This window comes from Rutidosis leptorrhynchoides, chromosome 6, assembly GCF_046630445.1.
Source record: "Rutidosis leptorrhynchoides isolate AG116_Rl617_1_P2 chromosome 6, CSIRO_AGI_Rlap_v1, whole genome shotgun sequence".
NCBI classification, from domain to species: Eukaryota; Viridiplantae; Streptophyta; class Magnoliopsida; order Asterales; family Asteraceae; genus Rutidosis; species Rutidosis leptorrhynchoides.
This window is the reverse complement of record NC_092338.1, coordinates 344,349,485-344,421,573: the sequence shown is the minus strand read 5'-3', so window position 1 is coordinate 344,421,573 and position 72,089 is coordinate 344,349,485. Positions and strand designations below refer to the sequence as shown.

The following is a 72,089-nucleotide window of genomic DNA, read 5'->3' as shown; positions in this document are numbered from 1 at the left end:
TATTTTATCAAATAAATATGTGCTACAAAGATATTTTACTACGTGTAATATAATTACATTAATAATACCTATCATACTATTTTTATGATATTAAACGAACTTTATAAATTTTATTACTTTAGATATATAAAAAAAGTATATTTTTATTATATAAATTTAATATAAAATTTTATTAATAAATGAATTATATTATTTACTCTAATAAAATCTGTTAAAAATATCTAAATATATAAAACGACTATATTTAAACTATATAATAATCATGTATAAATTTTGGAAGTCATTTTAGTCAAGGTGACTTTTGTCAACTTTTGCATATCAGTCTCGAGCATTAGGATTGTGATACATATATATAAATATATATATATATATATATATATTTATACATATATATATATATATACATACTTAATATAGGTTCGTGAATCCGAGGCCAACCTTGCACTTGTTCAATGCCGTCATATGTATTTTTACTACAAAATACAGTATTGTGAGTTTTATTTGCTCCCTTTTTAGATGCTTTTGCAATATATATTTTTGGGACTGAGAACACATGCGCTGCTTTTATAAATGTTTTATGAAATAGACATAAGTAATCGAAACTACATTCTATGGTTGGATTATCGAAATTGAATATCACCCTTTTAGCTTGGTAGCCTAAGAATTAGTGAACAGACCCCCTAATTGACGCGAATCCTGAAGATAGATCTATGGGCCTAACAAACCCCATCCAGGCTATGGATGCTTTAGTACTTCGATTTTATATACAGATGAGTGTACCTGTATATTTGGGGATATTCTAAATGCATTTGTTAATGTAGGTTACCAGGTGTTCACCATATGAATGGATTTTTATACAGATGAGTGTTCCTGTATTATAACTTTTGCAGATGAGTGTTCCTGCAGTTAACTATGAAAATTAAATCTTGTGGTCTATTAAAATGGTTGAAATGAGTGATTATGATAAACTAATGAACTCACCAACCTTTGGTTGACACTTGAAAGCATGTTTATTCTCAGGTATGAAAGAAACCTTACGCTGTGCATTTGCTCATTTTAGAGATATTACTTGGAGTCATTCATGATATATTTCAAAAGACGTTGCATTCGAGTCGTTGAGTTCAACAAGATTATTATTAAATCATTGATAGTTTGATATATTATGAAATGGTATGCATGCCTGTTAACTTTTGATGTAATGAAAGTTTGTCTTTTAAAAACGAATGTAATGTTTTGTAAAATATATCATTTAGAGGTCAAATACCTCGCAATGTAAATCATATGTTATTGTATTCGTCCTTATGGATTAGGACGGGTCGCTTCATTGTTTACTACTTCCAAGCCTCGTTCGTGTCTCGTGTTTTGTTTTGATGTATCTCTGTTTTCTTGTCTCTTTTTGAGACAATGATTTGTTATAAAGTTTTCATTTTTGGCATATATATATATATATATATATATATATATATATATATATATATATATATATATATATATATATATGTGTGTGTGTGTGTGTGTGTATGTGTGTGTGTGTGTGTGTGTGTGTGTATGCGTGTGTGTGTGTGAGAGAGACAACATATGGAGGATGTGAACAGTTGAAAGGTATATGTGACAACAAAATAATATTGGTAGTGTATTATGATCAAGCTTGACAATATATGACAACAAAATAACACGGGTACTGTAATAGAAACTTAACCACGAATATATTACAACGTATATATGATCAATACTTACAAAAAAGCGAACAAAAGGGTTAAAGTATGACGGTTCTTTTCACGGAATCAAAGCAAAGTGAAACTTAAGAAACCGAACCGAAATTATTGGTACGATCCTTGATATGACTTCCCTCAATTATTTGGGACTCGGGATGTGTAATAACCCAACTTTTTCCGTTAGTTTTTTCATTAATTCCTTACGACCGTTAGATAACTGTTACGTTTTATCTTGACGAGATAATGAATCTACGTTATTATTTACTAATAAATATTATTTGATTGATATTATTTTAGAATTGGATTATTCGTGTCGAGTACATAATTTTTCATATACTTAAAGATTAGTGTGCTAGCATGTCAACATAAAGTAATGTAAAGTTCTTTAAACTTAGGAAATTGTTTGTTTTAAAAGCAAAACGAGACAAAATTTGAAAAAAAAGAAGATAGGTGACATAAAGAAAATGGAACAGTTCAACAGGTATTCAAAATGTTTCTACTTCTTGAGTAGGGATGGCAATTGATATGGTAAAACCACACCTAATCTTATTGTAATAAAATTACGAATTCGTTCACAGTGAGCAGCATTTAAGATTTTAAGACTGATAATTATTCTGAAGATTTATGTTGTAAAATGGGGGTTTGAATAAACTAATAACACGAAAATAAATAAAATGAATACCCAGATGGATAAAGCAGTGTTCACTCAGATGATTCAGTAATGATGTGGATTGTTCTTTCAATTAAAGCCAATTAAATGCTTGACAAGTTATAATTCAATCATCTAAACTTGACTAACTCACATTAATCGCATTCAAATAATCAGACTATATATGAATAAACTATTGTGACTCAACATAGGTTAAACTCACGCAAAACCTTAATTACTACAATCACTCGAAGCAACTACACGACTGTGTTATCGAATTACTAATTAATTACCATTCACACTCACATGTAAATATCTAGATCTCCTAAGAGTTAAAGCATAATACGTTTATCACTAATAAACTCATGTAAACTAGGTAACAAATTATGTAATTAAAGTCAAGTATTCGATAAACACAATAATGGATCTTTTGGTTTAACACAATATCAATAAGATTCAGCTATTAAGATTTGATCCGGATTAAAATCACTTAAAATCCTAACTACAAAGATCACTCAATGTAATTACATGATTATGATGCCTAATACCATTCAATTACCAATTAGTTCTTTAATACAATCACTTGAAATCAAAGCACTAATCGTCTAGATCACTAAATGTGTTGAAGTACACGTTATCTACCTTCAATTACCTCGCAATAACTAATTGATAACATATATAATTAAATTAAAGTAGAAATCATGCATAACAATGGGTCTTTGACCAAACTTACTAAAACTAAATCAATCAAACATTAAATCCGTGAAAATAAGAACAATCCAACAATCAAAAGTTATTACATCTGAGCAAACACTAGAGGATCTAGCCTGACATGCTAGAAAAACCAACTAAACAATTGATAACAAGAGTGTTCATGATAATATCACTAAAAATTAAGAAAACAGATGTACCAATGATTATAGATGATCAATCCTTGATCTTTGATGTTTAAGATCTTCAAAATTGATGAAGAGTAGCCTCTAAAACTCTAAAAGTCGTAGATAAAAAATGCATACCCCCATTAGGGTAAAAACCTCGTTTATTTATAGTTGATCAAAAAGTCACCAGACCGGGCCCGCGTCGCGACCGCGATGGAGGGATCGCGACCAGGATCAGCCATTTACATCGATACCGCGATTGATGCATTGTGCCCGCGATTGATGCATTGCTCCTCCTCCATGTTCTGTTGATGTATTACGGCCTGGATTCACCTAGTTGTGGCTGTGATCAGTTCCAGACTCAATAAAACTTCAATCTTTCGCGTTTAAACTAACTTTGAACTTATATATAACCAATACTCAACCGAAAACAACCAAAACATTAAACCAAATACCTCTGAAGCTAAAGTTCTCATTTTCTCTCCAATTACCACAAAAATCTTCAAATCTTCGCAAATAAATAACAATAAGAACCCAATATCGCGATATAATATATGTATAATTTGAGCGATATCAGCAATGGATCTAAAAAAAATCCGAGATCCGCGGGTACCCGCACTCGTGATTGGCGGATAAAATCAAAAAAATTTACCTGCGGGTGGGCGATGGATGTAATCTTGTACCCGCTGACGGGTTGCGGGTGGGTGATGGATGTAATAGATCCGTTGCGGGTAAAATCCGATCCGAAAGTCCGTAATACCCGTTTGAACAATCCGCGGATATACCCATTCTAAATGAGTGGAAATCGCCACTGTGAATAAATGGCTAATACGTAATAATTTACTCTGTATAAGTTTCTACATTCCTCATATCGTTTTAGTATCGAACTTTTAGTAACTAGAGCATTCCACACTTACACATTACATTTATTATATAATCATAGCATGGCGATGATTGTTTAGTTTATTAGACTGTCTTAATAAATTTTATTTTTACCTATCACTTGATACTTCATCAACCTACTTTATGATTAGTTTTAGCAACTAAATTTTGTTTGTTAATTTTAAACATTGTAGCTTTACATATATTAGAAAGAAAGTATAATTAATATATGTTTTCTTTTTTTTATTTCATAAACATGGGTATATTATTGAATGATGTTTTTCATATCACTTTGAATTATGAAATGATATTTATTTTTGAATACTTTGATTTACATATACTTCATGAATAAGATCCGCGGGTAAACCCGTGACCCGTGAATATCCGTGGATACGGGCATGGATCTAAAAATAAATCCGTTAACCAACATCCGCGGGCTAATGGATCATCAAAAAATCCGCGGGTGCGGGTGATGGATGTAGTGGATCTGGGCCCACGACCCATGGGTGCCATCCCTATTCTTGAGATATCCTTGTCATTTCAAGTGAGATGAACGCCATGTTCTTTTCATACTATCGAAACGTGCTCGATAAAATGAGTTAGCATAGTCAAGATCATTAAACATTCTAGAAAATATGAGATCTAATGATACGCATGGCGCTTCACACGTGCACTACACGTGCGTCACACAAATCAGAATCTCATCTAGCGCCCGAGCGCAAGTAAAATTGCTTTGGGTGCACTTCATACGGTTGAGCGCGGCACGAAACAAAAGGAGAAGATAAGATGAAATGTCCCGTTCTTATTGATTAAAAACGTTCCATATTAATTGATTTCGTTGCGAGGTTTTGACCTCTATATGAGACGTTTTTCAAAGACTGCATTCATTTTTAAAACAAACCATAACCTTTATTTCATAAATAAAGGTTTAAAAAGCTTTACGTAGATTATCAAATAATGATAATCTAAAATATCCTGTTTACACACGACCATTACATAATGGTTTACAATACAAATATGTTACATCGAAATCAGTTTCTTGAATTCAGTTTTTACACAATATCATACAAACATGGACTCCAAATCTTGTCCTTATTTTAGTATGCAACAGCGGAAGCTCTTAGTATTCACCTGAGAATAAACATGCTTTAAACGTCAACAAAAAATGTTGGTGAGTTATAGGTTTAACCTATATATATCAAATCATAATAATAGACCACAAGATTTCATATTTCAATACACATCCCATACATAGAGATAAAAATCATTCATATGGTGAACACATGGTAACCAACATTAACAAGATGCATATTTAAGAATATCCCCATCATTCCGGGACACCCTTCGGATATGATATAAATTTCGAAGTACTAAAGCATCCGGTACTTTGGATGGGGTTTGTTAGGCCCAATAGATCTATCTTTAGGATTCACGTCAATTAGGGTGTCTGTTCCCTAATTCTTAGATTACCAGACTTAATAAAAAGGGGCATATTCGATTTCGATAATTCAACCATAGAATGTAGTTTCACGTACTTGTGTCTATTTTGTAAATCATTTATAAAACCTGCATGTATTCTCATCCCAAAAATATTAGATTTTAAAAGTGGGACTATAACTCACTTTCACAGATTTTTACTTCGTCGGGAAGTAAAACTTCGCCACTGGTTGATTCACGAACCTATAACAATATATACATATATATCAAAGTATGTTCAAAATATATTTACAACACTTTTAATATATTTTGATGTTTTAAGTTTATTAAGTCAGCTGTCCTCGTTAGTAACCTACAACTAGTTGTCCATAGTTAGATGTACAGAAATAAATCGATAAATATTATCTTGAATCAATCCACGACCCAGTGTATACGTATCTCAGTATTGATCACAACTCAAACTATATATATTTTGGAATTAAACTCAACCCTGTATAGCTAACTCCAACATTAACATATAGAGTGTCTATGGTTGTTCCGAAATATATATAGATGTGTCGACATGATAGGTCGAAACATTGTACACACGTCTATGGTATCTCAAGATTACATAATATACAATACAAGTTAATTAAGTTATGGTTGGAATAGATTTGTTACCAATTTTCACGTAGCTAAAATGAGAAAAATTATTCAATCTTGTTTTACCCATAACTTCTTCATTTTAAATCCGTTTTGAGTGAATCAAATTGCTATGGTTTTATATTGAACTCTATTTTATGAATCTAAACATAAAAAGTATAGGTTTATAGTCAGAAAAATAAGTTACAAGTCGTTTTTGTAAAGGTAGTCATTTCAGTCGAAAGAACGACGTCTAGATGACCATTTTAGAAAACATACTTTCACTTTGAGTTTAACCATAATTTTTGGATATAGTTTCATGTTCATAATAAAAATCATTTTCCCAGAATAACAACTTTTAAATCAAAGTTTATCATAGTTTTTAATTAACTAACACAAAACAGCCCGCGGTGTTACTACGACGGCGTAAATCCGGTTTTACGGTATTTTTCGTGTTTCCAGGTTTTAAATCATTAAGTTAGCATATCATATAGATATAGAACATGTGTTTAGTTGATTTTAAAAGTCAAGTTAGAAGGATTAACTTTTATTTGCGAACAAGTTTAGAATTAACTAAACTATGTTCTAGTGATTACAAGTTTAAACCTTCGAATAAGATAGCTTTATATGTATGAATCGAATGATGTTATGAACATCATTACTACCTCAAGTTCCTTGGATAAACCTACTGGAAATGAGAAAAATAGATCTAGCTTCAAAGGATCCTTGGATGGCTTGAAAGTTCTTGAAGCAGAATCATGACACGAAAACAATTTCAAGTAAGATTTCCACTCGAAATAAGATTGTTATAGTTATAGAAATTGAATTAAAGTTTGAATATGATTATTACCTTGTATTAGAAAGATAACCAACTGTAAGTAACAAAGGTTTCTTGATCTTGGATGATTACTTGGAATGAATTTAGAAAACTTGGAAGTAAACTTGCAATCTTGGAAGTATTCTTGATTTTATGAAACTAGAACTTTTGGAATTTATGAAGAACACTTAGAACTTGAAGATAGAACTTGAGAGAGATCAATTAGATGAATAAAATTGAAGAATGAAAGTGTTTGTAGGTGTTTTTGGTCGTTGGTGTATGGATTAGATATAAAGGATATGTAATTTTGTTTTCATGTAAATAAGTCATGAATGATTACTCATATTTTTGTAATTTTATGAGATATTTCATGCTAGTTGCCAAATGATGGTTCCCACATGTGTTAGGTTACTCACATGGGCTGCTAATATCTGATCATTGGAGTGTATATACCAATAGTACATACATCTAAAAGCTGTGTATTGTACGAGTACGAATACGGGTGCATACGAGTAGAATTGTTGATGAAACTGAACGAGGATGTAATTGTAAGCATTTTTGTTAAGTAGAAGTATTTTTATAAGTGTCTTGAAGTCTTTCAAAAGTGTATGAATACATATTAAAACACTACATGTATATACATTTTAACTGAGTCGTTAAGTCATCGTTAGTCGTTACATGTAAATGTTGTTTTGAAACCTTTAGGTTAACGATCTTGTTGAATGTTGTTAACCCATTGTTTATTATAACAAATGAGATGTTAAATTGTTATATTATCATGATATTATGATATATAATATATCTTAGTATGATATATATACAGTTAAATGTCGTTACAACGATAATCGTTACATATATGTGTCGTTTCGAAATCATTAAGTTAGTAGTCTTATTTTTACATATGTATTTCATTGTTAATACACTTAATAATATATTTACTTATCATTTAACATAATTAACCAAGTATATCAATATCTTAATATGATTCATATGTACCTAGTAAGACGTTGTTATAACGATAATCGTTATATATATCGTTTTCGAGTTTCTTAAATTAATAGTCTCATTTTTATGTATATAACTCATTGTTAAAATACCTAATGAGATACATACTTATAATAAAATCATGTTAACTATATATATAACCATATATATGTCATCGTATAGTTTTTGCAAGTTTTAACGTTCGTGAATCACCGGTCAACTTGGGTGGTCAATTATCTATATGAAACCTATTTCAATTAATCAAGTCTTAACAAGTTTGATTGCTTAACATGTTGGAAACACTTAATCATGTAAATAACAATTTCATTTAATATATATATAAACATGGAAAAGTTCGGGTCACTACAGTACCTACCCGTTAAATAAATTTCATCCCGAAATTTTAAGCAGTTGGAGGTGTTGACGTATCTTCTGGAAATAAATGCGGGTATTTCTTCTTCATTTGATCTTCACGCTCCCAGGTGAACTCGGGTCCTCTACGAGCATTCCATCGAACCTTAACAATCGGTATCTTGTTTTGTTTAAGTCTCTTAACCTCACGATCCATTATTTCGACGGGTTCTTCAATGAATTGAAGTTTTTCATTGATTTGGATTTCGTCCAACGGAATAGTGAGATCTTCTTTAGTAAAACATTTCTTCAAATTTGAGACGTGGAAAGTGTTATGTACAGCCGCGAGTTGTTGAGGTAGCTCCAGTTGGTAAGCTACTGGTCCAACACGATCTATAATCTTGAATGGTCCAATGTACCTTGGATTTAGTTTCCCCCGTTTACCAAATCGAACAACGCCTTTCCAAGCTGAAACCTTAAGCATGACCATTTCTCCAATTTCAAACTCTATATCTTTTCTTTTACTGTCCGCGTAGCTCTTTTGTCGACTCTGGGCGGTTTTTAATCTTTGTTGAATTTGGAAGATTTTCTCGGTAGTTTCTTGTATTATCTCCGGACCCGTAATCTGTCTATCCCCCGCTTCACTCCAACAAATCGGAGACCTGCACTTTCTACCATAAAGTGCTTCAAACGGCGCCATCTCAATGCTTGAATGGTAGCTGTTGTTGTAGGAAAATTCTGCTAACGGTAGATGTCGATCCTAACTGTTTCCGAAATCAATAACACAAGCTCGTAGCATGTCTTCAAGCGTTTGTATTGTCCTTTCGCTCTACCCATCAGTTTGTGGATGATAGGCAGTACTCATGTCTAGACGAGTTCCCAATGCTTGCTGTAATGTCTGCCAGAATCTTGAAATAAATCTGCCATCCCTATCAGAGATAATAGAGATTGGTATTCCATGTCTGGAGACGACTTCCTTCAAATACAGTCGTGCTAACTTCTCCATCTTGTCATCTTCTCTTATTGGCAGGAAGTGTGCTGATTTGGTGAGACGATCAACTATTACCCAAATAGTATCAAAACCACTTGCAGTCCTTGGCAATTTAGTGATGAAATCCATGGTAATGTTTTCCCATTTCCATTCCGGGATTTCAGGTTGTTGTAGTAGACCTGATGGTTTCTGATGTTCAGCTTTGACCTTAGAACACGTCAAACATTCTCCTACATATTTAGCAATATCGGCTTTCATACCTGGCCACCAAAAATGTTTCTTAAGATCCTTGTACATCTTCCCCGTTCCAGGATGTATTGAGTATCTGGTTTTATGAGCTTCTCTAAGTACCATTTCTCTCATATCTCCAAATATTGGTACCCAAATTCTTTCAGCCCTATACCGGGTTCCGTCTTCCCGAATATTAAGATGCTTCTCCGATCCTTTGGGTATTTCATCCTTTAAATTTCCCTCTTTTAAAACTCCTTGTTGCGCCTCCTTTATTTGAGTAGTAAGGTTAGTGTGAATCATTATATTCATAGATTTTACTCGAATGGGTTCTCTGTCCTTCCTGCTCAAGGCATCGGCTACCACATTTGCCTTCCCCGGGTGGTAACGAATCTCAAAGTCGTAATCATTCAACAATTCAATCCACCTACGCTGCCTCATATTCAGTTGTTTCTGATTAAATATGTGTTGAAGACTTTTGTGGTCGGTATATATAATACTTTTGACCCCATATAAGTAGTGCCTCCAAGTCTTTAATGCAAAAACAACCGCGCCTAATTCCAAATCATGCGTCGTATAATTTTGCTCGTGAATCTTCAATTGTCTAGTCGCATAAGCAATCACCTTCGTCCGTTGCATTAATACAAAACCAAGACCTTGCTTTGATGCGTCACAATAAATCACAAAATCATCATTCCCTTCAGGCAATGACAATATAGGTGTCGTAGTTAACTTTTTCTTCAATAATTGAAACGCCTTCTCTTGTTCATCCTTCCATTCAAATTTCTTCCCTTTATGCGTTAATGCAGTCAAGGGTTTTGCTATTTTGGAGAAATCTTGGATGAATCTTCTGTAGTAACCAGCCAATCCTAAAAATTGACGTATATACTTCGGAGTTTTTGAGGTTTCCCACTTTTCAATGGTTTCGATCTTTGCCGGGTCCACCTGGATACCTTATTTGTTCACTATGTGACCGAGGAATTGAACTTCTTCCAACCAAAATGCACACTTTGAAAACTTAGCGTACAGTTTTTCTTTCCTCAATACTTCTAGCACTTTTCTCAAATGTTCTTCGTGCTCTTGATCATTCTTTGAGTAAATAAGTATGTCATCGATGAAAACAATGACAAACTTGTCAAGATATGGCCCACACACTCGGTTCATAAGGTCCATGAACACAGCTGGTGCGTTAGTCAATCCAAACGGCATAACCATAAACTCGTAATGACCATAACGCGTCCTAAAAGTAGTTTTTGGAATATCATCCTCCTTTACTCGCATTTGATGATATCCATAACGTAAATCGATCTTCGAATAAACCGACTAGCCTTGTAGTTGATCAAATAAGTCGTCAATTCTCGGCAGTGGATAACGGTTTTTGATGGTAAGTTTGTTCAACTCTCTGTAGTCAATACACAACCTAAATGTACCATCCTTCTTCTTGACAAACAAAACAGGAGCTCCCCATGGTGATGTGCTTGGTCGAATGAAACCACGTTCTAATAGTTTTTGCAGTTGGCTTTGCAGTTCTTTCATCTCGCTGGGTGCGAGTCTATAAGGAGCACGAGCTATTGGTGCAGCTCCTGGTACAAGATCTATTTGAAATTCTATGGATCAATGTGGGGGTAATCCCGGTAATTCTTTCGAAAATACATCGGGAAATTCTTTTGCAACGGGAACATCATTGATGCTCTTTTCTTCAGTTTGTACTTTCTCGACGTGTGCTAGAACAGCATAGCAACCTTTTCTTATTAGTTTTTGTGCCTTCAAATTACTAATAAGATGAAGCTTCGTGTTGCCCTTTTCTCCGTACACCATTAAGGGTTCTCCTTCTTCTCGTACAATGCGAATTACATTTTTATAACATACGATCTCTGCTTTCACCTTCTTCAGCCAGTCCATGCCAACTATTACATCAAAACTCCCTAACTCTACTGGTATCAAATCAATCTTAAATATTTCGCTACCCAGTTTAATTTCTCGAATCCGGAATATATTATCTGCTGAAATTAATTTACCGTTTGCTAATTCGAGTAAAAATTTACTATCCAACGGCGTCAATGGACAACTTAATTTAGCACAAAAATCTCTACTCATATAGCTTCTATCCGCACCCGAATCAAATAAAACGTAAGCAGATTTATTGTCAATAAGAAACGTACCCGTAACAAGCTCCGGGTCTTCCTGTACCTCTGCCGCATTAATATTGAAAACTCTTCCGCGGCCTTGTCCATTCGTGTTCTCCTGGTTCGGGAAATTTCTATTAATGTGGCCCGGTTTTCCACATTTATAACAAACTACATTGGCATAACTTGCTCCGACACTACTTGCTCCGCCATTACTCGTTCCGACACCATTTGTTCCTTTCGTTCTGTTAACCCCTGGTCCGTAGACCTCACACTTCGCCGCGCTATGACCATTTCTTTTACACTTGTTGCAAAATTTGGTGCAGAACCCCGAGTGATACTTTTCACACCTTTTGCATAGCTGCTTCTGATTGTTGTTGTTGTTGCGGTTGTTATTGTTGTTGGAATGATTGTTGTAGTTGCTGTTGTTGTTGTTGTTGTTGTTGTTGTTGTTGTTGTTGTTGTTATTGTTGGGCCATTTGTTGTAGTTGCGATTGATGTTGCGATTATTATTGTAATTGCCATTTGTTGTTGTTGTTGTTGTTGTTGTTATTGTTGGGATAATTGTTGCGATTATTATTGTAATTGCTGTTGTTGTTGTATTGTTGATTCTTATCACCGTTTTCCTCCCACTTTCTTTTGACTTGCTTCACATTGGCCTCTTCAGCCGTCTGTTCTTTAATTCTTTCCTCAATCTAGTTCACTAGTTTGTGAGCCATTCTACATGCCTGTTGTATGGTGGCGGGCTCGTGTGAACTTATATCTTCTTGGATTCTATCCGGTAATCCTTTCACAAACGCGTCGATCTTCTCTTCCTCATCTTCGAACGCTCCCGGACACAATAGGCACAATTCTGTGAATCGTCTTTCGTACGTGGTAATATCAAATCCTTGGGTTCGTAACCCTCTAAATTCTGTCTTGAGCTTATTGACCTCAGTTCTGGGACGGTACTTCTCGTTCATCAAGTGCTTGAATGCTGACCACGGTAGTGCGTATGCATCATCTTGTCCCACTTGCTCTAGATAGGTATTCCACCATGTTAACGCAGAACCTGTGAAGGTATGCATAGCGTACTTCACTTTGTCCTCTTCAGTACACTTACTTATGGCAAACACCGATTCGACCTTCTTGGTCCACCGTTTCAATCCGATCGGTCCTTCGGTTCTATCAAATTTCAAAGGTTTGCAGGCAGTGAATTCTTTGTAGGTGCATCCTACACGATTTCCTGTACTGCTAGATCCAAGGTTATTGTTGGTATGTAGCGCAGCCTGTACTGTGGCTATGTTTGAAGCTAGAAAAGTACGGAATTCCTCTTCATTCATATTCAAAGTGTGTCGAGTAGTCGGTGCCATTTCCTTTAAAATAGTCAAATGGAACAAGTTAATCATACAGAATATTAAGAGTAGTTAATAGTATTTCGTAGCATAATATGAACTCATTTATAAAAGCTTTTTCTTCATATTAGCGTTTTATAAGTTTAATTTCGGGTAGTACCTACCCGTTAAGTTCATACTTAGTAGCTAATATACAATTCAACTACTACAATTCTATATGAAAAACTGATTATAATAATATTTCGCGTTCAAACTTTTATACAATATTTTACAAACTTACAATACCGCTTATTTTACATAAAGCATGAAATATAGCACACAATAACTTTGATACAAGATAGTTGTCAAGATAATTCTAGCTAGTACACAAGTCGATCAGCAAAGGCAATAAAGACACGTAATTCATACGTCCAGAAACAAGTCATGCATTCTGGTTTTACTAGGACTACTTCCCATCCTTGGTCTTGTGGAACATAACCATTATGGCCGTTGATAAGACAGCGTGTTGTAACGTCGTCAAAGGGACGAGGGTTACGTAATGACCAACAGTCTCGTAATAACCTAAAAACCTCATTTCTTACCCCAATTACCGACTCCGTCACTTGTGGGAACGTTTTGTTTAATAGTTGTAGCCCGATGTTCTTTTTCTCACTTTGGTGAGAAGCGAACATTACTAACCCGTAAGCATAGCATGCTTCTTTATGTTGCATGTTAACCGCTTTTTCTAAATCATGAAGTCCTATATTCGGATACATTGAGTCAAAATAATTTCTTAACCCATTGTGTAAAATAGCATTTGGGTTCCCCGCAATATATGCGTCAAAGTAAACACATCGTAACTTATGGGTTTCCCAATGTGATATCCCCCATCTTTCAAACGAAAGTCTCTTATAAACCAAGACATTCTTGGAACGTTCTTCGAATGTCTTACAAACTGATTTCGCCGTAAATAGTTGTGCCGAAGAATTCTGACCGACTCTAGACAAGATTTCATCAATCATGTCTCCGGGTAGGTCTCTTAAAATATTGGGTTGTCTATCCATTTTGTGTTTTTATACTGTAAAATAGACAAGAGTTAGATTCATAAAAAAAATACTTATTAATACAAGCAATTTTTACATATATCATAAAGCATAAGCACACTATATTACATATATTACACCACACGAATACAACTATCTTATTCTGACTCGCTCATTTCTTCTTCTTCGGTTTTGGTTCGTTTTGCCAATTTCTAGGGATATATGATGTTCCCCTAATACGAGCTGTCGTTTTCCACAACGGTTTAGAAAAACCTAGTGGTTTAGAGGTTCCCGGGTCATTGTTACAACTTAAGGGCTTCGGGGGTTGACGATACATATAAAGTTCATCGGGGTTGGAATTAGATTTCTCTATTTTTATGCCCTTTCCCTTATTATTTTCTTTTACCTTTTTAAATTCAGTTGGGGTAATTTCTATAACATCATCGGAATTCTCGTCGGAATCCGATTCATCGGAGAATTGGTAATCCTCCCAATATTTTGCTTCCTTGGCGGAAACACCATTGACCATAATTAACCTTGGTCGGTTGGTTGAGGATTTTCTTTTACTTAATCGTTTTATTATTTCCCCCACCGGTTCTATTTCCTCCTCCGGTTCCTCCTCTTCCGGTTCTGATTCTTCTTCCGGTTCTGATTCTTCTTCCGGTTCTTCTTCGGGAACTTGTGAATCAGTCCAATATATATTCAACTCTTCGTTATTATTAGGTGAGTCAATGGGATTTGTGCTAGAGGAAGACATCTATCACACAATATCAAACATGTTAAGAGATTAATATATCACATAATATATACATGTTAATAATATATAGTTTCCAACAAAAATGTTAAGCAATCATTTTTAAAGAAAACACGGTCGAAGTCCAGACTCACTAATGCATCCTAACAAACTCGATAAGACACACTAATGTAAATTTCTGGTTCTCTAAGACCAACGCTCGGATACCAACTGAAATTTCCCGTTCTTATTGATTAAAAACGTTCCATATTAATTGATTTCGTTGCGAGGTTTTGACCTCTATATGAGACATTTTTCAAAGACTACATTCATTTTTAAAACAAACCATAACCTTTATTTCATAAATAAAGGTTTAAAAAGCTTTACGTAGATTATCAAATAATGATAATCTAAAATATCCTGTTTACACACGACCATTACATAATGGTTTACAATACAAATATGTTATATCGAAATCAGTTTCTTGAATGCAGTTTTTACACAATATCATACAAACATGGACTCCAAATCTTGTCCTTATTTTAGTATGCAACAGCGGAAGCTCTTAGTATTCACCTGAGAATAAACATGCTTTAAACGTCAACAAAAAATGTTGGTGAGTTATAGGTTTAACCTATATATATCAAATCATAATAATAGACCACAAGATTTCATATTTCAATACACATCCCATACATAGAGATAAAAATCATTCATATGGTGAACACCTGGTAACCGACATTAACAAGATGCATATTTAAGAATATCCCCATCATTCCAGGATACCCTTCGGATATGATATAAATTTCGAAGTACTAAAGCATCCGGTACTTTGGATGGGGTTTGTTAGGCCCAATAGATCTATCTTTAGGATTCGCGTCAATTAGGGTGTCTGTTCCCTAATTCTTAGATTACCAGACTTAATAAAAAGGGGCATATTCGATTTCGATAATTCAACCATAGAATGTAGTTTCACGTACTTGTGTCTATTTTCTAAATCATTTATAAAACCTGCATGTATTCTCATCCCAAAAATATTAGATTTTAAAAGTGGGACTATAACTCACTTTCACGGATTTTTACTTCGTCGGGAAGTAAGACTTGGCCACTGGTTGATTCACGAACCTATAACAATATATATATATATATATATATATATATATATCAAAGTATGTTCAAAATATATTTACAACACTTTTAATATATTTTGATGTTTTAAGTTTATTAAGTCAGCTGTCCTCGTTAGTAACCTACAACTAGTTGTCCACAGTTAGATGTACAAAAATAAATCGATAAATATTATCTTGAATCAATCCACGACCCAATGTATACGTATCTCAGTATTGATCACAACTCAAACTATATATATTTTGGAATCAACCTCAACCCTGTATAGCTAACTCCAACATTCACATATAGAGTGTCTATGGTTGTTCCGAAATATATATAGATGTGTCAACATGATAGGTCGAAACATTGTATACGTGTCTATGGTATCTCAAGATTACATAATATACAATACAAGTTGATTAAGTTATGGTTGGAATAGATTTGTTACCAATTTTCACGTAGCTAAAATGAGAAAAATTATCCAATCTTGTTTTACCCATAACTTCTTCATTTTAAATCCGTTTTGAGTGAATCAAATTGCTATGGTTTCATATTGAACTCTATTTTATGAATCTAAACAGAAAAAGTATAGGTTTATAGTTGGAAAAATAAGTTACAAGTCGTTTTTGTAAAGGTAGTCATTTCAGTCGAAAGAACGACGTCTAGATGACCATTTTAGAAAACATACTTCCACTTTGAGTTTAACCATAATTTTTTGATATAGTTTCATGTTCATAATAAAAATCATTTTCCTAGAATAACAACTTTTAAATCAAAGTTTATCATAGTTTTTAATTAACTAACCCAAAACAGCCCGCGGTGTTACTACGACGGCGTAAATCCGGTTTTACGGTGTTTTTCGTGTTTCCAGGTTTTAAATCATTAAGTTAGCATATCATATAGATATAGAACATGTGTTTAGTTGATTTTAAAAGTAAAGTTAGAAGGATTAACTTTTATTTGCGAACAAGTTTAGAATTAACTAAACTATGTTCTAGTGATTACAAGTTTAAACCTTCGAATAAGATAGCTTTATATGTATGAATCGAATGATGTTATGAACATCATTACTACCTTAAGTTCCTTGGATAAAACTACTGGAAATGAGAAAAATAGATCTAGCTTCAAAGGATCCTTGGATGGCTTGAAAGTTCTTGAAGCAGAATCATGACACGAAAACAATTTCAAGTAAGATTTCCACTCGAAATAAGATTGTTATAGTTATAGAAATTGAATTAAAGTTTGAATATGATTATTACCTTGTATTATAAAGATAACCTACTATAAGTAACAAAGGTTTCTTGATCTTGGATGATTACTTGGAATGGATTTAGAAAACTTGGAAGTAAACTTGCAATCTTGGAAGTATTCTTGATTTTATGAAACTAGAACTTTTGGAATTTATGAAGAACACTTAGAACTTGAAGATAGAACTTGAGAGAGATTAATTAGATGAAGAAAATTGAAGAATTAAAGTGTTTGTAGGTGTTTTTGGTCGTTGGTGTATGGATTAGATATAAAGGATATGTAATTTTGTTTTCATGTAAATAAGTCATGAATGATTACTCATATTTTTATAATTTTATGGGATATTTCATGCTAGTTGTCAAATGATGGTTCCCACATGTGTTAGGTGACTCACATGGGCTGCTAAGAGCTGATCATTGGAGTGTATATACCAATAGTACATACATTTAAAAGCTGTGTATTGTACGAGTACGAATACGGGTGCATACGAGTAGAATTGTTGATGAAACTGAACGAGGATGTAATTGTAAGCATTTTTGTTAAGTAGAAGTATTTTGATAAGTGTCTTGAAGTCTTTCAAAAGTGTATGAATACATATTAAAACACTACATGTATATACATTTTAACTGAGTCGTTAAGTCATCGTTAGTCGTTACATGTAAATGTTGTTTTGAAACCTTTAGGTTAACGATCTTGTTGAATGTTGTTAACCCATTGTTTATTATAACAAATGAGATGTTAAATTGTTATATTATCATGATATTATGATATATAATATATCTTAGTATGATATATATACAGTTAAATGTCTTTACAACGATAATCGTTACATATATGTCTCGTTTCGAAATCATTAAGTTAGTAGTCTTATTTTTACATATGTATTTCATTGTTAATACACTTAATAATATATTTACTTATCATTTAAAATAATTAACCAAGTGTATCAATATCTTAATATGATTCATATGTACCTAGTAAGACGTTGTTATAACGATAATCGTTATATATATCGTTTTCGAGTTTCTTAAATTAATAGTCTCATTTTTATGTATATAACTCATTGTTAAAATACCTAATGAGATACATACTTATAATAAAATCATGTTAACTATATATATAACCATATATATGTCATCGTATAGTTTTTACAAGTTTTAACGTTCGTGAATCACCGGTCAACTTGGGTGGTCAATTGTCTATATGAAACCTATTTCAATTAATCAAGTCTTAACAAGTTTGATTGCTTAACATGTTGGAAACACTTAATCATGTAAATAACAATTTCATTTAATATATATATAAACATGGAAAAGTTCGGGTCACTACACAAGACACACGCAAAACATGGTCTCCACAGTCACCAAAAGGTACAGACAGCCGATATATAGTACCAAGTACTGTTCCCCGGTCTCTTCACCATACAAACACGCTTGTACAAACCGAAAAGGGTAATGCACGACACATGGCACCAATAGGCGAAGCATATTACGACTATAAGTAAAAGACCTAGATGCAATCGAAGCATCAAGTCACTCACCTCTATTTACACCTATACTATTATTAGTAAGAGAAGCAACAATCTCCTAGCACACGCTATTAACATAGCGCAACTCTTACCCGCGCTACTAGACTTACAACACGTCACACAGTCTCTTTACGATTACAGGTAATGTTCCACGAGCATAAATCCTAACACCTACCCTAAGCCATTAATTACCGCTTATCCCGATGATGGTGAGTCGATGTTTAACCACTTCTATCTATATCTTCATCTCACAAGGGGTTATTCACGGTACACCGAACCGGAGAGTTAAACTCGAATGACCCTTAAATCCCCCTTTGTTGTTGTCAAGTATAGACAGGACCCTAATCGAACATTCTATGTGTAAGAACCCAACCCGTCTTTAACCCGACAAAAGAATTTTGTTTTTTGAAACATTAGTGACATTGTACAACATCCAATTTCGTTTCTCGAATAATAAACAACCACCATCATAAAAGGTTTCGCACAAGCTTCAAGTATTAGAGTATAGTACAATTCAAAATGTAATGATGACCCATTAGTTTAATTGCCAAACAAAACACGCGCATGGCATTTGGGGTTAAACTACCCAACAAGGTCGCATCCAAAAAATACCCTCCAATAGCCAACTCGATGGAGGTCTCTAATCCAAAAGAATACCCTTGCCCTTGTCCACACCGGAACCTAAAAAGAGTAAACAACGAGAGGGTAAGCAAAATGCTTGGTGAATGCAACAATTATACATATACATATATAATCTACTTACTTGCAATCACCTACACAATCACCGCATACATGCTAGCAATCTAATTAGTATACCATCTCAAGGTATATAGCAATTAACCTCCAATATCGCAAACTAGCATAACCAATAGCATATAGTCGATACAATATAATATACTAAACTACAACACTTAACCATGGTTAACCATATCACATACACACAAGGGAACGGTACTCTCATAATGATCGTTGGTACTCGCACATTGACCGTTAGTGTACACTAACCCCCTTAGGTGGACATCCGCACTTACCGAACCACCCTTCACGCACATGTGGTCTCCATCGCATAAAAGAGTAGTGAATCTACACGCACGGATAACACTATAATGAATCCACACACACGGATAACACTAACCACAAGCCCGCAAGCGAATAAACTATATACACATATATATAATTATTCCATTCACCTTAATACTTTGCTAGTAGACAAACCAATCCCGAAACCTTCAATGCAATGTACCTATTACATTAATTGCACAATTTAACATACAAGCAAGTAGGACTACTTACCAAATTACAATCCTAGTGCATTAATGACTCAAGGTGCAATTATGACCCATTGGCATTAATGACACTCATAATAGGTCAAGGCCACTCTAAATCACTAATGGCTAGTGATTAAGTCCAACTACACCAACTAACACAATTTTGAGCAATAAACATCTCACAAGGCTAGTTTGGGTCACAATACACCCCCTTGACCCATTTGACCCATTTCAAGGCTTATACAAGTATTTGGGTCACCCATAACCCTAATAAACCCATTTCACTAACAACTAAGTGAGTTAGTGTTCTAATTGATGCTTAAGGCTTACAACACCAATTTGTAACCTAAAACCCTAGATTATGAATCCTTAAGTTTAGTTACTAGCATCATACCCAAAATTAACCAATTTTCATGAAGATGGAGTTCACACCCAACCCATAAAAACTCACTTATCATAACTCCAATTAAACATTAAGAGTTGGAATTAAAGCTTACCACAACACCAAGAGGTGATTAGTAGGTAGATCCAACAAGAACACAACCTGATTTGATGGAAACTAGCTTCCTATTCTCTAAATCTCAACTTTGTCACTCTAGGGTTTCAAGCCCTCTCTCTCTCTCTAAAGTGAAATGTTGAAGTGGATAAGAATAAGCTCCTAGTGAGCCTTGTGGTCAGTTTTGTGCCTTAAAAACCGACTCTAGGGTGAAAAGACAAGAACACCCCTTAAAACCTTCTTCAAGAATGAGTTAGATGGGCAAAACTGCAGCTGAATCGCGACCGTGACACCCTCAATCACGATCGAGATGCCCATTCCAAGAAAAATAGCTGAACGATTAACTCCATTTCGCGACCGCGATTATTCAAATCGTGACTGGAACACGCCATATAGCGACCGCGACTGTTATGGTTATGACCGCAAAGCTAGCCTAACACATTTTCTGATTTTCCTGTTAAAGAATCGCGACCGCGATGAACCCAATTGCGACCGCGATGTTGGGTTTCCAGCGTTTAACTTGCTCGATTAACTTAAATATTAAGTAGGGTTAAGGTATAAGTGTAATAAAGATCAGAATCGTACCTCAAAGCTTCGCTAGACGTCCAAGTCAACACGTTTAAGAAAAAGGGGTGTTACAACTCTCCCCCACTTGAATCGGATCGCGTCCTCGCGATCCACGCTGCATGCAAGCCGGAAGATACACCAACACAAACTCTTCGGGATCCCACGTAAACTCTGACCCTTTTCTATGTCGCCATTGCACTTTATACGTTCTCACTTCCTTGTTACGCAACATCTTAACCTTTTCATCAAGGATGGCTATCGGTTCTTCAACATACTCCAACTTGTTATTCAACAAAATCTCATCTAATGGCACCCACGTCGAGTCATCCGCAAGACACTTACGGAGATGGGAAACATGGAATGTGTTATGAATTCCCGCAAGCTCTTTGGGTAACTCTAGTTTGTAAACAACCTGCCAACTCGAACCAAGATTTTGAATGGCCCAATAAATCGAGGATCTAACTTTCCCTGCTTCCACCACCGAATGATACCCTTCCATGGCAAAATCTTGAGCATCAACATGTCACCTTCGTGGAATTCGATTGGTCACCTACGTTTATCGGCATAAGACTTTTGTCTATCTTGCGCCGCCTTAAGTCAAGCCCGAATCATTTCAATCTTACAATTCGTCTCTAGCACCAAGTCAGTACTCCCGACTTCCTTTTGACCCACCTCACCCCAATAAACCGGAGTTCGGCACCTTCGACCATAAAGCATCTCATACGGTGGCATCCTGATACTAGCATGCTATCTATCATTGTACGAGAATTTCACCAAAGGAAAGTGCTCATCCCAACTACCGCTGAAATCAATAACACACGCCCGTAACATATCCTCCAACGTTTGATTCATACGTTCGGTTTGACTGTCCGTTTGAGGATGATACGTTGTGCTCATATTCAATTGTGTACCCATATCTTCATGAAATTTATATCAGAATCGAGATGTGAAACGAGTATCCCGATCCGAAACAATAGATATAGGAACCCCATGTCTCGATATCACATCCTTGATAAATAACTTTGATAGTGTCTACGATGATATCGTCTCCCGAATGGGAAGAAACAATGCACTCTTCGTCAACCGATCAACTATTACCTAAATTGTATCAAATTGGGTTCTTGTCGTCTTTGGTAGCTTTGTAATGAAATTCATGGTAATGTGCTCCCACTTCCACTTTGGGATTTCTAACAGTTGCAACATACCATACGGCTTTTGGTGCTCGGCCTTAACTTGCAAACATGTAACGCATTGTTCAACATACTTAACCACGTCAAGTTTCATTCCGGGCCACCAATACTCCTTCTTCAAATCAAGGTACATCTTTGTCGCACCCGGATGTATGGAATAGTTTGACTTATGTGCTTCATCAAGTAGCACTTGTCGGTAATCACCCATTTTAGGCACCCACACTCTACCTTGAAAAGACAACAAACTATACGGGCCCAAAGTAATAGACTCCGTTTTCCCCCTAATTCGCTCTTCATGCTTGTTGTTAACAAAAGCTTAAATTTGGATCTCCCCAAGCTTTACAAGGAAATCGTTAGTAATAGTCATGCGCAACGATTCCACTCGTATTGCCAGATATTGACTCTTTCAGCTCAACGCATCTGCAATAACATTTGTCTTACCCGGATGGTAAAGTATATTGCAATCATAATCCTTCAACAAATCGATCCACTGACGTTGACGGTTGTTCAGTTCCCGTTGGTCAAAAATGTGTTTCAAACCCTTATGATCCGAATAGATCGTACACTTGACACCATATAAGTAGTGGCGCCAAATTTTCAAAGCATGAACCACCGCCGCCAAATCAAGATCTTGAGTCGGGTTTCTCTTCTCATGCTCCTTTAGTTGTCTAGAGGCATAAGCGATAACTTTATCCCGTTGCATTAAAACACACCCGAGCCCATTGATTAAAGCGTCACAATAAACCATCATATCTTCAATTCCTTCTGGTAACACCAACACCGGAGCTTGACACAATTTCTCTTTCAATAATTAGAAAGCAATTTCTTGCTCGTTCTCCCAATTAAATCTTACATTCTTCCTCGTCTACTTAGTTAATGGAGAAGCAATTTTTGAAAAGTCTTGGATAAACCGACGATAATAACCGGCTAACCCGAGAAAACTTCGGATTTCCGTTGGTGTAGTCTGTTGTTCCCAACCCTTTACCGCTTCTATCTTTCCCAGATCTACTTGAATACCTTCTTCATTCACAATATGGCCAAGGAATTGCACTTCCCTTAGCCAAAATTCACACTTGGAGAATTTAGCATACAACTTCTCTTTTCGCAACGTCTTCAACACTTTGCGTAAATGATGTTCATGTTCCTTCATACTCTTAAAATAAACAAGTATGTCGTTATTGAACACAATTACTGACTTGTCCAACATAGGTTGGCACACTCGGTTCATAAGGCCCATGAATACTGCAGGCTCATTCGTAAGACCAAAAGGAATTACTACAAATTCAAAATGCCCGTAACGAGTTCGAAATGCCATCTTCTCAATATCTTCCTCACGGACCCGCATTTGGTGATAACTGGACCGTAAGTCAATTTTAGAAAAATAAGTTGCGCCTTGAAGTTGGTCAAACAAATCGTCAATCCGAGGCAATGGATAACGATTTTTGATCGTCACTTTGTTCAACTCCCGATAATCGATACACATCCGCATACTACCATCTTTCTTCTTTACGAATAAGACCGGAGCACCCCATGGTGAAGCACTCGGTCGAATAAAACCCTTTTCAAGAAAATCTTGGGTTTGATTCAACAACTCTTGTATTTCCGTTGGTGCTAAATGATAAGGTGTTTTAGCAATTGGGGTAGCCCCCTGAATTAACTCAATGCGAAATTCCACTTGTCTTTCCACCGGAACACCTGGCAACTCGTCCGGAAATACATCCTCAAACTCGTTCACCACCGAAATACTACGAATGGATGGAGGCTCTTCACGAGTATCGACTACATGTGCAAGAAACGCCATGCCACCAACACCAAGGAGCCGACGTGCCCGTGCATAAGTGCATAATGGCCGAAGTCTTCTTCGTTTCTCACCATGAATAATTAACTCTCCCCCACTTGGGGTCCTCACACGAATAAATTTCTCATGACATGCATTATTGGTCCTATAACGATCGAGCCAATCTATACCAACAACAACATCGAACTCACCCAAGGTCATCGGGATAAGGTCAATTTTAAAGTTTTCGGCACCAAACACGACATCACAATCTCTACACACATCAACCCCTAGCACCGTCTTACTATCCGCTATTTCTACTTCCACCGGATGACTTAACTTAGCTAGCAGTTTATTAAGCTTAGACACAAACTTTGGAGACACAACATAAAATTAGTACCACTATCAAATAGTATCCTTGCCGGATTAGAGTTAACCATGAAAGTACCTGAGACAACTTCACTGGACTTCTTGGCTTCATCATTAGTCATCAAATAATTTTGCCCACTAGCCGTACCCGCTGCCTTTTCGAGCTTCTTGACTTGGTCCCCACGCAAATCGGGGCACTCCGACCTTCGATGCCCTTCCTTTTGACAATTAAAACCTGTGATTTTATTAGAAGAGGGGTTCGTGCAATCACGAGCTAAGTGCCCATATTGCCCGTAATTATAGCACCGAAGGTTGTATTCTTTAGAACTGCCATTCTTAACACTACCGGCACTTTCGGTTGCACTCTCGCTTTTCTTGTTAGAATGGCTTGTAGCTTCAAACTTTCTTTTGCTAAAAGTGAAGTCACTCATTCTCGGAACAAGTGACTCAAAACCCTTAGCCACATCAAACAACTCATCAAAAGACTTCACCGACCCCCTACTAATCTTCTCTTGAAAGTGGTCAGTAAAGGTTCGATAAATGTCCTCCATCAACATACAATCATTACTGACATACTCCGGGCAAAATTGGGTCTTTGATAAGAAAGTGGAGCTGAGAGTGTTCAAATCTATAAACCCTTGCCTCAAAGCACGCAACTCATCTCTTAGCCTTGAAAGATCAGCTTGAGTCCGGTAATCTCTAGAGAACTCCGTCTTGAACTCATCCCATGTCAAACCCATGAATTATTCCTCATCAAAAATCCGAATTTTTTCATCCCACCATAACTTTGCATCACCCCTCAACATGCTACTTCCGTACCTCATCTTCTTATCAAGAGGGCATTCCTTAGAGCGGAAAGCCCCTTCCATATCGGAGATCCAACGAGGACTCTTGAACGAGTCCCTTTCAGCATCAAAGATGGGAAGTTGGGAAATCTTAAAGTTCTTGTAGAGGAAGTCCCTCCTTCCCACGTCACCCGAGTCAACTTCGGCATTCACACCTTGGGGTTTAGGGAACCTCTTATCAAACTCTTCTTGGATGATAGTACCCATTTGCTCTTTTATTTTGTCGGTCACTTGTTCATCAACCGATTCTTGAAATACTTTCTTGACATTCGCGAGAAAATTTGCATTATGTTTTGCCAAGATGGCCTCCAACTTTGCTTTGAATTCGCCTTCGACGCTCGGACTTCCATTATTGATAATGCTAAAAACAAACATATATTTCATAGCATTATTCCTCAAGAAAGACAAGCTTTTAGTTGCAATTGTTCTATTTACAAGTGATATTCGTTTAAATAATAAAAGGTAAAGACAAAAGACAGATTCGTCGAATTGAAGACGCAAACGACCAAAAAGCTCAAAAGTACAAAATACAATCAAAGAGGTTCCAATTATTGATAAGAAACGTCTCGAAATTACAAGAGTACAAGATTCAAAACGCAAAGTACAAGATATTAAATTGTACGCAAGGACGTTCGAAAATCGGGAACCGGGACCAGAGTCAACTCTCAACGCTCGACGCAACGGACTAAAAATTACAAGTCAACTATGCACATAAATATAATATAATATTTAAATAATTCTTATAATTATTTATATATTATATAAATAAAAAAATCCGTCGGCAAGAAAGACTCCAAAGTTGGTGAGCTGGAATTTCAAACTCCGCGACTCGCGGAGTTTGAAGGTAGAAAAGGCCGCAAGTCACGGAGACCCAAAAACTAAAACTCCCTATAAAAGCAAACGAATTCTGATCGCAAAATATAACATATATATCCATCTCTCTATCTATATACGTAATATTTATATTTATAATTTATATTTTAATTTTAATTTTAATTATAATTCTAATAATAAAGGTATGTTAGCGAATGTTGTAAGGGTGTAAGTCGAAATTCTGTCCGTGTAACGCTACGCTATTTTTAATCATTGTAAGTTATGTTCAACCTTTTTAATTTAATGTCTCGTAGCTAAGTTATTATTATGCTTATTTAAAACGAAGTAATCATGATGTTGGGCTAATTACTAAAATTGGGTAATTGGGCTTTGTACCATAATTGGGGTTTGGACAAAAGAACGACACTTGTGAAAATTAGACTATGGGCTATTAATGGGCTTTATATTTGTTTAACTAAATGATAGTTTGTTAATGTTAATATAAAGATTTACAATTGGGCGTCCCTATAAATTACCATATACACTCGATCGGACACGATGGGCGGGGTATTTATATGTACGAATAATCGTTCATTTAACCGGACACGGGAATGGATTAATAGCCACTAGAATAATTAAAACAGGGGTGAAATTATGTACAAGGACACTTGGTATAATTGATAACAAAATATTAAAACCTTGGGTTACACTCAGTCGACATCCTGGTGTAATTATTAAACAAAGTATTAAAATCTTGTTACAGTTTAAGTCCCCAATTAGTTGGAATATTTGACTTCGGGAATAAGGATAATTTGACGAGGACACTCGCACTTTATATTTATGAATGATGGACTGTTATGGACAAAAATCAGACGGACATATTAAATAATCCAGGACAAAGGACAATTAACCCATGGGCATAAAACTAAAATCAACACGTCAAACATCATGGTTACGGAAGTTTAAATAAGCATAATTCTTTTATTTCATATTTAATTTCCTTTATTTTATATTTAATTGCACTTCTAATTATCGCATTCTTATTGTTATTGTATTTAATTGCACTTTTAATTATCGTACTTTTTAATTATCGCAAGTTTATTTTATCGCACTTTTATTATTCGCAATTTCATTATCGTTATTTACTTTACGCTTTAAATTAAGTCTTGTATTTATTTATTATTTTACATTTGGTTTTAACTGCGACTAAAGTTTTAAAATCGACAAACCGGTCATTAAACGGTAAAAACCCCCCTTTATAATAATAATATTACATATATATATATATATATATATATATATATATATATATATATATATATATATATATTTGTATTTTTATAAAAGTAAACTAATATAGCGTTAAGCTTTGTTTAAAGATTTTCCCTGTGGAACGAACCGGACTTACTAAAAACTACACTACTGTACGATTAGGTACACTGCCTATAAGTGTTGTAGCAAGGTTTAAGTATATCCATTCTCTAAATAAATAAATATCTTGTGTAAAATTGTATCGTATTTAATAGTATTTCCTGCTAAAATTTAATAACTATTTTATATACCCCTCTGCTCAAACTATCAATTATCATGATCATTTTTCGTCTTCATGCTATAAAAATGAAATAGGTTAAACAACGATACACATGAAAACAATTCACATGCCATACCGCCCCATCTTGCTCAACACCCGTCGTACATCACTTGTTTGACACGACTTGAACCCGTAACAATGGTAGCTAGTCATTGTTACGCAAGCACGTCACACCAACTCGCTAGTACAACGAATACCTTGCTCGACAATTGCAAACACAATACAATATAATTATCACATTGTTAGTTAACCTATGCTAAGGCACTAATCAATTCTGGTCCGGCCCGCATCCTACAAGTCCCGCATAAACCCCACACACAATAAGGTCTAAGTCTAGGCACCTATCTCAAGTCAACTAAATCTCTTAGACCATGCTCTGATACCACTTGTAAGAACCCGTCTTTAACCCGACAATTTTTTTTTTTTTTGAAACATTAGTGACATTGTACAATATCCAATTTCGTTTCTCGAATAATAAACAACCACCATCATAAAAGGTTTCGCTCAAGCTTCAAGTATTAGAGTTTAGTACAATTCAAAATGTAATGAAGACCCTTGAGTTTAATTGCTAAACAAAACACGAGCATGTCGTTTGGGGTTAAACTACCCAACAAGGTTGCATCCAAAAAATATCCTCCAATAGCCCACTCGATGGAGGTATCTAATCCAAAAGAATACCATTGCCCTTGTCCACACTGGAACCTAAAAAGAGTAAACAACAAGAGGGTAAGCAAAATGCTTAGTGAATGCAACAATTGTACATATACATATATAATCTACTTACTTGCAATCACCTACACAATCACCGCATACATGCTAGCAATCTAATTAGCATACCATCTCAAAGTATAAAGCTAATAACCTTCAATACCGCAAACTAGCATAACCAATAGCATATAGTCGATACAATATAATATACTAAACTACAACACATAACCATGGTTAACCATATCACACACACACACACACAAGGGAACGGTACTCGCATAATGACCGTTGGTACTCGCACATTGATCGTTAGTGTACACTAACCCCTTTAGTGAATCCACACGCATGGATAACACTGTAGTGAATCCACACGCATGGATAACACTAACCATAAGCCCACAAGAAAATAAATTATATACACATATATATATAACTATTCCACTCACCTTAATACTTTGATAGTAGACAAACCAATCCCGCAACCTTCAATGTAATGTACCTATTACATTAATTGCACAAATTTAACACACAAGCAAGTAGGACTATTTACCAACTTACAACCCTAATGCATTAATGACTCAAGGTGCAATTATGACCCATTGGCATTAATGACACTCATACTAGGTCAAGGCCACTTTAATTCTCTAATGGCTAGTGATTAAAGTCCAACTACACCAACACAATTTTGAGCAATAAACATCTCACAATGCTAGTTTGGGTCACAATACACCCCCTTGACCCATTTGACCCATTTCAAGGCTTATACAAGTATTTGGGTCACCCATAACCCTAATACACCCATTTCACTAACAACTAAGTGAGTTAGTGTTCTAATCAACTCTTAAGGCTTACAACACCAATTTGTAACCTAAAACCCTAGATTATGAATCCTTAAGTTTAGTTACTAGCATCATACCCAAAATCACCCATTTTTCATGAAAATGGAGTTCACACCCAACCCATAAAAAATCACTTATCATAACTCCAATTAAACATTAAGAGTTGGAATTAAAGCTTATCACAACATCAAGGGGTGATTATTAGGTAGATCCAATAAGAAGACAACTTGATTTGATGGAAACTAGCTTCTTCTTCTCTAAATCTAAACTTTCTCACTCTAGGGTTTCAAGCCCTCTCTCACTCTCTCTAAAGTGAAATGTTCAAGTGGATAAGAATAAGCTCTTAGTGAGCCTTGTGGTCAGTTTTGTGCCTTAAAATCGACCCTAGGGTGAAAAGACAAGAACACCCCTTAAAACCTTCTTCAAAAACGAGTTAGATGGGCAAAAATGCAGTTGAATCGCGACTGCGACATTCTCAATCACGATCGCGATGCACATTCCAAGAAAAACAGCTCAACAATTAACTCTATTTCGCCACCACGATTATGCGAATCGCGACTGAAACACGCCATATCGCGACCGCGAATGCTATGGTTGCGACCGCAAAGCTAGCCTAACAAACTTACTGTTTTTCTTGTTGAAGAATCACGACCGCGATGGACCCAATTGCGATCGCGATGTTGGGTTTCCAGCGTTTAACTTGCTCGATTAACTTAAATATTAAGTGGGGTTAAGGTATAAGTGTAATAAAGATCAAAATCGTACCTCAAAGCTTCGCTAGACGTCTAAGTCAACACGTGTAAAAAGAACAGGGTGTTACAACTCTCCCCCCACTTGAATCGGATCGTGTCCTCGCGATCCACGCCGCATGACAAGCCAGAAGATACACCAACACAAACTCTTCGGGTTCCCACATAAACTCCGACCCTTTTCTATGTCGCCATTGCACTTTATACGTTCTCACTTCCTTGTTACGGAACATCTTAACCTTTTCATCAAGGATGGTTACGGTTCTTCAACATACTCCAACTTGTTATTCAACAAAATCTCATCTAATGGCACCCACGTCGAGTCATCCATAAGACACTTACGGAGATGGGAAACATGAAATGTGTTATAAATTCTTGCAAGCTCTTCGGGTAACTCTAGTTTGTAAGCAACCCAAAAAATCGAGGATCTAACTTTCCCCGCTTCCGACACCGAATAATACCCTTCCATTGCGAAACATTGAGCATCACCATGTCACCTTCTTGGAATTCGATTGGTCACCTACATTTATCGGCATACGACTTTTGTCTATCTTGCGCCACCTTAAATCGAGCCCCAATCATTTAAATCTTACAATTCGTCTCTAGCACCAAGTCGGTACTCCCGACTTCCTTTTGACCCATCTCACCCTAACAAACCAGAGTTCGGCACCTTCGACCATAAAGCATCTCATACGGTAGCATCCCGATACTAGCATGATAACTATTATTGTACGAGAATTTCACCAAGGGCAAGTGCTCAACCCAACTACCGCCAAAATCAATAACACACGCCCGTAACATATTCTCCAACATTTGATTCGTATGTTCGGTTTGACCGTCCGCTTGAGGATGATACGTCATGCTCATATTCAATTGTGTACCCATATCTTCATGAAATTTATTTCAGAATCGAGATGTGAAACTAGTATCCCAATCCGAAACAATAGATATAGGACCCCCATGTCTCGATATCACCTCCTTGATAAATAACTTTGATAGTGTCTCCGACGATATCGTCTCCCAGATGGGAAAAAACAATGCACTCTTCGTCAATCGATAAACTATTACCCAAATTGTATCAAATTGGGTTCTTGTCGTCTTTGGTAGCTTTGTAATGAAATCCATGGTAATGTACTCCCACTTCCACTTCGGGATTTCTAACGGTTGCAACATACCGTACCGCTTTTGGTGCTCGGCCTTAACGTGCAAACACGTAACGTATTGTTCAACATACTTAAGCGCGTCACGTTTCATTCCGGGCCACCAATACTCCTTCTTCAAATAAAGGTACCTCTTTGTCGCACCCGGATGAATGGAATAGTTTGACTTATGTGCTTCATCAAGTAGCACTTGTCGGTAATCACCCATCTTAGGCACCCACACTCTACCTTGAAATGAAAACAAACTATGCGGGCCTAAAGTAATAGACTCTGTTTACCCCATAATTCACTCTTCATGCTTGTTGTTAACAAAATCTTCAATTTGGATCTCCCCAAGCTTTACAAGGAAATCGTTAGTAATAGTCATGTGCAACGATTCCACTCGTATTGCCGGATATTGACTCTTTCGGCTCAACACATCCGCAACAACATTTTCCTTACCCGAATGGTAAAGTATCTCGCAATCATAATCCTTCAACAAATAGATCCACCGATGTTGACGGTTGTTCAATTCTCGTTGGTCAAAAATATGTTTCAAACTCTTATGATCCGAATAGATCCTACACTTGACACCATATAAGTAGTGAAATACTTGATATTTTTAATAGATAGCACATTCTTGCCTACTAGATATGAGAACTTTCTAAAAACCTTATCTTCTAGAGGCATAACAAAAGTTTGCTTGAGGACAAGCAAAATCCTAAGTGTGGATTACATAATAATACGCTAAAAGTCATGATTTTAACCGCGTTATACTGCCCATTTAGAAAACATTATCAAATAAAAAGATCAAAAAATACCTTTTCTTGGCTTATTTTGTAGATCTCGTAAAAGCAAATGCAATGGCACAAGAATCGAAGGTAACAGAGTTATAACGAAGAAACCAAAGCAAAAACAGTGAACGATCAAAAAACGCACTCCGGGCTCTTCTCACCATACAACCACTTGGCACCAACGTCTCAGCCATCCAAGAAGTGATGTCTTTTGTCGCCTTATTTCTGATAATGCAATAGTTTGTTCTAAAACGAAGTCTCTCGTGCTTTGCCATGCTTGTTAGCTTGGTAAACAAGTGAGACTTTCAATTTTTGTTTCTACTTCTAAAGCTAATGGTCCCCCAAGCTTATAGCTAATGGTACCCCTGTGTCTAATCCTACTCTTTATCACAGCCTTGCAGGTACTCTCCAGTACCTCACGTTCACCAGCCCAGATTTTTGTTATGTTGTTCAACAAATTTGCTTATTTATGCATGATCCTCGTGAGCCCCATTTTGCGGATCTCAAAAGGATATTGAGGTATGTTCAGGGTACACTTGATATAGTTCTTCAGCTGTTTTCATCATCCAAGACTTCTCTTATTGCATTTACGTACTCTGATGCTGACTAGGCAAGATGCCCTACCACTAGTCGATCTACATCTGGTTACTGCATATTTCTTGGCAACAATTACTGTTTTGGTCCTCGAAGCATTAGCACACGCCATCTCAATCTAGTGCGGAGGCTAAATATCATCGTGGCGTTGCTAACGTGGTTGCTGAGACTTATTAGATTCACAATCTTCTTAGTGAGCTACACTGCCCGTTCTTCGCAACCACACTTGTCTATTGTTGTTGAATAAGTTTTTGTTTGAATAAGTTTTGTTTGGTCCGATTCTTTAGGAAATAGAAGTCTTTGTTTTTTATTTGAATTAGTAGTCCTATTATTTGGCCATGATCCCAATATTCTTGGAATGGCATGTTGTGGTTTACTCTTTCTACTGGCTATATAATAGCTTGTGATTTCAGTTAATAATGCAAGCAATTCCAGTAATATTAGCATTGTTAGAGTTATCCCTTTCAATTGGTATCAAGAGCTCACATTTCGCAAAATCACTATACTACAAACTCTTCAAATCAAATGGTAGAAGACAGGAGACTCGTTCAAATTCCAAAATTCGATGGTCATTACGACCAATGGAGCAAACTCATGGAAAACTTGATCAAGGCAAAGGGTCTGTGGTATATTGTCGAGCAAGGGGTAGGAGAACCAAGGCCTGGAATCACGTTGAATGATGCACAACAGAAGCAACTCTATAGCAATCGAATGAAGGACCATCAAGTGAAGCATATTTTATTCCAGGCGTTAGAACGGGAGTTATTTGAGCAGATTCTGGATCGACACAGTTCCAAAGTAATCTGGGAAGCGATGAAGTCAAAGTTTGGTGGAAATTCGAGGGTAAAAAGGTCACTATTAAACTCTCTCTGTCGAGAGTTTGAGGTTTTGGCTATGAAGAATGATGAGAGTGTGGCTGCTTATTTTACTAGGGTGATGTCGGTGTCCAACAAAATGCGGAGTAATGGCGAAGAGATGTCGGACTCAAAAATTATGGAAAAAATCTTACGCACGCTAACTGAGAAGTTTACTTACATAGTCGTCTCAATCGAAGAAACACAGGATACCGAAAAGATGACTATTGATGAACTACAAAGCTCACTTGTAGTTCATGAGTAAAAATTTAAACGAGTGGTGACTGAAAGTGATGATCATGCTTTAAAAATAGACGATCATTCAGGAATGAGAGGACGAGGAAGGGGTCAAAGTTCATATCGTGGAAGGGGACGTGGTTGTGGTCGAAATAGCTTCGATAAATCTATAATGAGTGCTATAATTGCCATGGTTTGGGTCACTTTCAATATGAATGCCCCAAATGGAATAATGAGGCAAATTATGTTGATGATGATCACATGCTTCTGATGACTTACGAGAAGGTTAAAAACTATGGCATGCACAACGTATGGTTTATGGACTCGGGGTGTTCGAATCACATGTGTGGGGATTATGATTCATTTACTGAATTGGCTGAGACCTTCAAGCATACGGTGAGGCTGGGAAATGATAGCAGGGTGCAGATTGAAGGAAAAGGATCAGTTTCATTAGCAGTCAGTGGCATAAAATATGTGGTTCAAGATGTGTACTATGTTCCCTAGTTAAATAACAACTTATTAAGTGTTGGACAATTGCAAGAAAGAGGTTTGGCAATACTCTTCAAACACAACATGTGTAATATCTTTCATGATCAGCAAGGTAAAATAATGAGCTTAACCATGTCCACAAATCGAATGTTTAAGTTGTACACTAATGAAAATGAAGCTGACGAAGAGAAGTGTTTGAAGATAAACTATACTGATGTATCCAAGTTATGGCATCAGTGCTATGGACACTTAATTTATAAAGGGCTTCGCACGTTGTATTCAAAGAGCATGGTACATGGGTTACGAATGTTGTAGATGAAGAAGTGCATTGTGAATCTTGTATGAAAGGAAAACAACATAGAATTCCAATTCCCAAGCAAAGTTCGTGGAAGGCCAGTGAACGATTACAACAACCACATGCTGATCTTTGTGGACCTATATCGCCACCCTCGAATAGCAACAAGCGGTATGTCTTTTATATCATTGATGATTTCTCACGGAAAAGTTGGGTGTTTTTTCTTTCTGAGAAGTCAGATGCATTTTCACAATTTAAAGTATTCAAGTCACAAGTAGAGAATGAATCAGGCACAAATATCAAATATTTGTGCACAGACAGAGGCGGTGAGTTCAACTCAACCGAGTTTAAAGAATTTTTTGAAGAGAAAGGCATCAAACAGAAACTTACGACGGTATATACCCCATAACAAAATAGTATTGCCGAACGTAAAAATCATCCCATCATGAATCTAGTCCGAGCAGTGATGACCGATAAAAATGTTCCAAAAGTTTTCTGGCCCGAAGATGTAAAATGGGTGAATCACATTCTCAACCGATCACCTACTCTTATTTTCAAGCATATGACACCAGAAGAAGCGTGGAGTGGAACAAAAACCAATGTAGATTACTTTCGGGTATTCGGTTGTGTTGGTTATGTCCATATACCATATGCTAAAAGGAGCAAGTTAGAAGACAAGAGTGTTCGCTGTGTTTTGCTTGGTTTTAGCACCGAATCAAAGGAGTATCGCATGTATAACCCGGTGACCAAGAAAATTATTGTTAGTAGTGATGTTATGTTTGATGAAGAGTTAGCATGGGAGTGGAATGAATATAATGTTACTCATCAGGAAATGGAATTGGAATGGGGAGAAATAAATTCAAGTGATAATGACAGTGACGATGCACCTATCATAACAGACCCACTTAATCAGAATAGTGGTGTTGATATTACTGTTGTTTCGTCGACACAAGAAGACGGATCAAAATCAAGGGAGGGCAGACCCGAAAGACAGCGTAATCCTCCCATTTGGGCCCAAGATTATGAAAGTGGTGAAGGCTATTCTGATGAGGATGAGGCAAATATGATGTTGATGATTACATCTGATCCAACATGCTATGATGAAGCAATAAAACACAAGAATTGGAAGCTTGCTATGGATGAAGAAATTCGTTCGCTAGAAAAGAACAATACATGGGTATTAGTCGAACTACCTGACAATGCTAAATGCATTGGGGTCAAGTGGATTTACAAGACTAAACTTAATGAGTCTGGAAATATCGACAAGCACAAAGCAAGATTAGTGGTGAAAGGCTACACTCAAGAACACGGTGTTGATTACACTGAATTGTTTGCACCCGTTGCTCATCTAGATATGGTACGAATGATTGTTTCCTTGGCAGCCTCTAAAGGATGGAAAATACATCAACTTGATGTAAAGTCTGCCTTCTTGCATGGAAACTTAGAAGAAGATGTATATGTAGCACAACCGCAAGGATACATTAAAACGGGAAGTGAGCATAAGGTGTACAAGTTAAAGAAAGCTTTGTACGGGTTAAAGCAAGCACCAAGGGCATGATTCAGTCGAATCGAGGCATACTTTATTAAAGAAGGATTCATTGCTAGTCCAAGTGAGCAAACCCTTTTCGTAAAAAGGGAAGGAGGTAATTTTATTCTGGTTAGTATATATATGGATGATCTCCTTTTTACTAGCAATTGTGAAAGTATGCTGACCGAGTTTAAAAGTTCTACGAAATTAGAATTTGATATGTCAGACCTTGGAGAGATGAAATTCTTTCTAGGTATTGAAGTGTTACTACGTGAGGATGGGATCTTCATATGTCAGCGCAAGTATGCAAATGAAATAGTGGAATGATTTGGGATGATGGATAGTAATGGGGTTCATAATCCATTAACAGTGGACTTTAAAGTTGGCAAAGATGAAGATGGGTTTAAAATTGATTCAACTCAGTTTAAGCAAATTGTGGGCATCCGTATGTACTTATCAGCCACTAGGCCTGACATCATGTATGCAGTTAGCCTAAATAGTCATTTTATGTCATCACCCACACAATTACATTATTCAGTAGCAAAAAGGATACTTTGCTACATCATAGCAACAATGGATTATGGTGTGGTCTATAAAAGAGGAGGCAGCAGCAAATTGATAGGATATACGGATAGTGACTACGCCGGAGATGCGGACGATAGCAAGAGCACATCCGGGTATGTATTTATGATGGGAGAAGGTGCTGTGGCATGGTCATCAAGAAAACAGCCTATAAAAACACTTTCGTCCACAAAATCTGAATTTGTAGCAGCGGTTAGTTGCGCAGGTCAAGCTATTTAGATGAAAAAAGTATTGAAGGAAATTGGGCAAGACCAAGATGAGTGTGTGCTAATTATGTGTGACAACACATCTACGATCAAGCTATCAAAAAATTTTGTTTTCCATGGCCGAACGAAACATATACGGGTAAGGTATCACTTTCTACGAGATTTAACTAAAGATGGGATCGTGAAACTGGACTTCTGTGGAACTCAAAACCAGCTAGCTGATATAATGACCAAAGCACTCAAACTTGATAGTTTTCAAAGTCTGCGTAGAGGAATGGGAACGAAAGCTGCATCAGAATTGAACAGGCGTTTTTGGACATCTAGTTCAAGGGAGGGTTTGTTGAATAAGTTTTTATTTGAATAAGTTTTGTTTGGTCCGAGTCTTTAGGAACTAGAAGTCTGTGTTTGTTATTTGAATTAGTAGTTCTATTATTTGGCGATGATCCCGATATTCTTGGAATGGCATCAGTTAATAATGCAAGCAATTCCAGTAATATTAGCATTGTTAGAGTTATCCCTTTCAATTGTGACAATGTAGGTACAATATATCTCTCCTCTAATCCAGTCCAACATCAGGGGACCAAAAATATGGAGATTGATATTCACTTTGTTCGGGATGTAGTGACAAAGGGTCAATTTCGTGTTCTACATGTGCCTTCTTGCTGCTACTAGTATATGGATATCTTCACCATAGGCCTTCAGACTGCTTTATTTTATGAGTTTTGCTCTAGCTTGAGTGTCCATTCCACTCCTGCTCCAACTGTGGGGGGATGTTAATGTAACGACCCGACTTTTTTGACTTATATTTGTGCTTGTTAATTTCACGAAACTGCGTATTTGTGCGTACTGTGTTGGTTTATATTCTGGGATCATTACTCATATTGATTACTTTCGTTTATATTGTGTTATTAAGTACTTGGTTACTTAACTTGATCCTCGAATGCTTTTATGACCGTTAGTGTCACTTGATGTCTAGAACGAGCTATGTACTTTGGTACACGATTAACTTTTGTCATAATTGGAATATTATGACTACGTAATACAAATTGTTATTTCCTAATAACAATTACTTGGGTTTTTGGTTGCTTAATTACGCTTAGTAATTTACTAATGCACACTAGTTAGTCTTAGTGGACTTTCTACCTTATTAGACTTAAGCTCACCCTACTCTAGCTAATGGACTCTTAAATTAGCCCAACTTTAATAAGTTTATGACCCATATAAATGTAAGATAAAAACTCATTTATAAGAGCCAACATACTAGCATTTTTGATCACCATAATCACAAATGTTGCATGGGATCCTAACAATAAGCACCACCTTTAGATCACCACTAACCAAAAAGCAAAAAGATGTCCCCCTTGTCCCCCCCCCCATTTACCCACGGTTTTGGAAGACCACCACCACCATCACCACACTATAAATACAAGCCTTGATCATCCATTTTACACTTGATCTCATTCACATTTTACACACACTTACCCTCTAATTTTCTCTCTAGTCTTTCTCACTCTAAAAATTGTAAGTTTTAAATTTTCTTCTTCTTCTTCTCTTCTTCATGTACACGACATCATCATCATCATCATCATAAGATCAAGCTTTTTAGCTTCTTGATCATGTTATATCTTGTAGATTCAAACTTTGATTTGAATCCTTCAAGAACATGAAAGATTCAAGCTTTCTATCTTTGAATCTTCATTACTTTTGTTGGATCTAAGTTTTCTAACTTATTATCTCTCTTATTTTGTTAAAAGATCAAAACTTGTGTTTATGATCTTCATGAAACTTGAAGATCTAGCCTTTTGCTTTAAGGATCTTCAAGAACATTAAAGATCCAAGATTTCTAGCTTAGGGTTTCATTATTTTGTTTAGATCTTAGCTTTTTAGCTTATGGTCTCATTACTTTTACTAGATCTTAGCTTTCTAGCTTATGGTCTCATTAATCTTGTAAAGATCCAAGCTTTCTAGTTTAGGGTTTTCTTAATACTTGAGATCTAAGTTATTATTATAGATCTCACTTACTTGGAACCTTTTTGTGATTTTTGTGATGATAAATATCAAGTCTTAATCATCTCATATGATGAAGATGCATAAACTTGTGTCAAAAGGACAAATGTTGAAGCTTTATTGTGTTTATGCAATAAAGAGGCAACCTTGATGTTCAAAACTTGTAGAATGTTAGCTTTTACTCTTAGTTGTGTGTTGATGGTTGAAACTTGGTCAAAGTGATGCTAAAACATCAAAGAGTCGTACACTTGAAGCTTACACGCATCAAGGATGAGAACCGTAATGAGCATCAAGCAGCAAGAAACCCACCGGAGCACTTGTTTACTATTTTTTGGGTCTGATCAGACTCCTGAGACTTCTATAAAATTGATTTTCAGATAGTTCGTTTCGAGTAGATGACTTTTCATTTATGACTCTCTTAAATACGATATACGGTTTAGGATTTATAGCCTTCCGAATGTCACTACGCCTTTGTAACGACGTGCTGAAAATTCTGACCTACTCGCGCTTGAACCGTCGCCATGGTCAAACGACATAGAGTTAGGATCTGAAAATTGTACAGCGGTTAGAGGACTCACATACGGAGCCTTGGCCACTGACCACGCATCTTTTTGATTTGTATAGATGTTGTTACAGCTGTCTGAAGTCAGCCTATTGTTTCAATCTCTATTCTTGTTGAAAACTTACTTTAGCTTTTACGAATGATGATGATGATGATACTTAAGACTTAATTTATTCACTTTTAAACTTTTGGGGACAATATACTGACTTAGTGACCTTTGACTTAGGTTGACGAACTTTCGGACCGACTTACTACTTGCATACTTTTCATATCGACTTTTACTGCTAATTCACTGTGAGTTATAGCTTCCCTTTTTACTTTACTATTTTGGGACTGAGAATACATGCGCTTTTTATGTTTTACATACTAGACACGAGTACTTAAACTTTATATATGTGTGGGTGATATAACAGCACAAAGATTCCCCTTAGCACGGTAACGTTTAATCATTGGTTTTTGAACCGGTGAACGAGAATATTAGATATGGATCCATAGGGTTTGACATCCCCACTTGGGCTAGTCGTGCTAGCATTTAACGGGTGTTTGATACTTCGAGGACATACGCACTCGCCAAGTGTACTTTTAGGGGGTATTATTATTACGTTAAGTTAGTTACCGGGTGCCCACAGATAAGCATATACTTTATCATACTGATTTGAAACGCTGGTTGAAGCACTGAAATCTCGTGGTCTACATTATATTACTGATTACAAACAAACTATAGATCACCAACATTCGTGTTGACTTTTTAAGCATGTATTTCACAGGTACTTAGACGTTGTTGCTTCCGCTGTTAGACTTGCTGTTTTAGTCTTGCTGTTATAGACTTGCTGTTACAGACTCGCCTTGTTAGACTTCCGTTGCATTGTTTAGAGATGTCTCAATCATGGAACTTTTACTTTGTATTCACAACTTATATTACATTTAAACAATGGTTTTGTAATGACCTTTGTGTCACGTACTTATGTTAATGCTTTCTATTCGTAGAAGCACGTTATCCTTGTAAAACATTTGACGTTGGTAAAAACGTTACCTTTTCATGAATGAAAAACTTGTTTTAAAACAGTGTATAGTATTATACCGTGTAATGGACCTGTTGTTGATGATCCGTACATGATGATTTTGTACGGGGCGTCACAGTTAGCGAATATATATATTATATATTATAGGTCGTTGTTAGTCATAGCCCATATTAGTTTGTATCGGGCTTAGCCCATTTATCTTCTTTATATTCTATGCATTGTAACCATTGAGATCATAAAAAAATACCAATTTTCAATTATGAGAGCATCCTGATAGAGGGCGTCTCTAATTCCATGATAATTCCCAGCCGTTGCTTTTTCAGAATCATAAGCTCTTTAATAGTTTCATTCCTCTCCGTTTCCAACATAAAGAGCATTCTGTATTTAAGTGTAAATTTCTTAAGTACAAATCATTCCAAAGGAGGTGTTACTACCATCTCCTATTTTTCTGATAAAAGAATAATAGAATTTAAGTTCAAGAGAGTCAATTTCAAGGCCGCATTTGATAATACCCGTCCAAGAAGTACCCGAGAAAGCTTGCCTGAAACTGTCTAGACACGTGATACACCATCACGACCATAAATACTTTTGATGATTTTTACCCAAAGTGCATTTAACTCGACCCAAAATCTCCACCACCACTTGCCTAATAACGCTAACTCTTCTTTTTAAAAGACATAATGCATAGCCCACCCTCCTAGGGAAGAAGTATACTCTTCCTCAAAACTCACACGACCCTCCCCAAAAGAAACTTCGCCTCAAACACTCCACTTTTTTAATCACACATGGGGTGCACGAAATAGTGAGAAAAAAAATACATGGTCAAACTAGAGAGAATCGACTTTATAAGGGTTAACTAACCATTAAATGACTACAATGTGCTAGCCTTTCACTCCGATAACCTTTTTGTACTTTATCTATGACAATGTTCTAACTCCCGATTTTGTTCCTTTTGCTTCTAATTGGGAGCCCAAATAAGAGAAAAGAAAGGAGCCTACCTTGCATCCGATTCTAATTACCATACAACCCAAGTCTTAAAAAACCAAGTCTTCTTTGACAACACCGATTCCAATAAAATGAAGATTTACTCAAACTAATATTCAAACTAGAAATAGCCTAAAAAAATTTAAAAGCTTCATGATATTCATTACATTTTGCATATTCCATTGACTAAAAAGGAGAGTATCATCTGCATACCGTAGATGAAACAAGACCATCTTATTATTACCTACCTCAAACATCATTAAAAAGTCCATTTTTCACCGTGCTTTCATTTCCTTTTTTATATAAAATTTTTTAGAAAAATTGATAAAGATTAGATAGACCTTATGTAGAGTAATCAAATTTATGAAAGATTTAGGGGATTATATATTTGCAAGTATAACTTCACGGGTGGACTTAATTTTAGTAATTATACTTTATTGTTAAGGATGTGAAGTTTAAATTTTTACGAATTATAAAATTATCTTCTATAGTTTCATATAAATTTTTAATATGATGATGTCATAAATAAATATTATTCAAGCTTAAAAAATTTAAAAATAAATAGAAAAAATATAAGTCTCCCGTAATGATGTCATTAAAATAGTTAATTGTATTAAATATAAATATTAACATGTTAATTGGATAATATATGAAGCATTATGTACAACCTTATAATAAAACATATTATGACCATATGTATAATATTTGAAACATTATATACAACCTTAAGGTAAAACACCCCGATAACTATATGTACAATATTTGAAGAATCATGTACAACCTTATAATAAAATACTCACATAATCATATGTACAAACTTTAAAACAAATTGTATAATCTTTTACAAAACACCTCATGTATATATGTACAAACTTTAAAGCATATTGTACAACCTTCATATAATATTTGTATTTTAATTTTTGAAAAATTTTTAAGGGTAATTTATTATTATTAATAATTATTATTAAAAATATAAATACTAATTTTTAAAGCAAACTTTATAATTACCATATTAACTATTAAACAAAAATGATAAATAATACCAGAGGTATTTTCGTCATTGCGTCTTTCTTTTTTTTTAACTAACTTCCACTTTGCCAAAAAAAACCCCCACACTTTGTTCAAACATTAAAACCGGCCCCCCAAACAAGGGGGTAAAGTGCCAAATCAACATTTTCATAAAAAATCTTAAATAAACTCCACCCAAATATTCAACGGGTCATATCTTCTCGCTCGCAACGAGTTAAATTTTTCCGGCATCATCTTTAAACTCGAAATAATTTTACGAACATAATGTCACTAGCTATACGCAAAACGAATTCTTTTTGAAAAATGCTACATATTTGGGATACTTTTCATACACGTTGATTTTGCGTTAAATTTTTAAAAGTCGACAATTCCATAGCGAAACGTGAAGATGCACATTGTAGCGACCCGACAAAATCGTCATTGACGACGCCATCTACTTAGGTCCCGTTACGTGGTCATAAGTCTTTTAAAACAACGTTTGACCAAAATATGTCGCATTCATTTCAAAAGTAAGGATGTTTCAAGGTTTACAAAGTAGTTCAACAACTAGTTACATTACAATGTTTAAAGTATAATTGAAACATATGCGACATAATTTAAGAATAAGTCAAAAGACGCTCCACGTATGCATGTATACTCGACATCCAAGCAAGTATCAAAAATTATAGTGCGGAAGCATGTATCGCTTAGCATTCAAGGACCTGAGAAAAACATAGAAAATCTGTCAACGAAAACGTTGGTGAAATCATAGGTGTATTTGTAAAGTATGTATTTGAACCACAAGATTTAGTATAAATTGATTATCAAGCGTATACATCCCAAAGATGTTATTTGTATCACGAGCACCCAATTACCAAAGCTAAACTGAATCTTACCTCTGCATAATAGTGTTAGAACATACACTATACCGATAAAATTATATTTCATTCGCTAAGGGTAGCGAACCGTCCGAATGAGGGTTCGTTAAACCTGTATGGCCACACAACATAAGTTCTCGCTTACACCCTGCAAGTGTAACTAATGATAATTGGACTTGAAGATTTTTGTTCTAACTCGTATGTATCTTTGCTTTGGTATTTGTGTTCAAAGTATAAAAATATAAAGCGTTTATGTTTTCTTATCCCAATAATTGTATAAAAGAGTAAAAGTGGGACTATGATCTCACCTTGAGTGCACGAGTAATAAAGTACTTCATAAGTAAACATGTGCAAGGACAATTGCTAGTCTTGACCTAAACAAGTAGGTTGTATCAATAACGGTAAACACGATGGGTCAAAGTTGTTCAATTAGTCCTATGGCTCTTTACGACTCGATTACATATAGCATGTGAATTACGTTGCCAAGTTTCATGCATGATTCAAATATAAAAGTATGTTAGGATGTTTGCATAAGTATTTGGTTAAGTTTAAACGAAAGTCAACTTTGGTCAAGTCAAAGTCAACGAAAAGTCAACACGTTCGGGTCGGGTCCCGAACTATTATTCTGAGGTTTTTAATCATATATGAGCATGTTAGAACAAGTTACATGTTAATCGGAGGTGCGTAGTGTAGTTAGAATTTAACAGTAAACGACCAACCAAGTCAGAATCCTGCAGTTCATTTGGACGGTGTCTGGAATGTCTGGACGACGTCCAGCTGTGAAGGGCTGGATGGCATCCAACTTTTTACACGGCATCCCGAATGATACACAGAACCTGCTTTCCTGAAATCACTAAGTGCACGAACCAAACTTCAAACAATCTCATTTTACGATCCGCAAATGATCAAAACATGTATCCTATATCATTGGAAAGGTATTTTGACGAGGAAAATAACTAAACACATTTCATCAATCAATTTAACATTTACAACAACAAAAATCACATTAAATTCTCACCATTTTACATTCAAGTTCATTAAATGCATTTCATGATTCGGGCAACCAATTTACATGTATGATATGCCGTTTCGAAGGTAATTAAACACACATTGCAACTAAACACTTATCAACAACATTTCATAGCATTTAATGCATCAAAGTTCATAATCGAGTCTATCAAACCCTAACCCAAATCACCAAAACAATAATCATGTTAATGAAGTTTCCTTAATCAACCTACACATCAAAATGAAGCTAGTGATGCTAGTAACACATTTAATACATGAACTTTTAACATTTAACAACATTTAAGCAACCAAATCACAAAATCAAACACACCAACTTTCAAGTTCATCCTAGTTACTTAAAATAATAAGATCGGACATATAAATCACATATTCATGTTAGACTTGAGCCATAGACACTAATTAACACCTTTATAAGTCAAAATCATCAAGAACACAAAATCTAGTATTTTTAGAAAGTTACCCAAATTTGATGAAATTGGTATGGAATTGAAGAGGAAGATGCAAGGATTCCAAATATGTAATTTGTTTTGATGTTTGATTACTAACTTGAAAATGGATGATGAATCTTTGAATTGGTGTTTGAGAGAAAAGTTGAAGTATTGAAAGAGAGACGGAGGTGAATGAATGAATGAGAGTTCATGGTTGACTAGTTGACCTAGTCAAGAGTTTGGTCTCTTGGCAAGTTTAGTCCCTCGACTTTAAAAGCGGGTGCGTGAATTACCTAAACGAGTTATTTTAAAACGCATTTTAACAGAAGATGTTATAATCATATAACGGACTTTAAATAAATAAATGGAAAGTAAACGGAAAAAGGCGGGATGTGACATTATCTACTCCTTAAAAGAAATTTCGTCCCGAAATTTAAGTAGGCGTAGTAGTCGTTGTTTCTTCCTCGAGATCTTGCGTTTCCGAATCCACGAATAAATGAGGGTATTTCCTTTGCATTTGATCTTGCCTTTCTCAAGTAAACTCGGGTCCCCTTTTGGCATTCCAACGGACCTTGACAATCGGAATTCGGCTTTGTTTTAGCGTTTTGACGGAGTGGTCCACAATTTCAACCGGTTCCTCCATAAAATGAAGTTTGTCATCAATAGTAAGCTCCTCAAGGGGGAAGACGAGTTCGGGTTCGGCAAAACACTTCATCAAATTTGATACATGGAAAGTAGGATGAACGGAGCTCAGTTGAGGCGGAAGATCTAAGCGATAGGCAACGGTTCCAACACGCTCCAAGATTTCGAAAGGACCAATATACCGCGGATTTAGTTTCCCGTGTTTCCCGAAATGGATTACACCTTTCCAAGGTGCGAATTTTAACATTACGCGATCACCGACTTGGAATTCGAGGTCGTTGCGTCTAATGTCGGTATAGCTCTTTTGATGACTACGGGCCGTCCTAAGCCTATCTCGGATTTAAACGATCTTCTCGGTTGTTTCATGAATGAGTTCGGGTCCGGTGATTTGTGTGTCGCCTACTTCGGCCCAACAAAGAGGTGAACAACATTTTCGGCCATATAATGCTTCGAATGGTGCGGCATTAATACTCGCGTGATAACTATTGTTGTAGGAGAATTCGGCGAGAGGCAAGTGCTTGTCCCAAGCTTTTTCGAAATCGATAACGCAAGCTCGTAGCATGTCTTCCAAGGTTTGAAGTATGCGGTGCTCATGTCTAAACGCTTTCCCAACGCTTCTTATAAAGTACGCCAAAATCTAGAAACAAAACGGCCATCTCGGTCAGAAATAATCGATAAGGGTACACCGTAACGGGCGACGATCTCTTTAGTGTAAAGTTGTGCAAGTTTCTCCATTTTGTCGGTTTCCTTCATGGCTAGGAAGTGGGCGGATTTGGTGAGATGGTCTACAATAACCCAAATAGAATCATTACCGCTCGCCGTTCTTGGTAGTTTTGTGATAAAATCCATCGTTATTCTCTCCCACTTCCATTGTGGGATTTCGGGTTGTTGAAGTAGCCCGGACGGTCTTTGATGTTTGGCTTTGACCTTGGAGCAAGTTAGGCATTTTCCAACATAAGTAGCGACGTCCCTTTTAATGTTCGGCCACCAATATTGTTCTTTGAGGTAGTGGTACATCTTATTGACACTGGGGTGAATCGAATATCTTGACTTATGGGCTTCGTCTAAAATAAGGCTTCGTAGGTCCCCATAACTAGGTACCCAAATTCTTCTGGCAAAATATCGGAGTCCGGTTTCTTTAACTTCGAATCGAGAGGTGAGGATGTTCAAGTGTTCGAGAGAGATGTTTTCATCCTTGAGAGCCTCGTCTTGGGCTACATGAATTTAACTATTGAGATTGGTGTGGATGGTGATGTTTAAAGCTCAGACACGAAGAGGCACCGCTCTTTCTTTTCGATAAAGATAGTACTCTTGTTTCCATAAAGATAGTGTGTCCAAATTTTAAGTGCAAAGACAATGGCTCCGAGTTCGAGATCATGTGTTGTGTAGTTTCATTCATGAATTTTTAGTTGTCGAGAGGCATAAGCAATGACTTTCTTTCGTTGCATCAATACACACCCAAAACCATGTTTCGAGGCATCGCAATATACAACAAAATCATCATTGCCTTCGGGAAGTGACAAGATAGGAGCGGTGGTTAGCTTTGTCTTCAAGATTTAAAACGCGGATTCTTGCTCTGTCGCCCAAATGAATTTCTTTTCCTTGTGAGTTAACGCGGATAGAGGACGTGCAACCAAAGAGAAGTTTTCGATGAATCTACGATAGTACCCGGCGAGACCCAAGAATTGACGAATGTGGGTAGGAGTAGTGGGGGTCTTCCATTTGCTAATGGCTTCGATTTTTACGGGATCGACTTTAATACCTTGATCACATGCAACATGACCAAGAAATTGAACTTCCATCAACCAAAATTCACACTTGGAGAAGTTGGCATAGATTCGTTCTTGTCTCAAGAGTTAAAGCACAAGTCGGAGATGTTGTTCGTTCTCTTCTTCACTTTTAGAATAGACCAAAATATCATCGATGAACAGGATAACGAATTTGTCGAGGTATGGTTTGCACACGCGGTTCATAAGATCCATGAACACCTTCGGTGCGTTAGTGAGACCAAATGGCATTACAAAAAATTCATAACTACCATAACGAGTCCGGAAAGCGATTTTGGAGACATCTTCCCCCTTAACCCTTAATTGATGATAACCTGAGCGGAGATCGATTTTTGAATATACACGAGATCCTTGTAATTGATCAAAGAGGTCATTGATGCGTGGAATAGGATATCGGTTCTTAACCGTCAATTTGTTTAGTTCACGATAGTCGATACACATTCGTAGGGATCCATCTTTCTTCTTAACGAATAAAATCAGAGCGCCCTATGGTGAATGGCTAGGTTGGATAAAACCACGGTCAAGTAGTTCTTGAATTTGACTTTGCAATTCTTTCATTTCGGATGGAGCAAGTCTATACGATGCACGTGCTATGGGTGCGGTTCCCGGAATAAGATCGATTTGGAATTCTACCGATCGATGAGGTGGAAGACCCGGCAATTAGTCGGGAAATACATCGAAAAAGTCACTAACAATTGGCACATCATTGATATGCTTCTCGTCGATCTCAACTTTCTTAACATGGGCTAGAATCTCGAAACAACCTTTACGAAGGTATTTTTCAACTTTAAGGCACGAGACGAGGTTGAGTCCGGTGCAACTCTTATCGCCATAGACAATCAAGGGTTCACCATTCTTGATAGGAATTTGAATTGCTTAATGATCACAAAGAAATGTGAGATTTCATTTTGGCTAGCCAATTCATACCAATGATTACATAAAAACTCCTTAGTTCTATAGGTACACCCCCGGTAAAATTTGTCGGCACTCATTAGTTTTTCGTTGGCCACTTCAATGGTATAAGTAGTATCTAGTGGGAGCGGTGGAGTGCTAAAAGAATGAGTCAAAGTCTTGGTTACAAAACTCTTATCGGCACCCGAATCGAATAAACAAGAGACATAAGAATCGTTGAGAAGGAACGTACCCGTGACTAGTTCATTGTCATCACGGGCTTCCTCGGTGTTGATGTTGAAAGCTCGGCCGAGTGTATTGGGTTAGCTTTCTTCTTTGGGCACGCATTCCTATAATGACTTGGTTGGCCACATTCATAACAAACACCCGGTCTTGGTGCATTGGGCCCATTTTGAGCAACGGGGGCGGTATTCCTACAATCGTGGGCCACGTGGCCACTCCTTTGACACTTGATGCAAAATGGTTTGCCACATTTACCAAGATGATGTTTGTAGCACTTGTGACAATAAGGCAAGTTTCCGGCATAACTCTTCTTGCCGTCGGAGGTGAAAGGCTTTTTGGTGAAGTTGTTGTTGTAGTTGCTTGATGGAGTGGCTTCCCATTTTCTTTTGTTGCCACCCAACTTATCCTCGACTTTAGGTGCCGGTACTACGATTTTGTCCAACGTTTCAATCAATTTGCGGGCCATATTCAAAGCTTCTTGATGATTAGTGGGTTTGGATGACATTACTCCGTGTTTGATGCTCTTTGGAAGACCATCCATGTAAAGTTCAACCCTTAAAGACTCGGGGTTCACAAGATTTGGGCACATCAAGGCTAGTTCGGACGATCATTGATTATAAGCCTTGAGGTCGTTTCAGGCCGCTTTTAGAGTTTTTAGCTCTTGTTCGAGCTTTCGGGTTTCCTCGCGCGGAAAGTATTTGGTGATCATCTTTTCTTTCAAATCGGACCAAGAGAGAGCGTGGGCTTCATCGGTACCCACCGATTGTACAAACGTGTTCCACCACGTGAGAGCGATACCGGCAAACATGTGGGTGGAATATTTAACCTTGTCTTGGTCCCGGCAACCGCTTATGCTAAAAACGGCTTCCGTTTGCTCAAACCATCGAGTGAGAGCAACCGGCATCCGGTCCCATCAATAGTATGAGGTTTGCACCCCATGAAAGCTTTGTAGGAGCATCCCTCATTTGAGTTACCGGCTCCATTGTTGTTGTTGTTGTGGTTGTTATTGTTGTTGTTGTTGGAAGAGTGACCGTCCATGGCCGCATCCACGGCGGTGGCTATCATTCGTTGTAGAGCTTGTTCGGGTGTTTCATGGAGTGGTACACGGCGAGGAGGCATTGTTCCTTCAAAACACGAGAATATCGTTGATTAGTATTCTCAATAATACTAACCGTGATATGGAATGAGGATAAGGAGAAAATTTTCCTTGACTCGCCTTAAATTCTTCATGTCATAATGTCGGAACGTTCATATGAGTCACCGTAATCTAATCCCAGAAATTATATTACCCTAATTCATATGTGCATTCGACATTTTTTCACTAAGTCAAGGTGGCGTGTCAATCAAATTAAACAACGTGAGATTAAGATGGGATAAAAGTTAGATATGAATAGAAGAGTTCGAGTATAAATGCACAAGTAGTCAAGTAATTCCTACTTCAAGTCTATATGTCGGTTGTAGTCTAGACTCACTAATGTACCCTACGACTCGGGGTTGACACCAATGAACTCTAAATCCCTATAACCAACGCTCTGATACCATCTGTAGCAACCCGACAAAATCGTCATTGACGGAGCCGTCTACTTAGGTCCCGTTACGTGGTCATAAGTCTTTTAAAACAACGTTTGACCAAAATATGTCGCATTCATTTCAAAAGTGAGGATATTTCAAGGTTTACAAAGTAGTTCAGCAACTAGTACATTACAATGTTTAAAGTACAATTGAAACATATGCGACACAATTTAAGAATAAGTCAAAAGACGCTCCACGTATGCATGTGTACTCGACATCCAAGCAAGTATCAAAAAGTATAGTGCGGAAGCATGTATCGCTTAGCATTCAAGGACCTGAGAAAAACATAGAAAATCTGTCAACGAAAACGTTGGTGAAATCATAGGTGTATTTGTAAAGTATGTATTTGAACCACAAGATTTAGTATAAACTGATTATCAAGCGTATACATCCCAAAGATGTTATTTGTATCACGAGCACCCAATTACCAAAGCTTAACTGAATCTTACCTCTGCATAATAGTGTTAGAACATACACTATACCGATAAAATTATATTTCATTCGCTAAGGGTAGCGAACCGTCCGAATGAGGGTTCGTTAAACCCATATGGCCACACAACATAAGTTCTCTCTTACACCCTACAAGTGTAACTAATGATAATTGGACTTGAGAATTTTTGTTCTAACTCGTATGTATCTTTGCTTTGGTATTTTAGTTCAAAGTATAAAAGTAAGTATAAAGCGTTTATGTTTTCTCATCCCAAGTAATAGTATAAAAGAGTAAAAGTGGGACTATGATCTCACCTTGAGTGCACGAGTAATAAAGTACTTCACAAGTAAACGTGTGCAAGGACAATTGCTAGTCTTGACCTAAACAAGTAGGTTGTATCAATAACGGTAAACACGATGGGTCAAAGTTGTTCAATTAGTCCTATGGCTCGTTACGACTCGATTACATATAGCATGTGAATTACGTTGCCAAGTTTCATGCATGATTCAAATATAAAAGCATGTTAGGATGTTTGCATAAGTATTTGGTTAAGTTTAAACGAAAGTCAACTTTGGTCAAGTCAAAGTCAACGAAAAGTCAACACATTCGGGTCGGGTCCCGAACTATTTTTCTGAGGTTTTTAATCATATATGAGCATGTTAGAACAAGTTACATGTTAATCGGAGGTGCGTAGTGTAGTTAGAATTTAACGGTAAACGACCAACCAAGTCAGAATCCTGCAGTTCATTTGGACGGCGTCCAGAATGTCTGGACGGCGTCCAGCTGTGAAGGGCTGGACGGCGTCCAACTTTTTAGACGGCATACCGAATGATACACAGAACCTGCTTTGCTGAAATCACTAAGTGCACGAACCAAACTTCAAACAATCTCATTTTACGATCCACAAAGATCAAAACATGTATCCTATATCATCGGAAAAGTATTTTGACGAGGAAAATAACTAAACACATTTCATCAATCAATTTAACATTTACAACAACCAAAATCACATTAAATGCTCACCAGTTTACATTCAAGTTCATTAAATGTGTTTCATGATTCGGGCAATCAATTTACATGTATGATATGTCGTTTTGAAGGTAATTAAACACACATTGCAACTAAACACTTATCAACAACATTTCATAGCATTTAATGCATCAAAGTTCATAATTAAGTCTATCAAACCCTAACCCAAAACACCAAAACAATAATCATGTTAATGAGGTTTCCTTAATCAACCTACACATCAAAATGAAGCTAGTGATGCTAGTAACACATTTAATACATGAACTTTTAACATTTAACAACATTTAAGCAACCAAATCACAAAATCAAACACACCAACTTTCAAGTTCATGCTAGTTACTTAAAATAACAAGATCGAACATATAAATCACATATTCATGTTAGACTTGAGCCATAGACACTAATTAACACCTTTATAAGTCAAAATCATCAAGAACACAAAATCTAGTGTTTTTAGAAAGTTACCCAAATTTGATGAAATCGGTATGGAATTGAAGAGGAAGATGCAAGGATTCCAAATATGTAATTTGTTTTGATGTTTGATTGCTAACTTGAAAATGGATGATGAATCTTTGAATTGGTGTTTGAGAGAAAAGTTGAAGTATTGAAAGAGAGAAGGAGGTGAATGAATGGATGAGAGTTCATGGTTGACTAGTTGACCTAGTCAAGAGTTTGGTCTCTTGGCAAGTTTAGTCCCTCGACTTTAAAAGCGGGTGCGTGAATTACCTAAACGAGTTATTTTAAAATGCGTTTTAACGGAAGATGTTATAATCATATAACGGACTTTAAATAAATAAACGGAAAGTAAACGGAAAAAGGCGGGATGTTACACACATATATTGTTAACTTAAAATAACATTTAAATCATTCACGGGTTATACCTTTTAGTTCGACTCGAGTTGTGCTTCGATGACATCATCGTTAGCCACGAAATAATTTTACAAACTAAACGCAATAAAATACAAATATGAGTTCTCTTTACGGAATTAATTACGTTACATAAATGTCTCAATAAATGGTTGTAATGTAGGTTTTTATAAGAAGGAAAACAGTAATTGTGATCAAAATTGAAAAATGATTGCGAGGGAATGAATGTAGTTCATTTATTCTGATCAAATTAAGTATATCAATATGTTTGTAAAAATAACGAAAAGTTTCTTAATCGGAATTCTTGTTTCCACGGTTCGTTAAACTAAATGACTTTAATATTTACATTCACTTAATATATAAAATATATCATTAAAGTGTTTCGCTTAAACAAACCGGTAGTTCCACGAATTATTTCAGTAATAAATTATTAAAAGGCTTCCGGCTTGTATTTCAATCTCATGTACCCTTTTTGATAGGGGGATGATTCTCACAAACACACTTTTTTGATCCTCACACACCAATTGAGTATTATTAGAAGAGTAAAAGGTTAAAATTGGTGTGTAAGGATCAAAAAATTGTGTGTGAGAATCATCTCCCTTTTGATATGAGTATATAATATATAATACCAATAAGACTTATTTTGCCTTTTATAAGGAAAGAAAAAAAATTGAAACAAAAAATCTCAGTTGGCCACGGGGTCAAGAGAACGTGAGAGAGGTGGGTGCATTGTTATTCTGATGTTGTGGATCTTTTTGTCATTTTTTTCTTTCTAAAATAAATAAAAATTAATTAAATATAAACCATCTATATTTTAAAAAGCTACTGTATATCAACAACATAAATATTCACACTTTTATTTCACAACTTCCTCTCTTCTATTTCTCCCTTGTTCCAGGAAGCAAACATATCATCTTCTCCGATACTTTCTAGAGGGAGAAAGCGATAAATTTATTTAAAAATATATATAAAGATAGTATCAACAGAAAATGGAAGGTGAAACAATTTCAAGATTCAAGAGAATATGTGTTTTTTGTGGAAGCAGCTCAGGGAAAAAACCAAGTTACCAAGAAGCTGCCATTGAGCTTGGCAAAGAACTGGTAAATTATATTATTATATACACATTTATTTATAGCCTTTTCATCTTCTTTTTCAAGATTCTTTATGCATGTACAGTGTGCAACTATAAAGGCAGCATTTTTTCAAGATTTTAAGAACCCATTGTTAAACAACCATTGTAGATCAAAACCCATCACTGTTTCATGCTAGTTTCTTGATTTAGTACTATAAAAATTGAATCTTTTTACAGGTTTCATGCAAAGGTTTCTTTTTTATCATCTTATTTCAACCTATTTGATGAATTTAAAACATACCCATTTCAATGTTCCTTAAGATTAATGTTCTTAGATGATTTGTTGATAAATGGTTAATGGAAGTTAGGGATTATGTTTGGCATGAGAGAGAGAGATTATGGGTTAGAGAGAGAAACTGCTAGCTGTAACCTGCTGTCAGTTGAGCAGCCTTCTTGCATGATCTAAGTTTATGGTGGGAGGTTGTAAGAAACCGAATAAAAAATTAAAATTTTTATATAAAAAAGACAAAGAAGTTGGAAAAAAACAACAGAATAGAATGGTGTTTGTTTGTGTGCCTATGAATGGGGAACCAAACGTGCCATTTTAGTATAATGGGTATATCTTAAGCATGTATATACCGCTTTTTTTTTAATTTTTTTACCATCCCATGATCATATATGTTCATGGGGTTCAATGAAATCGGTTCAACTAATAAAAAAATAGAATCTTGGAAAAAGGGTTGTGTTGTTTGTTTAATTAAGGGTAATGATTATGATGGGTTTAGTTTCTTAATTGTGGAAATTAAATGGTTGGATTATGTGGTACTGTAACACGTGTCAAATGGTTATTAAATGTTTAATTGCACTGCAAATTGGAAGGTGGAGAGAAGGATTGATTTAGTCTATGGAGGTGGCAGCGTGGGTCTGATGGGTCTTGTTTCTCAGGCAGTTCATGATGGTGGGCGCCATGTTCTAGGGTATGCTCTCTCTCTAGCCATTTAATGTGCCTATGCATCTATATATACTCTATGTAATTTATCATCATTATAGTTTAGTTATATAAAATCATAAAGAAAAATGTTACACTTGCAACATTTTTATTAAACAAAAATAGATACAAAATGAGATGTATTACATTCCTAATTCCTAAAGAACAATAAAAAGAGATAAAAATGATTTTTTTAGTCCACATACATTACTCCACATCACTTTGTATACTTGTGTTGTAAAATGAACAAAAACATGTGTTAAGTACCAAAAGGTAAATAGATTTCAAGGAACATTTTTGGTGTTGGTAAATGGTAAGTATATTATTCTTTTGGAAGAAAAATAAAGTTAAGATTGATGATTGATGTGTGGATTTATTTGGTTAAAACGGCAAGAAATGGTATAGTATGTTTCCAAGAGAGACATCTATCATTTTCATTTCATAATTTTGTGTTTTCTTGCCCCTTTTGTGATATAAGGTTTCTTTTGCATTCCTTTGAACACTTTATCTTTCATGGTCAACGTGACTAGCATTTTAACTTTGATATAACTTTAAAATTTTTAAAGTGATTTAACTTTTCTTATGTTTGGGTTATTCACAAGGGCGAGTAATAATAATTTTATTCTAGTGTACGCGATCGAATCAGATTAATACGTAACAGTTTCAAATTTTTCCGTGACCAATAAGATTCGACTCCAAGACCTGTTGTAGGATTAGGGCCCTAACCACTTGACACTTACGATGTTAAAAATGAAAAGATGTACTAGTAATTGCAGGTTAAGCATTTACAATTTTGACATTAAAACAAGAATTACCCAAAGGTGTTCATGCATGTTTCACGGTACTCGATGCAAAATGAGGTGTTGCAGACATCATGGGATCAAATGCTTAAAAAAACTCTGATGTGTACTTAATTAAGCTATTTGTCATTGTGTTCTTTCACCTTTTCCCTGTTGAAAACTGCACATAAACATCAAGTTATCATAAAGTTTTGACATCTTTATATTTTATGGAAGATTGAAAACATAGTCCCACACTTAAAAAAGCATGGGTTTTGTATAAAAAAAGGTTTTCTTGATTACACAATTTAATGAAAGCATATTTTGTTTCATTTCATCATAGAGAAGAACATTCATATTGGTCTGTCAGTCCACACAGGGACTTTGTATATGCAAAGTTAAAACAAATCATATAAAAAGTTGTCTTATGTTTTAAAAAGTATGGAACCTTTTAAGCAGTGATTCAAGTATGTCTCTCCCAGCTTTTTTTATAGTAGTACTAAAGTAAAAAAGGAAAAGCCTCGTGCAAATATACCTTAACTAAGTAATAAGTTATGTGTAACAATAACAAATATATATTTATATTTTCCATAAAATGACTTTAAATGGTAAACTTGTAAATAGTAAGAAATTGTAAGTTTGTTACATTTGGTGGTAAAATAAAAAACAAGTCATATAAAAAGTTGTCTTTTGTTGTAAAAAGTATGGAACCTTTTAGGCAGTGATTCAAGTATGTCTCTCCCAACTTTTTTTATACTAAAGTAAAAAGGAAAACTCTCATGCAAATATAACTTAACTAACGGGGGATGATTCTCACACACATTTTTTTGATCCTCACACACCTATTTTAACCTTTTACTCTTCTAATAATACTCAATTGGTGTGTGAGGATCAAAAAAGTGTGTGTGAGAATCATCCCCTTAACTAATAAGTTATATGTAACAATAAAAAATATATTTATATTTTTCCATAAAATGACTTGAAATGGTAAATTTGTAAATAGTAAGAAATAGTAACTTTGTTACATTTGGTGGTCAAATAAAAAATTGGTGTTTTGTATGAACAGGTAAAGAAAGTATTATAATATCATGGTTCTTTGAATATTTTGCCTCCAATTTGTGTGAAAAGCATGAAACCTTTTTAAGGCAGTGATTTAAGTATCTCTCTCCCACACAAACCTCTTTGATTGAAAAGGGAAAATCATATGTAAAATGACAATCCTACCCTTTTAGTTAGACTACTACAAGGCCATTTTGGATCCATTGCATGTCTTTCTGATCCTGCAAATGTAACTTGTACTGTACAACCTTTTGTTGTAATGGGATATCTTTTTTGTTTCTTGCAGGGTTATACCAAGGACTCTGATGCCCAGAGAGGTATATTTTAGGAACCTTCAAATCAAATATTTCAATTTATGTTTGTTTTCCATATATAAATGCAACTAACATACTCACATTTGAAAATGCTATTTTGACTTGTGCATTGTGCTTTTAAAGTTGTACATTAATCTGAATTTGGAAATTGGGAAGAAAATGACATTTAATAAAATATGTATATGTATATCTTTATAGTGATTGGACATGTCATGATACAAACTGCATTTACTCAAACTCTAACAGTCTAACTTCCCTTTCACACCAATTTCTACAAATTATGTCTTTCTTACTTTTGGACCATAAATAGCAATAAACAAACTAGTTATTTCTATACTACTATGGTTGCTAGTTCAACTCTAACTGAATTTAGTTCACTATAGTTACAAACTTGAAATAGAAAATTATACTTCCGTAGTTATGAACTATTTAATTCATGTTTACTCTCAACTAGATGTAGAAATATTTTTATATCATGACAATAAATTAAAAAAACATTAGAATAACAGAAGAAAATGGATCAGATCAAATGAATATAACATCATTTTTCGTAGGATATTTTAATATGTTAATGTTATGAAATCTAGTGGCTTGTTCATATATTTTTGTGGTAACAGATAACTGGGGAGACAGTTGGTGAAGTAATAGCGGTTGCTGATATGCATGAACGAAAAGCCGAGATGGCTCGTCAAGCTGATGCCTTTATCGCACTCCCGGGTATAAGATTTTTTTAAATTCTTTAATAAGATTCAAAATCTTGAAAAATAGTATCACATTGGATGAAACTTTTGCAGGTGGTTATGGTACTCTTGAAGAACTGCTAGAAGTCATCACATGGGCTCAACTCAAAATCCACCATAAACCAGTAAGAAAAATAGCACCTTTAATAAAAAAAGATTTGATTTTTGCTTATGTGATTATGAACAATGCAAGGAATAGAAAAGGCATCTTTTTGGTCAAATGTTGCTAATATAGAAGAATAAGATGCATGTGGGTAGATGGTTTAGAAGATATGTTGCATCATCATATAAACAGAATTTTTGAAATTTAATTAATTATTTTATTAATTAATCTTATGGGTCCATAGGAGTAAGTTGTGAATATTGTTATGTGGGTCTCATTAATTAAGAACAGTATCTTATATTATGGATCATGTCCTACAGGTTGGTCTGTTGAATGTGGAGGGTTACTATAACTCATTGCTGTCTTTCATAGATAAGGCGGTTGACGAAGGATTTATCTCACCAACCGCTCGTCGAATTATCGTTTCTGCCCCGTCTGCTAAACAATTGGTCAGGCAACTTGAGGTTAGTTTTCTTGAAATCTACAAATTTAGGTCATACACAACATACTAAATATAGTTGAGATCAAGAAACTATAAAAATACATATATATTGATATGGATTACAGGAATTTGTTCCGGAGTATGATGAAATTGTATCGAAGTTGACATGGGACGACGTGGATAGACTAAATTATGTCCCGGAGGCTGAAGTCCCAGTTTCGACGTGAAAATGACTTGAAAATGTGGTGGATCGTAATTTTTTTGGTGATCGAAATTAGTAGTCGGATAATATATATATGCTTGGGGGTATATATGAATGATGATGATATATATAGACTAATGAATGGTATGGTATGGCACATCTCCAGGGGCAGGGCCTGTTTTGGTGTTTTGGGAGATTATAATAATCTCTGTAACATTACTTTTAAAAAGTTTCATGTAAATGATGTGGGGATGATGCTATGGTTTATTACTTTTTGCAACTTTTAATGGATATTTATCATTCTATAACTCTATTTTCCCTTGCCCTGTGTATCTTATGTTATCTTTTTCTACGTTACAAACAAATTGCAAGTATCATTTATTTTATGTCACCTTCAAGTTATTGTATAACAAATTCAATATCTTATTTTCATCAGGAGTACTATATTTGAGGAATCTTTTAGCAAATATAATATAATAATGTTATTAATATCTTAGTTTAAAGTTAAAAAACAATTTAAGTCTGTAAGTTGGCATATAGGCATGTAACATGAGTACTATTTGAAAAAAGGTTTGATTTTTTTAGATTCAAAGAAACAAAAAGGAAATTAATAAATCAAATACAAGTTTATTACAATTCCAGACACTAAACTCATTATTGAATAAGTAAAACTTTATACATATTTAATACCTTAGAATAAAACTTGCAGATTTATGTGAGACAAAGAGCATAAAATATAAGCAATCATACATTTGTTTTATGTGTAATAGTTTAAACATTGAATAGCAACCACCAACAGGCAAGTTACATTGCAACACCCAGACCTCCTGTTTCATACTTATATATTGGCCCCCACCATCAACATTTCCGATTGTAATCTTTTAGGCCTCATTTTATTATATGCAATTACAATCACGCACCTTACTTTTATTTTAATTTAATAATTTAAATTTTAAGCTGTTGCCCTTAGATTTATTTTATAATCCATGTGTTGAAATTCACAAGGTGTTTTGAGATGTATACCCCCTTTATTAATAGAAACCAAAGATAAAACATAAGATAAACTGATAAACAGGTCATAATTGTCACCTATAGACTAAGGGGTACCTTTTTTCGTATTAAGTCATATATTCATTCGCCTCTTAATAGGAATGGGTGTCTGATTCTATGTCTCCTGGAAGCACACTAATTTTCAGATTAAGTGACAGATTAAGTGACAAATAAACAACAATTTTACTTGTTGAATTAAGAGTTGTACAGAAACACAAATCATTAAGTGAAAAGTAAACAAGCCCTAAGCCTTCAGATCGCCGAGCAGAATGCTAACAACGAATGCATAACATTTCGCAGTCAAAAATAACAGCCCAATTAAAAAATTTGACCTCAGTACTTGATGTATTGAATAAAACACAACGGGTAACATTTTCTTGTTCCGGCAAGTTCACAAAAGCCCGAAAAAGAAAATACTCCCAAAACTCAATTCATTAAAGAACAGATCATACAAAAACCACTCTACCAATTTTTCTAAACCAACAATGAAGATATGACATATTTGTTTTCTTGAGGACACTTACATAATCATATGGCGGCAAAGTATTCCTTGCTGAGTTTAGAATCGGGCTTCATTGTCTTCTCCCCTGGCTTCCATCCAGCTGGGCAAACCTCGTCTGGGTTATCTTGTACAAATTGCAATGCCTGTAGTACAAACAGAGAAACACAATTTACCAATTAACAAAGGAAAGAGCTTCTGTATCTTAACGCTACCATTTGTAAAACCATAATAGAGGTGGCAATTGCAACTCATTTACTAATGAATGAGTAACAGATTTATGTTTTATTACAAACTGGTGGCTGAAAATATTTAGCTAAAGGTTGTAAATTCTACTCTAAATGCAGACATCCTAAACCGTTTGATTTAGAGATTTATACCATGATGCGCATAAGGTCGTTATATATTTATATTGTTTTCGAATAGTGTTTGCAGGTCGAGCAAAACCAGCTTAATTTGGCCAGTAATTTATTATGATTTGTTTCAACCCAGACCCATGTTGACTGGTTACACAACCCGCCCATCTTGCCACCTCTAGTCAACGAGCATGATGTCTGTTTACCTGAAGTGTTCGCAGTGTTTCATCAACGCTTCTACCAATTGCAAGGTTGTTGATTGTGGAGTGTTGGATAACACCTTCCTTGTCGATTATAAATAGTCCTCTCAACGCGATCCCCTGAAATAGCCACAACCAAAAGCACAACATAATGAGCACACACTTTATACACAGAAATTGAGAACCACCACTTGACATAGTATAGTAGTAACAACGTTTCAAGTACGTATAAGAAATCCATGCATAAAAAAATCAAATGATCCGAAGAGTAACGAAAAACAGATAAGTACCTGGTCATCAATCAACACATTGAAAGCTTTTGAGATCGATTTTGTGACATCAGAGATCAACGGATAGTTAAGATCACCAAGACCACCCGACTTTCTATCTGTCTGAACCCATGCAAGATGTGAAAACTGCAAAAAAATATAACAAAACAATAGTCAAATACATTAAAATAAAGTAGAACAAACCAAGTCTGTAATAAAAGGAATTATTTGGTATTGAAAGTTTATATAACAGGGTAAGTAACAATTACCACACTGTCTACAGAGACACCCAATACTTCAGTGTTTATCTTTTCAAACTCTGCATATCGGTCACTGAATGCAGTGATTTCTACATTCAAATAAGAAGCACAAATGAGCAATATTTGTAGCATAATATATAAAGTAAAAGAAAAGTTTGTCAAGTTTAGCAAGTAGTGTGCTATGTGCTACTCACCAGTTGGGCAAACAAAAGTGAAGTCCAACGGGTAGAAAAACAGAATGACATATTTCTTCCCAATGTAATCAGATAGCTTAACCTGCAATGACAACAATTTTGACAATGTTACAACATTTTCTAAATTATCAGGTTAGAGCACCAGGAGTCGTGCAAGTTTTTCGCCGTAGCCCAATTTTAACGCCGGGGACGTCCACGCCGGCCACTCCATCCCGGCGTTAAACCACCGTCGCGAACCGCCGTCGCCATCCACCGTTACATGGCTAACGTTGTGTTCTTTTTTTTTTCTTTTTTTTCTTCTCTTTCTTCTTCTTTTTCTTAAATAATAATATTAAAAGTATTAAAAAAACAATTAAATAATGAATTGGACACGGTCACACGGAAATTTAACACTAAACGATTTTCCATGTTTTGACCTCGGTGTTAAATGACTGAGATTTAACACGGAGCCCAGTGTCACGACTCCTAGTGCTCTTATAGATTCTGATATTTATCTATATCTATATCTATATTCTATATTATAACTAAAATCGGTAGCAATTTTCATGGCAATATACTTGAATCATTACAAATGAGTAATTGAATTAGTTTAAATCAATCAGTCCTAAAACACATTTCATAGTTAGTTACATTCATGAACTCCTGATCAAAAACAGCCTCAGCTTCAAAATCAGGTGCTTTATTTCCTACCAGTGGCAGTCCCTGCACAAATCACAAAAATGAGATAGATACCAAATATTAGTGAGTATATAAATATGAGTAATAATAATAATAATAATAATAATAATAATAATAATAATAATAATAATAATAATAATAATAATAATAATAATAATAATAATAATAATAATATAATTTTATACAAGTCACTAGCTCAAAATCGTATTTCAGTTCCCAATTAGCTTAACACATCATCCAATTCACAGTGAATTCCATTAATGTAATCGAAAATGGAATAGTTACAGCTTTAACGACGAATGAATTCCGGCGAGCGGATGGAGGGCGGAGGGAGACGGCGGAGCGGAGAGATTTGGATTGAAAATTGAAAGAGGATGAAGAGGAGAAAGTTAGGGTTTGAGATTTGGGAGAAGAAGACCTAGGGTTTGAGGATGATGAAAAAAGAGCTGCTGCTGAAGCTGAAGAGGAAGCCATTGCCATTTTGTTTATTTTCAGTGTAATGTGGATGTGGATTTGATGTTGGTTTGATTTTAAGGTGATATGAGGATAAATGAAGATAAGGGTTTTGTGGGGGTTAGTTTAGTGTTTGGTGTATGTTGGACACTTGTAAAGTTGTACTTGTACCATCGTCATTGATTTAGGTGTGTTGGTGTACGTTCATTTAGCATCACTTTCATTTAGCCCTCGAGGACAAAGAAGATGATTCTTTTTTTCTCCGAGATTTTGACGATGACTTTTCGTTCGAGGTGGCGGCTCAAAATCTGTTTGATGGCAATTAATTTTGTGGCACGATTGGTGCAGTGGCGGATTTTTTCACCGGGTGCAAAAAAAAAATAATTTAAAATCGTAACAAATTTTTTGGGCAAAATATGAAATTTTGGGGCAAAAAAATGGAGGTTTTTAGCTAAATTATGGAGGTTTGGGGCAAAATTTGAAGGTTTGGGGCAAAATTTAGAGATTTTTGGGAAAAATTTGAAGGTTTTGGGGCAAAAAAAAAATTCACTGAGGTCAAAGTCGAAAAATACAAAATTTTTACACTGAAAATTGAAAATCCACTGGGGGCGGCCGCCCCCGCTTGTCCCTTCATAAAATCGCCCCTGGATTGGTGGGTCTTTCGGCGACGGTGATAATTCAATTTCTTCCTAGCCTTGTTCCCAGTAGTTCATTCTTATTTGTTCTCCTCGAGATCGGGTAGAACGGTTAATTTCAACCATGTTGGCCGGAAAGCTCATCAAACCTTGTTCGAAGGATAAAAATCTTCTCTTGCGGTGGAGAAATCGGGTACTAGTTGGGCCTCAAGTTGGTTTTGGTTCGAGGGTTTTGTTTCATGTTTTAGTTCATTGTTTTCTGTGTTTAGTGGCTTTGGTCATTGTCTTTTGTTTGTGCGTTTCGTTTGGTTCATTATTGTCCCTCTTTGTTGTGACGATCCGGAAATTTTCGACCAAATTTAAATTTAATCTTTATATGATTCTGACATGATAAGCAAAGTTTGTAATGTTGAGTCTCGAAAACTTTGGAACTATGTTCATATATTCAATTACCCTTCGACAATTTTCGACGATTCACGAACACTTAATTGTAGATAGATATGTGTGTGTGTGTGTGTGTGTGTGTGTATATATATATATATATATATATATATATATATTAATTGGAAATATAAATTGAAATATTTTAGGAAGTAATTGTTAGAATTAATAATGTAAAATAAAATAATATATAATTATTATTAGTTAAAACATAGCTATATATTCAAATGAAGTATATATATATATATATATATATATATATATATATATATATATATATATATATATATATATATATATATATATATATATATATATATATATATATATATAAAATAAAATATATATATATAGGGGCAGGATCAATGGGGAAGTAACCAATCGGGGGGAAGCGGGGGGAAGCAAAAAAAAAAATTCGTTTTTTTTGGAAAAAAAATTCCGGCATCAAGATCACACGAAAATATGAACATTTAGAAGAGACACTTCGTGATGAATGTTATTATTTATGCGGGAAAACGATCGACAAAAATAACATTCAAGATAATATTGTTCGTGAAAAATATGAACGTTTTTTTTCATGTTTTGTGAAGTAAAATTTAGCCCGATTTAGAGTTTAGGGTTTGGTGTTTTGGGTTTATGAAACCATAAACTCTAAACCGTTCGTGTTAAAAACTCAATCTAAATCATAAATCTAAACCCTAAACCCTAAATTTCTAAACCCTAATATCTAAACCCTATAAACCCTAATATCTAAACCCCAATAGCTAAAACCTCAATATACGAAACCTCAACACGATAATTGTTATATATTACTTCTTCGAGCGTTTTTCCGCCAAAATAAAAATATTTATCACAAAGTGTCTCTACTAAATGTTCATATTTTCATCCCATCTATAATGTTCGTGAACAAAGTTTTTTCAAAAAACAAAAAAAAAAAATTGCTTCCCCCCGCTTTCCCCTGATTGATTACTTCCCTCTTGATCCTACCACTATATATATATATATATATATATATATATATATATATATACAGTTTCGAAATTATTTTTTAATCGACAGTAACATTCATTTATCATTCGATCGATATTAAACAAATTAAATTCCAACTTAAATGATTTGAAAATAATCGGTGATCCAAAAATGAGTGATATAAAGTATAGGCTTATTAAAAATATATTTAGAATCTAATTATTAGATTTTAACACTTTTTATATTTTACTCAGGATCGAATGCGGATAGTTGATTTATTTTATATTTAAACAATTAAAGACTTTTATTTGTCACTGATTTACAACGGAGTACGAATTAATATCTCTAATAAAACTGTCGGTAGAAATTATAGAGGCTGCTAAGTTTTCCACGTTTACATTTCAAATATTATTATAATCACAATCCTATGCCTAATTGATTGAAGGATTGGTTTTTACTGTATCTAATTGAATTCATTATTGGATGCTAATTTCTTTTCCCCACTATCTACAATGCACGGATTAAATATATATATACATGTGTTATAGTTTATAGACAATACATCACGAGAGTATTATATCTCTTCTTTCTTATTGTTCCATCTTTCTTTCTTCATTCAATTAATTAACAACCTAAACCAAAAACTCAATATATTTCCTGCTCGATTCCTTCTTGCTCACCACCATCCGAGGATCAACACCATCCACCACCTCTCTCACCTTCGGTTAAACACCATCACCAAACCAACACTCAAGAACTACAAACTGCTACTGTTTCGGTTTCATTTGTGCTATTCACAGGTACCTGCAATCTCCTTCTTTTTCTACTGCAACCATCTCTCTCCCTCTCTATTGTTGCAACCACAACCAACACCTTTATCACCTCGAAACCATGAGCTAACTGCTACAACCTACTACAGGTATACATTTATTTCTGTTGAAAACCATCGTGAAAACCAACCACCCACACCATCATGATTCTGTACCTACTGTTGCAACTAGAATTGTGTCTTCCCGTTCGGATAACCATTTAAACCACCATATTTCCTGACTTTAATACTGCTACTGTGATGGCCCCGTCAAAATACTTAACGGCTTCGTCACTTGGTCCCACGGCTTGATCGGACTTAAATGAATTAAATAAACAACATTGCATTCTTATATTCAAAAAGTTTTCCAAAAAGGAAATTTAACAAAATATGTAGTTTAACAAACCCAACATATTAAATATCTAAAGTTGACATAAAACATTGTCAACAAAACACCCACAAGTTTAATTATTCAAAAAGAGAATGCATATTTAATGTTTCATAATTGTTTAATAAAATCTGCCCAAATGCATGCAAACTCTTCTAACACAGCGGAAGCATCACATAAACTCAAGTACCTGTGAAAACGTGCGAGTAAACTGTCAACACAAAGGTTGAGTGAATTATAGGTTTAAATAATTGAATAAACTTTAGACCACAAGATTTAAAAATGTTAAAAAATATAAATCATTATTCCATTATCAATGAGCCTCCTGGTAACCACTTAACCCTTTATTTACCCTTGCCAAACACAATAAATAATATACATCGAACAGTGTATCTACAACAAAATACGAAGTACTAAACATTCCGATTATAAATTGCTAGCGCGACTAGCTCGAAATGGGGTTGTCAAACCCGATAGATCTATTCGTAGGATTCACGTTCACCAGTAGAAACCAGTGATTACAGTTACCAGACTAGAGAATATTTTTGTGCAACTCATAACGAATAATTTAAATTTAATTGTCACTTGTGTCTAAACGTAAAGTAAATTACATGTAATCACATCCCAAAAATATACTTTGAAAAGTATGTAAAAACGGGACTATAACTCACCTTAATAGTAAACGAAGTAACCACACAATAAGCGAACAACAAATGAAGTAAAGTGATCAAGAATGATCACAACGCAGACCTATAAATAAAACAGGTCGATATAAATAACTAACTTAGGTCAAGTCTTAGTATGATGGCTATTGTACATGTTGCAAGTAGGCATAGAACAACACTCAACATGCATCGGTTTGATCGGAACAGCGTACGGACACACACTTTCTATTTTTAGAAAGTTTATATTTTTAGCATGTTTCCATTTTTGGAAAGTTTCTATTTTTGGAAAGTTTCTATTTTAGGAAAGTTTCTATTTTGGAAAGTTTTCAAATTTAGAAAGTTGCTATTTTTAGAAAGTTATTAAGTTCGGAAAGTTTCCTTAATTAGAAAGTCAACAAAAGTCAACTGAAAGTCAAAGTCAACCAAAAGTCAACTCAAAAGTCAACTTTAGTCAAACATAGTCGACATTAATTTTAAAAGTGTAAGTTGTAATAATAATATAAGTTATAATGTTAATTAAAGTTAAATGTGTATAATTATGTCATAACATAAGTTTAATTAAATTAAATTGAATTATTAAAGTTAACATAAGTTTAAGTGATATAATTAATATAACATAAGTATTTAATTAATTAATTAAATATTAGTCATAATACAAATATTATTAATTAATAATAAATTTTAAATCATATCATAAGTATTATTAATTAATAATGAATTATTAATCATATCATAAGTTTCTAATTATAATTATTAAATCATAAGTACTTAATAATTAAATTATAATTAAATAATAACTAAGTCTTATAATATTAAATAATTAATTAATCCATATTATAAGTCTTATGATAATAATCTCATAATATAAGTTTAATACTTATCATAAGTATTTTTCATTAATAATAAAAGTATTATTAATCATAAGTTTAATTAAATGTTAATTAAATCATATGTAATTAAATAATGATATAATAAATATATATCATAAGTCTTAAATTATAATAATTACTTTTTATATCATAAGTAATTTAATAATAATGAAAATCATTATTTATCTCATAAGTTTTAATAATTAACCATAAGTTTTAATTAAAAGTTCATCGGGTCATATCTTGAGCCCTAGGTGTCGGTTTTCGGCGAGCCTTATATATATCTCCGCATAATCAAACCACCCGACACTTTGGTGTACTCAAGAACACTCCAATAACAGTAACCAAGTCATGATGATCAGCCATTACCCCACTTGAAACTTTAATCCGTTCAAAAACACGTTTTAGTCATAACGGGTGATCCGTGGCTCGGATTTAGATGACCCGAACATGAAAGTTCATCCCATTACTAATCCTAACACACTAATACACCCTAAAGACTCTAAAAGTGGTTACAAATTCGGACCAAACCTGGTTCAATTCGTTTTCATAATTTAATTCCAACAAAATATCATTTTAATCATATCTAGAGTTCCGGGAATCGAAATGACATGAATCCGGAGTCTAAAATTAACGTCTTGATGAGAGGAACTCATCTAAACACTTTAATTTCACTTTTATATCAGTTACATAACCAGAAATGAATAAAAATGCTGCTGTCCCAAATTAATCAAACCGAAAACATGTATAATCGAGCATTTCTATGCATACAATCATCAATACAATAACATGTAAGTATCATACTATCAATATAACATCAAAATACAGAAAAATAAAGAAAAATTAAAAATATAGGGTTAGGGTTTATACCCTAATCAATAATCAAGAGATGTAATCGTGTAGAGGAGAACGAGAGGAACGCGTTGTTGTAGATTATATGATGATCCAAGAAAGAAATTGTTGCAAGATGATGATGATGGTGGTGTTTGGTGGCATCGGCCAAAAAAGAAAGGGAGGAAGAAGAGAGAAAATATTTAGAATTAGGTTTAGATGAAATAAAGTGAAATGAGAAATGAAATTGTAAAATGAAAAATCAAGGGAGTATACTCCCTCCTAGTTTCGGCCGAATGTGATGGGGTAGGTGCCACATGTGGGCCAAATTTGATAAATGATTAAATCCTTGTGGCCCGAATTCCCGAACGAAACTCAAAACGCGAAAACACGATTACACGATTGAAAATTCGGAGAGATAACAAATACGCGACGAAAAATATATATAAATACTATATATAACCATATGACATAAAAATATCATATTTAAAATAATTAGGACTTAAAAATCCCAAAATCTCGACCGTTGGTTTGAAAACTGAAAAGATTCGCCGGATAGAAATCCGCGACACGTAGAAACGTATATCTTAAAATATGAATACAAATATTCACATAACACTTAATAATTAATATATATATTATTAAAAATAATAATATAGGTCATAGAAATGACGTAGCACGAATAATAGTTAACGGTCGTTAAATAATTAACGGTAAAAGATAACGGAAAAAGTAGGGTCGTGACAGTACCTTCCCGTTACGAAAATTTCGTCCTGAAATTTAAGCAGGTGCAGGGGTTGACTCAGCATCTGGGAACAAATGCAGGTACTTCTGCTTCATCTGATCTTCACGCTCCCAAGTGAACTCGGGACCGACTCTGGCGTTCCATCTAACCCGGACAATAGGAATTCTACTCTGCTTAAGAGTCTTAACCTCTCGGTCCATAATTTCAACAGGTTCCTCAATAAAATGTAGTTGCTTATCAACATGAAGTTCCTCCAGAGGAATAGTCTTATCGGCCTCGGCCAAACACTTCTTCAAATTCAATACATGAAAAATATCGTGAACAGCACTGAGTTCTTCTGGCAACTTCAAATGATAAGCCGCTGATTATCTCAAACGGTTCAACAAAACGAGGACTCAACTTTTCCCTTTTACCAAAACGTATCACACCCTTCCAAGGTGAAACCTTCAACATAACACGGTCACCAACTTGAAATTCAATATCTTTCCTTCCCTTGTCGGCATAACTCTTTTACCGACTTCTGGCGGTTCTCAACCTTTCCTTAATCTGTACGATCTTCTCGGTAGTCTCATGAATAGTTTATGGGCCTGTGAGTTGAGCATCCCCAACCTCATTCCAACAGACAGGAGACCTACACTTCCTACCATACAGCGCTTCAAACGGTGTGGCTTTAATACTTGCATGGTAACTGTTGTTATAAGAAAATTCAGCTAGCGGCAAATATCTATCCCACCCATTACCAAAATCAATAACACACGCTCGTAACATATCTTCTGGCATTTGAATGGTCCTTTCACTCTGACCATCCGTCTACGGATGATAAGCGGTGCTCATATCCAACTTAGTTCCTAAAGCTTCCTGTAAGGATAGCCAAAACCTCGATATAAATCGACTGTCTCGGTCTGAAATGATTGATACAGGAACACCATGCTTAGAAACAATCTCCTTCAAATACAAACGAGTAAGCTTCTCCATCAAATCCGTTTCCTTAATCGGAAAAAAGTGAGCTGACGTAGTGAGTCGATCTACAATCACCCAAATGGTATCATAGGCACCCGCAACTCTCGATAACTTAGTAATAAAATCCATCGTAATACCTTCCCACTTCTACTCGGGAATCTCAGGTTGCACCAACAGTCCTGACGGTTTTTGATGTTCAGCTTTAACCTTAGCACAGGTCAAACACTTAGCCACATACGTAGCCACATCAGCTTTTAAATTAGGCCACCATTACAGCTCCTTAATCATGATACATCTTTCCTGAACCAGGATGAATAGAGTACCTAGACTTATGAGCCTCATCCAAAATAAGTTGTCGCAGATCACCAAACTTCGGAACTCAAAGACGTCCCGCAAAGTATCTAGTACCATCTGCTCGTACCTCAAACTTCTTAGCCATGCCTCTTACGTTCCCATTCACAAAGTTCTCCTCCTTTAAGGCTTCTTGTTGTGCCTCAAGAATTTGCCTTGCGAGGTTTGTTCTAATTGTCATATTCAAGGCCCTAAACCTGCTAGGTTCAGCCCTTTCTTTACGACTTAACGCATCTACCACCACATTGGCCTTCCCCGGATGATATAAAAGTTCACAATCATAATCATTCAATGTCTCAACCCATCTTCGTTGCCTCATATTCAACTGTTTCTGATCAAGGATATGTTGAAGACTTTTGTGATCTGTGTACACTGTACTTTTAACCCCATAAAGATAATGTCTCCAAATCTTAAGCGCAAAAACAACAGCCCCCAACTCTAAATCATGAGTTGTATAATTTTGCTCGTGAATCTTCAACTGTCGTGACGCGTACGCAATAACTTTCTTTCATTGCATCAAAACACAACCAAAGCCTTGACGCGAAGCATCACAATAAATGACAAAATCATCATTACCCTCAGGTAGTGACAATATCAGAGTGGTAGTCAACTTCTTCTTCAAAATTTGAAATGCAGTCTCTTGTTCATCCTTCCACTCATACTTCTTCCCCTTGTGCGTTAAAGCAGTCAGAGGTTTCGCTATACGAGAGAAATCTTGAATGAACCTTCTATAGTAACCTGCCAACCCTAGAAACTGACGAACCTGAGTAGGAGTTTTCGGAATTTTCCACTTTTCAATCGCCTCAATTTTAGAAGGATCAACTTGTATTCCCTGTTTACTAACAATATGTCCAAGGAATTGAACTTCTCTTAACCAGAAAGCACACTTAGAGAACTTAGCGTACAATTCTTCTTTTCTCAACAAATCAAGCACTAACGTCAAATGTTCTTCGTGCTCTTCATCATTCTTGAAATAAATAAGAATGTCGTCGATGAAAACGATAATAAATTTGTCCAGATAGGGTCTACACACACGGTTCATGAGGTCCATGAACATAGCAGGTTAGTTTGTCAATCCGAACAGCATAACAAGGAATTCGAAGTGACCATAACGGGTGCGAAAAGCAGTTTTCGAAACATCAGATTCTTTAACACGCAACTGATGATAGCTGGAACGAAGATCGATTTTAGAATAAACAGACGAACCCTGAAGCTGATCGAACAGATCATCAATTTTAGGAAGAGGGTAATGGTTTTTAACAGTAAGCTTGTTCAATTCACGATAATCAATGCATAAACGAAATGAACCATCTTTCTTCTTAACGAACAGAACAGGAGCTCCCCAAGGGGACGAACTGGGACGAATAAAACCCTTGTCTAACAACTCACGGAGTTGACTCGATAATTCTTGAAGTTCGGAAGGCGCAAGTCGATAAGGAGAACGTGCTACAGGAGCAGCACCGGGAACAAGATCAATTTGAAATTCTACCGCGTGTTGTGGTGGAAGGCCAGGTAAATCTTCGGGAAATACCTCGGGAAAATCTCTAACAATATGAACATCACCAACGCTCTTCTCTTCTCTTCTCTATCAGAATCAACAACATGGGCTAGAATAGCATGACAGCCTTTGCGAAGATGTTTATGAACTTTCAAACAGCTAATAAGATTTAACTGTCTGCAATTTTTATCCCCAAAAACCATCAGCGGCTCTCCAACCACATTAGTAATACGAATATCTTTATCATAACACACAATCTTAGCACGATTCACAGACAACCAATCCATTCCAATAACAACATCAAAACTACCAAGTTCAATCGGTATCAAATCTATCTCAAAGTCTCTACCAGCCAAATTAATGTTACATTTACGATACACAGTCTTAGCAGTAAGCACTTTACCATTAGCTATCTCAACAACATAAGTATTATCTAAAGGAGTTAACGGTGTTTTGATTTTTGGACTTAATTTACTCGACACAAAACTCAAATCAGCCCCTGAATCAAATAGTACATAAACTGATAAATCGTTGACCGAGAACGTACCCGTAACAAGTTTAGGATCTTCCTCAGCATCCCTGGCATTAATGTTGAATGCTCTTCCACGTGCATTCTCAGTAGTCTTCTTGTTAGGACAGGCATCACGGAAATGCCCCGGCTTACCGCATTCATAACAAACCCTCTGATTACCACCATTTCTCGGCTTCCCATTACCATTACCACTACCACCATTATTACCAGCATTATTACTACCACCTGCAGCAGGAGTAGCAGAACCCGGCATAAGCACCGTACAATCTTTAGCAATGTGTCCCTGCTTGGAACACCTCTTACAAGTAACAGTACAGTAACCATCATGAGCCTTATAACATCGAGGACACACACACTGATTTCGGTTATTAGCACCAGAAGTATCTTGTTTCTTCTGCTGACCTTGGTTCTGGTTGCGGTTAGTATCCCACTTCCTTTTCCCATTATCTGCCTTCTTAACAACTTCCTCACCGGCATCGGTCACAGCAGCCTTACTTCTTCTCAAAATCTTATCATTAAGTTTATGAGCCATAGACATAGCAGTCTCAATAGTCTGGGGCTCACTAGACTCAACCCCATGCTCAATTTTCTCAGATAATCCATCAATATATGCTTCAATCTTAAGATTCTCATCAGCATAAACATTAGGGCACAACAAAGTCAACTCAAAGAACCTTTGCTCATAGGCATCTAATTCGGTGCCCTTCATTTTCAAGTTCTTAAGCTCGGCTTCTAATTTCTTAAGTTCACCCCTAGGACGATAATGGGTGATCATT

General features: G+C 35.5%; 4 protein-coding genes across 4 annotated transcripts; 3 read left to right on the top strand and 1 right to left on the bottom strand.

The window, feature by feature from the left end:
• The first annotated feature begins 32,918 nt into the window (after positions 1-32,918).
• LOC139854763 (uncharacterized) lies at positions 32,919-33,512 on the top strand. The gene has a single exon (XM_071844047.1). It carries the CDS (start codon positions 32,919-32,921, stop codon positions 33,510-33,512), a length of 594 nt encoding a protein of 197 aa, XP_071700148.1.
• A 2,620-nt stretch (positions 33,513-36,132) lies between these two features.
• On the top strand, positions 36,133-36,597 carry LOC139854762 (secreted RxLR effector protein 161-like). The gene has a single exon (XM_071844046.1). The coding sequence runs from the start codon at positions 36,133-36,135 to the stop codon at positions 36,595-36,597; it is 465 nt and encodes a 154-aa protein (XP_071700147.1).
• Positions 36,598-52,952: 16,355 nt separating this feature from the next.
• Positions 52,953-57,785, top strand: LOC139855777 (cytokinin riboside 5'-monophosphate phosphoribohydrolase LOG7). The gene is made up of 7 exons (XM_071845020.1): positions 52,953-53,063; positions 53,915-54,012; positions 56,148-56,178; positions 56,793-56,892; positions 56,970-57,040; positions 57,339-57,482; positions 57,586-57,785. Exons 1-7 carry the CDS (start codon positions 52,953-52,955, stop codon positions 57,685-57,687), a joined length of 657 nt encoding a protein of 218 aa, XP_071701121.1. The 3' UTR covers positions 57,688-57,785.
• Positions 57,786-58,876: 1,091 nt separating this feature from the next.
• LOC139852319 (2-Cys peroxiredoxin BAS1, chloroplastic-like) lies at positions 58,877-61,744 on the bottom strand. Its single transcript, XM_071841593.1, has 7 exons — positions 61,454-61,744; positions 61,121-61,192; positions 60,491-60,572; positions 60,306-60,385; positions 60,058-60,183; positions 59,774-59,887; positions 58,877-59,357 (listed from the first exon to the last, which is right to left on the bottom strand). The coding sequence occupies exons 1-7, from the start codon at positions 61,646-61,648 to the stop codon at positions 59,241-59,243; spliced, it is 786 nt and encodes a 261-aa protein (XP_071697694.1). The 5' UTR covers positions 61,649-61,744; the 3' UTR covers positions 58,877-59,240.
• Positions 61,745-72,089: the final 10,345 nt, after the last annotated feature.

Excerpts from the sequence above, each read along its gene's own strand:
- LOC139854763 (XM_071844047.1), top strand. The coding sequence starts at position 32,919 with ATGGTAGAAGACAGGAGACTCGTTCAAATTCCAAAATTCGATGGTCAT.
- LOC139854762 (XM_071844046.1), top strand. The coding sequence starts at position 36,133 with ATGGATAGTAATGGGGTTCATAATCCATTAACAGTGGACTTTAAAGTT.
- LOC139855777 (XM_071845020.1), top strand. The coding sequence starts at position 52,953 with ATGGAAGGTGAAACAATTTCAAGATTCAAGAGAATATGTGTTTTTTGT. Across the intron at positions 53,064-53,914 it reads TTGAGCTTGGCAAAGAACTG|GTGGAGAGAAGGATTGATTT; the intron begins GTAAATTATATT and ends GCAAATTGGAAG. Across the intron at positions 56,893-56,969 it reads TGCCTTTATCGCACTCCCGG|GTGGTTATGGTACTCTTGAA; the intron begins GTATAAGATTTT and ends AAACTTTTGCAG.
- LOC139852319 (XM_071841593.1), bottom strand. The coding sequence starts at position 61,648 with ATGGCAATGGCTTCCTCTTCAGCTTCAGCAGCAGCTCTTTTTTCATCA. Across the intron at positions 60,573-61,120 it reads TTGATCAGGAGTTCATGAAT|GTTAAGCTATCTGATTACAT; the intron begins GTAACTAACTAT and ends TTGTCATTGCAG. Across the intron at positions 60,386-60,490 it reads CACTTTTGTTTGCCCAACTG|AAATCACTGCATTCAGTGAC; the intron begins GTGAGTAGCACA and ends ATTTGAATGTAG.